At 45.5% G+C, this 62968-nt stretch overlaps 1 long non-coding RNA gene and 1 pseudogene across 1 annotated transcript; one reads left to right on the top strand and one right to left on the bottom strand.

Moving 5' to 3' along the window:
* Nucleotides 1-22907: 22907 nt before the first annotated feature.
* LOC144326419 (uncharacterized) lies at nt 22908-35193 on the top strand (annotated as a pseudogene).
* A 4808-nt stretch (nt 35194-40001) lies between these two features.
* On the bottom strand, nt 40002-41483 carry LOC144326393 (uncharacterized). Its single transcript, XR_013391500.1, has 3 exons — nt 41430-41483; nt 40822-40906; nt 40002-40131 (listed from the first exon to the last, which is right to left on the bottom strand). It is a non-coding gene; the product is annotated as an uncharacterized LOC144326393 (long non-coding RNA).
* Nucleotides 41484-62968: the final 21485 nt, after the last annotated feature.

Genomic DNA, 62968 nt, shown 5'->3' with positions numbered 1-62968 from the left:
AGAGCACAGCCAAGGAACAAACACTATATTAAATACTTTAATCCTTATGGATCGGCATGATTGTTAAATGGACTCCACCAAATTATATTGTAAGATCACACCAATGTCCATGGAATGACCGAAATACAAACGCTATCTGAAATGGTTCTGCATTAGCAAGAACATTGAATTAAAATGACATTCATATTCATAGCTTCCACTGTGAAGAAGAGCACCTGGAAATTTTTGACGCTGCTAACCTCAAGAATATCCAAGGCAGAGATTGTGATGATCTTACCTGTGAATGTAAATTATCAAACCAACTAGATGGAGACCACCAAAGTAACCATGAAAAACAATCACCTGTCTTGCGTCAATTCAGCTACAAATGGTTCTGGGACAAAAGTTGGTTGCTTTGCGAGGGTGGTAATTATAAATGGAGGTTTAACTGCAAGTTTTCTTGCCAACAGATTTTGTCAGTGCAAACTTTGAAATAGGGGGTTTCCAACGTGGTGCCCATGGGCATCATGGTGCCTGCTGACAGCTTTCCTGGAGTCCACCACGTGTTTTTAGAAAAAGAACAGGATTAGTGGTGAATTGTGCCCAGCATGACTTCAGATTGTTCATAGTACATTTGATTGACTGCAGGGGCATATGAAGGGGCAGCGGGGTGATGGTGCCCCAGGGTGCCATGCTGGGGGGAGAGTGACAGTACGGTCACTGTACTGGCTGCCGCTTGTGCGGCGTCCGTGTGGGCTGCCGCTCTTGCGGCAACTGTACAGGCAGCCCCTCTTGCAGCGACCATATGGGCCATATGGGCAGCTGCTCTCGCGGTGACTGTACAGGCTGCTGCTCGCATAGCGTCCATACAGGCAGCCCCTCTCACGGCGGTCGTACAGGCTGTATGGGCAGCCGCTCTCCTGGCGACCATACGGGCTGCCACACGCACGGCGTCCATACGGGCTGCCATGCATGCACAGTCCGTACAGGACATTGTGTGCGCACCCATCAGCCAGGACTTGTTACCATATTATAGCTGCCACAAAATCTATCGGCATGCCACCAGAACCAGGGAAGCCTTGCCAGTTGCAGCTCACACAGCTGAAGTGAAATAAAAGACAGAAGAGTAGATCAGGAAGAAAGTTCCCCAGACTGCAGGAAAAGATAACAGTAGCTCCAGCAGCTGACTCAGTGCAGGCTGCTGAGGGGTTTGACTCCTTAAGATCACCAACTATCTAAGAGACACCTGGAAAGCACTCAGCCTCAGATGACCTCCACTCCAAAAAGTGGGAAAGAGGATTTAACAGTGACCAATATTGATTCTTTTGATAGCAGCCCCATATTCTCAACACAAAGTGAGAAGTGTTTGGACAAATCACTTATTTGTACATCAGTTCCCCCATGGCACAACTGTACCTTCCCCACACTCAGTCTACAAACTATGGGACTTGTGGGTTCAGTTGGCAACATCTGTGTGTATGACTATGACATAAACACACTGGAAGGATCAAACTGGATAAATGATCGCATAATAGATGCCTTTCTTGCCTCCAGGGTGATCATGGCCAAAGAGCTACCGTATTTTTCGCTCTATAACACGCAGTTTTTTCCTCCTGGAAAGTAAGGGGAAATGTCTGTGCGTGTTATGGAGCGAATGCCTACAGATGGCAGGGGAATCCGCTGCAGTTGTGAGCAGTCCGTGGCTCTCTTTGAAACTGCAAAGCGGGTGTAAGCGGCTCCTGTCAGTTTTGAAGGTCGGAGCTTCCACTGTGAAGAAGAGCACCTGGAAATTTTTGACGCTGCTAACCTCAAGAATATCCAAGGCAGAGATTGTGATGATCTTACCTGTGAATGTAAATTATCAAACCAACTAGATGGAGACCACCAAAGTAACCATGAAAAACAATCACCTGTCTTGCGTCAATTCAGCTACAAATGGTTCTGGGACAAAAGTTGGTTGCTTTGCGAGGGTGGTAATTATAAATGGAGGTTTAACTGCAAGTTTTCTTGCCAACAGATTTTGTCAGTGCAAACTTTGAAATAGGGGGTTTCCAACGTGGTGCCCATGGGCATCATGGTGCCTGCTGACAGCTTTCCTGGAGTCCACCACGTGTTTTTAGAAAAAGAACAGGATTAGTGGTGAATTGTGCCCAGCATGACTTCAGATTGTTCATAGTACATTTGATTGACTGCAGGGGCATATGAAGGGGCAGCGGGGTGATGGTGCCCCAGGGTGCCATGCTGGGGGGAGAGTGACAGTACGGTCACTGTACTGGCTGCCGCTTGTGCGGCGTCCGTGTGGGCTGCCGCTCTTGCGGCAACTGTACAGGCAGCCCCTCTTGCAGCGACCATATGGGCCATATGGGCAGCTGCTCTCGCGGTGACTGTACAGGCTGCTGCTCGCATAGCGTCCATACAGGCAGCCCCTCTCACGGCGGTCGTACAGGCTGTATGGGCAGCCGCTCTCCTGGCGACCATACGGGCTGCCACACGCACGGCGTCCATACGGGCTGCCATGCATGCACAGTCCGTACAGGACATTGTGTGCGCACCCATCAGCCAGGACTTGTTACCATATTATAGCTGCCACAAAATCTATCGGCATGCCACCAGAACCAGGGAAGCCTTGCCAGTTGCAGCTCACACAGCTGAAGTGAAATAAAAGACAGAAGAGTAGATCAGGAAGAAAGTTCCCCAGACTGCAGGAAAAGATAACAGTAGCTCCAGCAGCTGACTCAGTGCAGGCTGCTGAGGGGTTTGACTCCTTAAGATCACCAACTATCTAAGAGACACCTGGAAAGCACTCAGCCTCAGATGACCTCCACTCCAAAAAGTGGGAAAGAGGATTTAACAGTGACCAATATTGATTATTTTGATAGCAGCCCCATATTCTCAACACAAAGTGAGAAGTGTTTGGACAAATCACTTATTTGTACATCAGTTCCCCCATGGCACAACTGTACCTTCCCCACACTCAGTCTACAAACTATGGGACTTGTGGGTTCAGTTGGCAACATCTGTGTGTATGACTATGACATAAACACACTGGAAGGATCAAACTGGATAAATGATCGCATAATAGATGCCTTTCTTGCCTCCAGGGTGATCATGGCCAAAGAGCTACCGTATTTTTCGCTCTATAACACGCAGTTTTTTCCTCCTGGAAAGTAAGGGGAAATGTCTGTGCGTGTTATGGAGCGAATGCCTACAGATGGCAGGGGAATCCGCTGCAGTTGTGAGCAGTCCGTGGCTCTCTTTGAAACTGCAAAGCGGGTGTAAGCGGCTCCTGTCAGCGAGCCGAGCCGGGCAGGAGGGAGAGAAGCAGAGCGGGGTTGGTTGCTTTAAAACAACCCCGTGCTCTATGTCCCTCTCTCTTCTCCACTGAGCTGCTAAGTAGCAGCAAAGCTTTTCAGCCAGCCTAGCCGGGAGGAGGGAGAGAAGCAGATCGGGGCTGGTTGCTTTAAAACAACCCCGTGTCCCTGCCTGCAGTTTTTTGCTGTCCGATTTTGGATCAGCCACTGTAGGGGCTGTGTGTGTGTGTGTGTGTGTGTGTGTGTGTGTGTGTGTGTGTGTGCTTGAGCTATCGTTCTCCTCCTCCTCCTTCCTGTTCACTCTCACAGCGCCCCAGCGCTCTCCTGCGACTTTAGGAGTGATACTCTGTGTGTCTCTCTGTGTTTGAGGCATCGTTCTCCTTCTCTTGCTTCCCCTTCACTCTCCCAGCGCCCCTGCTACTTCCAGCGCCCCTGCGACTTTAGGATTGATACTCTGTGTGTGTGTGTGTCTGTGTGTGTGTGAGGCATCGTTCTCATCTTGCTTCCCCTTCACTCTCCCAGCGCCCCTGCGCTCTCCTGCGACTTTAGGATTGATACTGTGTGTGTGTGTGTGTGTGTGTGTGTGTGTCTGTGTGTCTGTGTGTGTGTGAGGCATCGTTCTCCTCTTGCTTCCCCTTCCCACTCCCAGCACCCCTGCGCTCTCCTGCGACTTTAGGATTGATACTCTGTGTGTGTGTGTGTCTGTGTGTGTGTGAGGCATCGTTCTCCTCTTGCTTCCCCTTCACTCTCCCAGCGCCCCTGCGCTCTCCTGCGACTTTAGGATTGATACTGTGTGTGTGTGAGAGAGAGAGAGAGGGGGGGGGATCGTTCTCCTTCTCTTGCTTCCCACTCCCAGCGCCCCTGCGCTCTCCTGCGACTTTAGGATTGATACTCTGTGTGTGTGTGTGTGTGTGTGTGTGTGAGGCATCGTTCTCCTCTTGCTTCCCCTTCACTCTCCCAGCGCCCCTGCGCTCTCCTGCGACTTTAGGATTGATACTGTGTGTGTGTGAGAGAGAGGGGGGGGGATCGTTCTCTTTCTCTTGCTTCCCACTCCCAGCGCCCCTGCGCTCTCCTGCGACTTTAGGATTGATACTCTGTGTGTGTGTGTGTCTGTGTGTGAGAGGGATTGTTCTCCTCCTCCTGCTTCCTGTTCACTCCCCCAGCGCCCCTGCGACTTTAGGGAGACTTTAGCATGGATCCACATGGATCCTCAGGATTTTTGCATTGGGCTACCCCAAACTCACCGTCAGATCACATGTCTGTGGCCACAGCATGAACCACAAAAATCATACATCCACTGTTTTGTTTAGAATATTTTTTTCTTGTTTTCCTCCTCTAAAAACTACGTGCGTGTTATGGTCTGGTGCATGTTATAGAGCGAAAAATACGGTAGGTCATGATGGAACAATTTTCCCACTTGCCATACTTGCCACTTCATGCAGATATGTCAAAGATTGCCAGTGCAAGCTCTGAAGAACTGTTTGAGATTTGGAGTGCTAAAGAAAGATGTTTTGATTATTCCAGTAAATGACAGAGAAGTCCACTGGATACTGATAGTAATCATTTTTAAAAGGAAGACCATGTTCTATCTAGATTCCAAACATGGATTGAACCACTCTGTGATTGATGCAATAACATCCAATTACAGTTCATACAAAAGGATATGGCTGCCATTAGACCCTGGATTGCAAAAGAAATAATACAGTACTGTAGGAAAAACTATTTTGAAAGACAAGACAAATATTTTCAAGTGGAAATTGATGCTGTTCCTCCCAAGAAGAGACAAATCTTGAACGAGAGTTATATTACTGTGTCTCGACCATGCCCAGAGGGATGGAAGGATACACTAACCTATTGCTCAGATATTTTACCTTCCTTGTTTGAAGGCTGCTGGTCACTATGTTTCTTGAAGGAAGGGTGCAGGAGGCCCAGTGGTGACCTAACTATGGTTTACTGTGAAGGAAACTGCAAGGACTGGTACCACTGCTTTCACATAGGCATTGATTCAAAAGATCTTCCAGAGGTTTTCGTGTGTCCAGACTGTCAATCCACTGTGGCCAAATAGATTTTGAAACTGCGAACTGTCATATTCCACAGGTTGGTATAATACAGCAAAATCCAAATATATAGTTTTCATCATCATGGCAGGGATGGTCCTTTTCCATAGAATTCTTATTTATGGAGTTAGTTTTTATATCCTGCTTTTCTCTACTTGAAGAAGTCTCAAAGTGGCTAAAAATCTCCTTTCCCTTCCACCCACACAACAGACACCTTGTGAGGTAGGTGGGGCTGAGAGAGTTCAGAGAGAAGTGTGACTGGCCCAAGGTCACCCAGCAGCTGCATGTGGAGGAGCGGGGAAGCGAACCCAGCTCACCAGATTAGAGTCCACCCCTCTTAACCACTACACCACAGAAACGTATCTCTTAAAACTCTGGAGCAAGCTGTTCAGTTCAGCCTCGTAGTGATACTGATTTGTGGAGGGAAGGTTGGTGATGAGCAAGATCTGTTCCCATTTCCCAACACAGAGACCATAGAGCAGTTTCTTTTGGGGGCTGATCCTGCAGAGTGTTTCTGTTCAGAATTTCCGTGGCAGAAATTGGCTAAGTGCCTTTATAAACATTCAGCTTCTCAAATTGGAGGTGGAGGGCAGAGAAGGTGCTAGTCCTTACCTCCCTCCTCCCAGCCCCATGATCCATTGCCCAATGGGCTGAATTTCAGGGCTTTTGCATGCAAAGGGCAAGCTTGTTCTTTACTTGTTTAGATCTTTAAACTTGGGAACAGATATTTGGCTCCATGACCACAATGACCAAAAGGGTCAGCTTCTAGAGGACTGGAAAGATCATGATTGTACTTCCCGTACCCTCAGCCCTAACTCTGTTGAGTATTTTTTGTTATGAGACTGGGTGTTTGGGGCTGATGCCATAGCATTCTTGTCTGGGGGCTTGATGGAAAAACAGAAAAGTGACCCTCACCTAACTCTCCAATGCCCTTCAAGAAGAATGCTGTAGGAAATATTGCTAAGCCCAAAGGGAGGTAAGAATTTGCTTCAGCTCACCTTGTTAATGGCAGAGCAAAAGCTATGCGTGTGTCATTCTCAACCAGTCTACTTTCAGGACTGATTTTAGAACCCTCTTATATCAGGCCACATGGTCACTGGAGGTGGCCCCATCATGCAAACATGACTATCCACACAGGGACCATCTATTTTTGTTTTTTTCTGATACTGGATTTTAAGTTACAGTTACATCTTTTAAAACAGCTGTCAGTATATCACACTGTATTCCACTTGCCTTCCAAAGGAACACGTGGCTCTCCCCACATAGTGGGTTAGGTTGAGACTGCTGATCCAAAGTGATCAGTAATTTTTACGGTACTGTAATTACAATCCTGCTTTCCCTTGTACCAGCTTACCTTGACTTCGGTAAGGCCTTTGAAAAGGTCCCCCATGATATTATTGCAAAACAACTAGTAAAATGTGGGCTAGACAAAGCTACCGTTAGGTGGATTTGTAATTGGTTGATGGGCTGAACCCAAAGAGTGCTCATCAGTGGCTCACCTTCATCCTGGAAAAAAATGACTATTGGGGTTCCACAAGGTTCTGTCCTGGGCCTGGTGCTATTCAATATTTTTATAAATGATTTGGATGATGGAATAGAGGGCGCGCTAATCAAATTTGCAAATGACTGCAAACTGGGAGGGGTTGCTAATACACCAGAGGACAGGGTCAGAATTCAAAATGACCTGAATAGCCTAGAGAGCTGGGCCAAAACCAACAATATGCAGTTCAATAGGGAGAAATGTAAGGTACTACACCTGGATAGAAAAAATGAAATGCACAGGTGGGGGACACTTGGCTTGACAACAGTACCAGTGAAAGGGATCTGGGAGTCTTTGTCGACCACAAGCTGAATATGAGTCAACAGTGTGATGTGGCAGCTAAGAACGCCAATGCAATTCTGGGCTGCATCAATAGGAGTATAGTGTCTAGATCAAGTGAAGGAATGCTACCACACTATTCTGGTTGGTCAGACCACACCTGAAATTCTGTGTCCAGTTGAAGAAGGATATTGTCAAGCTGGAACATGTCCAGAGGAGGGTGACCAAAATGTAAAAGGTCTGGAATCCAAGCCCTATGAGGAGAGACTCAGGGAGCTGGATTTGTTTAATCTAGAGAAGAGAAGATTAAGGAGTGACATGATAGCCATGTTTAAATATTTGAAGGGATGTCATGTTGAAGAGGGAGCAAGCTTGTTTTCTGCTGTTCTAGAGACTAGGATGCAGAATAATGGATTCAAACTATGGGAAAAGAGATTCCACCTGGGCGCGGTAATCCAGTCAGGGAAAAAGGGAGGCATACTAAGTTTAGGGCACCGTTTCCAGCCCCTTCCCCTTTTCGGGGTGAGCATAGTGGATCCTAAAAAGGGCTGCTCAGTCATGGATACAGCTGCTGAGCTGCTCAACTGCCCCATTCCTTGAGTCAGAACGACTGAACGCCCATGTGTCGGTTCATGACTAGGGGCTTCACATTCCTGCCCCCGTAGCCATTTAGTGATCGCCATGGGGGGAGGATTTGGGGGGGTTGTGTTGGGTTTTTGGAAGACGCCTGTGCGTGAATTTGTTTTATGTGTGTAGATCAGTGCACACTGACCAACGCACAGTCTTCGCAGTAGGGCTCTGTTCTGATGGCATGAGTAGTCACGACGAACTGGTGGATCCTATCTGCTGCAGCCTTCATCTGCCTTCACAGCCGTTGTAACACACTGCTTGTTATCACCCGCCTGTTCTGCCATTGAGGACTTCTTGGCTCATTCTTTGTCTAGCTCCTTCCCTGTTATGTACTAAGCTTGGATCCTAGAACAATAGGCAAGTAGGATCCTAGAATGCAAGAACTGATTGGCTTGCAGGAAAAGACCAATCAGGCTCCAGGAGGGAAGCAGAATCAGCCAGTCAGACGGGACTCATTGTGTAAATAATGTATATAAAAGCCTGAGGTTTTGGGGGAAATTCAGTCACTGTTTTACAAGCAAGCTGCAATAAAGAGCATGAAATCACTACAGGACTCTGAGCATATTTAATTTTCTTTGACCTTACCACCTTGGGTGACCCTGCTGGGAGTACGAGATTCCCAACGGCTTCGCTCACAAGGGTCATAGGAATGTGCAAGCCCACTCACCATGACAAGTGAGAGAACTGAGATAGATTGCACTGAGCCCTGGTCTCATTAGACAAAGTGTTCCACCAAAAAGGCTCTGGCTCTGGTTGAGGACAGCTGGATATGTTTTGGGCCAGGGACCACCAGTAGGTTGCTGTTAGATGAGCGTCACACTCATGGGGGTGTATTGGAAGATAATTCCCACAGATAAGAAAGGTCACAGACTGTTTAGGGCTTTAAAGATTAGCACCAAAACATTGAACCTGATTTGATACTCCACCTGGAGCCAATCCAGCTGATGAACAACCAACTGAATGTGGGCTCTCCACAAAGTCCAAGTAAGTGTAGCACCCTGCTTGTGGTTAACGCTTAGCTGGAATGAAATATTCAATGCAGCAATAGAGAAATTAAAATAATAATTTATTTGTCAGACAAATAAATGAGAGGCACAGTGGTATATGGTTACCAAGCTCTGGCCTGGGCTCCTGCCATTATGGCCAGCACTTATATTCCCTCAGCCCAGCCCCCTTGCTCCTCCTTTGGCTGCCTCTGTCCAATCAGCCTGGTTGAATTTCCTATTGGCTGATTGCTAGAACCAATCCTAAGAGATACACCCATTTCCTATTACCTTTTATGGGAGACAGAGAGCTATATTTTCTTCTATTTATAATTGGCAAACAAGTAGCCATTAACCTCTACAAGGCACCTTAATTACCAGATCACCTTTGCCCCTCTTGCCCTATTCCCTGCAAAACAGATGGCTAATGGTTCTAATTTTATCTGAACAGAGATCTTGGGTTCACCAGCTATGAAATATCTCCTTCTTTGGAGCCATATGTCAGGAGTGCTCTGATGGTGTTTCCTGCCTGGCAGGGGCTGGGCTCAATGGCCCTTGTGGTCTATTCCAACTCTAGGATTCTAGGATTCTATGAAATAAGAATCTAACATCTAAATTTCTTACTTTCTAAATCCTTTGCATAATTACATTTAAGCCAATATATTTAATACATAACATATATAGCTTTTTAGAAGGAAAGGAACTTAGTAAAAGCTAAGCTAAATTCTCTCTAAATTCTCTAAAGCTTCAAAGCAGTTTCAGAGAGCTGCTTTTCCTGGTTCAGCTGCTGTTCTAAAAGCAACTTCTTCAATTTACCCTTTGGCTCAAGTCTCTAATGATTCTTACTATTTACCAGCTTAATTGTGTTTTTGCAACTTGATTATTCTGTAATTTGTAAGGTCAGTGACCTTGCCTTTTTATGACCGCAATAAACCAGGGGCCCTCTGCTTGCCAGCTGCTTGCTGGTTTCCTGCCTTTGGTTTTTCTGCCTCGGAAGAAACATTTATGAATTTAAGCCCATTTTTAGAATTATAGGAACCTGATCAAAATATAAGCCTTGATTATAATGCAGGCTCAGATGCCTCAGTTAAGGTGCGTCCCGAGACCGGAATTGATGGCGTGGACCCTGGCCCAATGCACAATGCTGTGCCCGATTATCCAGATGCGCGCCCTCATAGCTCCTGCACCCTAGGGTCCCCGTTAACGGCATGGTTTCTATCCCAGTGGACAGTGCAGGGCCTATAATCAAAATGTGCACCACAACATCACCTGAAAGCAAAAGAAGGTAACGAAGCCAGGTCAAGTATACTGTGAACAATCACAAGGTCTTACGAATATATCCCGTAAATGCATCAGACTTCCACTGCCCCCATGTCCTTCATCCTTTCAGCTGAGAGTCCCAAATGCAGTGCTGTGGTGGCGGCCCCAATCCTAAAGGAGTTAGCCGCAAATTCAGCTGAGGATAAACCGCAGGCAGCAATCTCTCTTTGCATAATGCGCGTGGACTGATGCTGTGCAAGGCAGGAGCCATCCAAATGTATAAGGAATGGACCTGAGACGGTTGGTCTCACGTACATGAAATGTTTAGTGTCCTTTACCGCTGATCGGTTTTGGAACATTGGACATGCAGGACTAAATTGGATCTGAACAAGGTCAGGTCTCTCAAACTAACCCCGGGCAGCGGATTTTGGTTGGCCCTTACAAACCACTTCGCCAATGCGCATAGCGCCAAAGGCAATGGAGTATGCAGCTGAAAATAACCGGGCCTTGTCCTCGGACCAACAGATACTTCTTATTTTATTTTATTTTTATTATTTTTATTTTATTTTATTATTTTGGAATTGGCATAGAATGTCATAAGGGCCTTCTACCATCACTTTTAGGAGGCTGCAGCCTGCGCCAGCCCTACAACAACAACAACAACAATAGTAATAATAATAATAATTTATTATTTGTACCCCGCCCATCTGGCTGTGTTTCCCCAGCCACTCTGGGCGGCTTCCATAGATTATCAAACATACACTAAAATATCACACATTAAAAAACTTCCCTGAACAGCAGCCCTAAAGTGCCCTTCACACTAAGAAGTCCACGCCAGGGTCTATGGATTAAACAACCTTACAGAAAAAGGGAGATTGCCGCCTACTGGATGTTTAAGAGTCTTTGCTGCACGACCCAGCACCCTCCAATGTACCAAGTATTGCAGAGCTTCAGCCTAGGATTTTCTAATTTGCCTTGAGGTGTGTCAAGCCTAGCATTCATTCATTCATTCATTCATTCTTTCTTTCTTTCTTTCTTTCTTTCTTTCTTTCTTTCTTTATTTATTTATTTATTTATTTATTTATTTATTTATTTATTAATTAATAAATTTGCCTTGGAACTCCATAAAGTCCAACCAAGCCTTTTTATAAGATCTAAGTGTGGGCGGGGCTCCTGAAGCTAATACTCCCTTCAGGACATCACGTTCCCAAAGCTCCAAAGGTGCTCCCGGAATGGCTGTGGCAATTTGCTGCGCCTGAGCATCCGTGATGTCATTGTTAACCCTAGGGGTAAATTTGGTAGAGAAATAGATGTTTAATTCTAAGCACAAAAGGACAAAGGTCCAGGGCAGATCTGCCACTCTAGGAGAGTGCGATAATTGCTTTGACAGGACACTGACAACCGTTTGATTGTCGGTCCAGAAGCATACCTGGTGATTCCTGAACTCGTCAGCAGGCAAATGCCATTGTACTTTTCCAGGAACTTCAACCCAACCTTCAGGTCTGACTTGACCACTTTAGAGAGGCGCACTCAGTGTTGCGGAGCACGCAGTCCCGCTGACAGCTTAGCCAATCACCCACAAAAGGGGCGGCCAGGGAACACTACCCAGCATGCAAAGTTGAGGTGACCGAAGCTTGAAATGACTCTGGCCAAGGGTGATCTTCTTGAGGGGAAGTTGCAGAATTAATGCTAGCCTCTCCCTTGGTAGGCGGGATGTCTGTGCAATTGTGTCCAATTCAATACCCCAAATAGGTTATGGTCAAAACTGGACCCTCTGTTTTGTCCGCCACCAAAGGTACCCCAAGCTCCTCAGCCAGTGAGGTGAAAGCCTCTAAAGGAGAAGCGCACTCAGGGCTATTACTACTGATGGGGGGGGGGAGAGTTATCGAGGTAATGGGTCACCCCTTCAGAACCAGTTCTAAAGCGAAGCCCAGTCCAAAATTGCACTAAATGACTCAAAGGCTGCACAAGCTACTGAGCACCCTATCGGCATAGATTTGTCTATGGAATAAGCCCCCTCAAATCTAAAACCTAGCCATAGAAATTCCTCAGGGTGAATTGGCAGGAGACGGAAAGTCGACTCAATGGCGCACTTAGCCTGAACCTGCACATACGCTTTATAGCCTGATCAAAGGAGGCATACTTCACAGAACAAGGCTTCTGTGGTATTGCATCATTGACTGAGCCACCTCTAGGGTAGGATAGGTTGTGGATCATAGGATACTCTCCTGGAGCCTAAAGGTGAAATGAGTAAACCCGCTATAGGTGGCTCCCTGAAGGGGCAAGCCACCCTCCCGGCCAGAAATTTCTTTAATTTCTTTTTTGCAATAGCTGGCATTTCCCAAGCTGATTCTTTGGTTTGGGTGGGGTGGGGGGTCCCTGAGTTAGGGGGTAATGAAACGAGGATCTTGAAGCCATAAGAGAAACTCTTTCCCAGGGTACTTTGCTGCCTCTATTTTAGGGTATTTATTGAGAAGGGTTCTAAGAGGTGAGAGCTTAACAGAAGAGAACACCACAGTCAAGGGCCAAATTCATACCAGTTTGTGGCTGTTCTTTTTGGTGGGTCTGTGAGCTTTTCAAGACCGCTGGTGGAAATGCCCCCTGCTGCCCGGAAAGGCTGTTTACCTTTAAAACATGAAGACGCTGGGTGGTTACCTAGGCACTTCTCACCTTCATGCGCATACTTACAATTTGGCCCCTGGCACACACCCGTGTTGTACTCCCAGCAAACCTCATGGTGAGGGACTCGCTTAGCTTCAAATTTTCCAACTTTCCTTTTTCCACATAGGGACCCATATTCTCCATCCAGTAATTCTGGTCGCTCTGAACCCAGCAGGTGGTGGGCAGCAGGAAGCTTTTCTGAATCGTCCTCGGCATCAGAAGGCTTACTTCTTTTCCTCTTCTTGGCCAAATGCTTCTTCTTACTTAGACTTCTTTCTCCCTTGCCCATCATTGGAGACTGGTGCTGTTCTGCAGCCGCTGCCACTTCCTGTTGCCCCTGCGTCTCTTCGTCCGATGATGTTTCGGAGCCCCCTTCCGCGGTAAAGACTGAGGTTGTGAATGCTGTAGAATACTGGGAAAGTCTGGGGTATACTGAGAGGCAGAAAGGTTATAATTGTGAGCATGAGCCCTACCTCCCGAGGATCTGTCATTGGAAACCCAGGGACACGTAGACTGTAATTATGTGTGAGGATGCATAAATGGATTGCTACCTGAATGTGGAACCCTAAATAAGGAGACCAAAGTGCAAGGGAGCTCCTCATTGCTGGACGGAAGTACTCACTATTTGGGGAGAGGCCGCAGTGACCATGGGCCTGAATTGCTGGTAAAAGGTTTCAAAAGCAGAGGAAACACTGACTAGGCCTGTGGGTTGCAGCGCACAGGAGGCTACCCTGACCCATCTTGGACACAGGACCCACTGTTGAATCATTGGCTGCTCTCAGCACTGCTGCGGTTGCCGCGGAGGTGCCGGGGCGGTCCACAACGTTAGGTGGCGTATCCGGGATGCATTCTTGGGTGAGCGCCAGAGGTGGCGCTGCCACCTGGTCTGCGGGCCTATATTGCCTATAAAATGTCTAAAAAGCATTGAAAAACTGTGCCAAAGCCTGTGGGTTACTAGGCACTACGAAGGCCTGAGGCCCACACCTCAAAGCAATGTATTTAGAGGAATACTGAGTCTATAATAAACAGAAGAGAACCTTTGATAATATAAGCAGCTATGCAGCAAGCTAGAGGTAGAATTATAAATTGTAACCCAGCAATACAGCAGTGAAAAATGATAATTGACTTATGCAACAAACCTATAAGCAAAGCAAAGCTCCCAAGAGCCCTTAAGCACTATTATCAAAATCAACCAAATGAATTAAATTGCCAGATTAAATATATAGGAAAAAGGTAAAAGGCGGATCTAGACGGATCCTCGTGAATTCATATGATTTTTTCATTCAAATTAAATAAAACCACCATGATACTGTAGACCATGATGAGCCTGGATAGCTCAGTTGGTTAGACCATGGTGCTGATAACACCAAGGTTGCAGGTTCGATCCCTGTATGGACCAGCTGCATATTCCTGCATTGCAGGGGGTTGGACTAGATGATCCTCAGGGTCCCTTCCAACTCTACAGTTCTATGATTCTATGATTCTATGTCTTACTCTGTAGACAGCATCAAAAAAATCATGCATCCACTATTTCGTGGGGCTGCAGGGGCGCAAAAACGTGGTTAAAAAACACGGATCCTCATGGATCCTCATGAATTTTGCACAAGACCAGCCCAAACTCACCGTCAGATCAAACATCATAGCCAGGGGCACAGCCTGCACCACAAAAATCACGGATCCATGGCTTCCTGGCCACTCCATGGCTCAAAAACATGGTTTTGAAGCACAGATCCTCATGGATCATCACACTTTTTGCATTGGGGAACCCCAAATTCACCCTTTATTCACATATCTTGTACATAACCACAGATCTGACCACAAACATCATGGATCTACTGCTTCATGGCCCTGGCCAGATGCTACCCTGGATATATTGGCCAATTTTTAGGTGGGTGTGCTGGGATGGAGGAAACGGAGTCGGCTGAATCTCTATCCTTTAAGGATGGGCGCCCAATGGCTGGGCCAGAATAATTTCAGTTTGGTTTGCCAGCTCCCAGCTCTTCATAGGGCACAATAGTCACCTGTAGCTGCCATCAGGAATCCCGGTGTGATCCTGGATGCTTCTGTCTCTATGGAGGCATTGGTCACAAATGTAGCCAAACTGGAATTTTTGAATCTATGTCAGGTTAGGCAATCGGTACCGTACCTGTCCCTTTCCAACCTAGCCATGGCGATCCATGCAGTAGTCACCTGCATACAGTGGTACCTCGCAAGACGAATGCCTCGCAAGACGGAAAACTCGGAAGACGAAAGGGTTTTTGGTTTTTTGAGCTGCTTCGCAAGACGATTTTCCCTATGGGCTTGCTTCGCAAGATGGAAACGTCTTGCAAGTTTGTTTCCTTTTTCTTAACACCGTTAATACAGTTGCGACTTGACTTCGAGGAGCAACTCATAGCACGTGGTGTGGTAGCCTTTTTTGAGGTTTTTGAAGACTTTGGTGATTTTTGAAGCTTTTCCAAAACTTTTCCGACACCGTGCTTCGCAAGACGAAAAAAAATCGCAAGACGACAAAACTCGCGGAACGAATTAATTTCGTCTTGCGAGGCACCACTGTACTAGACTACTTTAACTTGCTGTACACCTGAGCAGGGGAGTGCAGGGTATAAATGTGATAGAGAGAGAGAGAGAGAGAGAGTGAGAGAGAGAGAGATGCAGGGCTACCCTTGAGACTGCTCCAGAAACTCCAAATGGTCTAAAATGCAGATGCATGAGTTCTTATGAGGCATCTGATCATAGCCTGCATTATAATCAAGGCTTATATTGGCTTATATTTTGATCAGGTTCCTATATGAGCTTAAATTCATAAATGTTTCTCCCGAGGCAGAAAAACCAAAGGCAGGAAACCAGCAAGCAGCTGGCAAGCAGAGGGCCCCTGGTTTATTGCGGTCATAAAAAGGCTGGGAAGCGAGGTCACTGACTCAAAGGGATATTATTGTCTTGCTTGTTTTTCTTGACGGTAGGAGTAATGATTTTATGTATGGTGCCATGTATCATTTCATGTTTTAGAAGTACAATTAGCAAGATGATTTCAAATGAAACTCTACCTCATATCATGGCTCTATACAGAGCTTTACCTCAGGAATATGATGAAGGTCAAGCTATCAAGGACACTTGGGATGAAGGTCCTTGAGCTTGAAAGGGGGGAATGAGGCATCTGATCATAGCCTGCATTATAATCAAGGCTTATATTGGCTTATATTTTGATCAGGTTCCTATATGAGCTTAAATTCATAAATGTTTCTTCCGAGGCAGAAAAACCAAAGGCAGGAAACCAGCAAGCAGCTGGCAAGCAGAGGGCCCCTGGTTTATTGCGGTCATAAAAAGGCTGGGAAGCGAGGTCACTGACCTTACAAATTACAGAATAATCAAGTTGCAAAAACACAATTAAGCTGGTAAATAGTAAGAATTATTGTGCCTCCCATTAGAGATTTGAGCCACAAATAGGGCAAATAGGAACAGCAGCTGAACTAGGAAAAGCAGCTCTCTGAAACTGCTTTGAAGCTTTAGAGAATTTAGAGAGAATTTAGCTTAGCTTTTACTAAGTTCCTTTCCTTCTAAAAAGCTATATATGTTATGTATTAAATATATTGGCTTAAATGTAATTATGCAAAGGATTTAGAAAGTAAGAAATTTAGATGTTAGATTCTTATTTCATAGAATCATAGAATCCTAGAGTTGGAATAGACCACAGGGGCCATTGAGCCCAGCCCCCTGCCAGGCAGGAAACACCATCAGAGCACTCCTGACATATGGCTCCAAAGAAGGAGATCTTTCATAACTGATGTGTAAAAAGATGAACAAGAGATCTGTTCAGATAAAAATACCCCACCATCTGTTTTAGCCACCTGCTCTATTTTAGAATTAAGGGGGCAAAGGTGATCTGGTAATTAAGGTGCCTTGTAGAGGTTAATGGCTACTTGTTTGCCAATTATAAATAGAAGGAAATATAGCTCTTTGTCTCCCATAAAAGGTAATAGGAAATGGGTGTATCTTATATGATTGGTTCTAGCAATCAGCCAATAGGAAATTCAACCAGACTGATTGGACAGAGGCAGCCAAAGGAGGAGCAAGGGGGCTGGGCTGAGGGAATATAAGTGCTGGCCATAATGGCAGGAGCCCAGGCCAGAGCTTGGTAACCATATACCACTGTGCCTCTCATTTATTTGTCTGACAAATAAATTATTATTTTAATTTCTCTATTGCTGCATTGAATATTTCATTCCAGCTAAGCGTTAACCACAAGCAGGGTGCTACACTTACTTGGACTTTGTGGAGAGCCCACATTCAGTTGGTTGTTCATCAGCTGGATTGGCTCCAGGTGGAGTATCAAATCAGGTTCAATGTTTTGGTGCTAATCTTTAAAGCCCTAAACAGTCTGTGACCTTTCTTATCTGTGGGAATTATCTTCCAATACACCCCCATGAGTGTGACGCTCATCTAACAGCAACCTACTGGTGGTCCCTGGCCCAAAACATATCCAGCTGTCCTCAACCAGAGCCAGAGCCTTTTTGGTGGAACACTTTGTCTAATGAGACCAGGGCTCAGTGCAATCTATCTCAGTTCTCTCACTTGTCATGGTGAGTGGGCTTGCACATTCCTATGACCCTTGTGAGCGAAGCCGTTGGGAATCTCGTACTCCCAGCAGGGTCACCCAAGGTGGTAAGGTCAAAGAAAATTAAATATGCTCAGAGTCCTGTAGTGATTTCATGCTCTTTATTGCAGCTTGCTTGTAAAACAGTGACTGAATTTCCCCCAAAACCTCAGGCTTTTATATACATTATTTACACAATGAGTCCCGTCTGACTGGCTGATTCTGCTTCCCTCCTGGAGCCTGATTGGTCTTTTCCTGCAAGCCAATCAGTTCTTGCATTCTAGGATCCTACTTGCCTATTGTTCTAGGATCCAAGCTTAGTACATAACAGGGAAGGAGCTAGACAAAGAATGAGCCAAGAAGTCCTCAATGGCAGAACAGGCGGGTGATAACAAGCAGTGTGTTACAACGGCTGTGAAGGCAGATGAAGGCTGCAGCAGATAGGATCCACCAGTTCGTCGTGACTACTCATGCCATCAGAACAGAGCCCTACTGCGAAGACTGTGCGTTGGTCAGTGTGCACTGATCTACACACATAAAACAAATTCACGCACAGGCGTCTTCCAAAAACCCAACACAACCCCCCCAAATCCTCCCCCCATGGCGATCACTAAATGGCTACGGGGGCAGGAATGTGAAGCCCCTAGTCATGAACCGACACATGGGCGTTCAGTCGTTCTGACTCAAGGAATGGGGCAGTTGAGCAGCTCAGCAGCTGTATCCATGACTGAGCAGCCCTTTTTAGGATCCACTATGCTCACCCCGAAAAGGGGAAGGGGCTGGAAACGGTGCCCTAAACTTAGTATGCCTCCCTTTTTCCCTGACTGGATTACCGCGCCCAGGTGGAATCTCTTTTCCCATAGTTTGAATCCATTATTCTGCATCCTAGTCTCTAGAACAGCAGAAAACAAGCTTGCTCCCTCTTCAACATGACATCCCTTCAAATATTTAAACATGGCTATCATGTCACTCCTTAATCTTCTCTTCTCTAGATTAAACAAATCCAGCTCCCTGAGTCTCTCCTCATAGGGCTTGGATTCCAGACCTTTTACATTTTGGTCACCCTCCTCTGGACATGTTCCAGCTTGACAATATCCTTCTTCAACTGGACACAGAATTTCAGGTGTGGTCTGACCAACCAGAATAGTGTGGTAGCATTCCTTCACTTGATCTAGACACTATACTCCTATTGATGCAGCCCAGAATTGCATTGGCGTTCTTAGCTGCCACATCACACTGTTGACTCATATTCAGCTTGTGGTCGACAAAGACTCCCAGATCCCTTTCACTGGTACTGTTGTCAAGCCAAGTGTCCCCCACCTGTGCATTTCATTTTTTCTATCCAGGTGTAGTACCTTACATTTCTCCCTATTGAACTGCATATTGTTGGTTTTGGCCCAGCTCTCTAGGCTATTCAGGTCATTTTGAATTCTGACCCTGTCCTCTGGTGTATTAGCAACCCCTCCCAGTTTGCAGTCATTTGCAAATTTGATTAGCGCGCCCTCTATTCCATCATCCAAATCATTTATAAAAATATTGAATAGCACCAGGCCCAGGACAGAACCTTGTGGAACCCCAATAGTCATTTTTTTCCAGGATGAAGGTGAGCCACTGATGAGCACTCTTTGGGTTCAGCCCATCAACCAATTACAAATCCACCTAACGGTAGCTTTGTCTAGCCCACATTTTACTAGTTGTTTTGCAATAATATCATGGGGGACCTTTTCAAAGGCCTTACCGAAGTCAAGGTAAGCTGGTACAAGGGAAAGCAGGATTGTAATTACAGTACCGTAAAAATTACTGATCACTTTGGATCAGCAGTCTCAACCTAACCCACTATGTGGGGAGAGCCATATGTTCCTTTGGAAGGCAAGTGGAATACAGTGTGATATACTGACAGCTGTTTTAAAAGATGTAACTGTAACTTAAAATCCAGTATCAGAAAAAAACAAAAATAGATGGTCCCTGTGTGGATAGTCATGTTTGCATGATGGGGCCACCTCCAGTGACCATGTGGCCTGATATAAGAGGGTTCTAAAATCAGTCCTGAAAGTAGACTGGTTGAGAATGACACACGCATAGCTTTTGCTCTGCCATTAACAAGGTGAGCTGAAGCAAATTCTTACCTCCCTTTGGGCTTAGCAATATTTCCTACAGCATTCTTCTTGAAGGGCATTGGAGAGTTAGGTGAGGGTCACTTTTCTGTTTTTCCATCAAGCCCCCAGACAAGAATGCTATGGCATCAGCCCCAAACACCCAGTCTCATAACAAAAAATACTCAACAGAGTTAGGGCTGAGGGTACGGGAAGTACAATCATGATCTTTCCAGTCCTCTAGAAGCTGACCCTTTTGGTCATTGTGGTCATGGAGCCAAATATCTGTTCCCAAGTTTAAAGATCTAAACAAGTAAAGAACAAGCTTGCCCTTTGCATGCAAAAGCCCTGAAATTCAGCCCATTGGGCAATGGATCATGGGGCTGGGAGGAGGGAGGTAAGGACTAGCACCTTCTCTGCCCTCCACCTCCAATTTGAGAAGCTGAATGTTTATAAAGGCACTTAGCCAATTTCTGCCACGGAAATTCTGAACAGAAACACTCTGCAGGATCAGCCCCCAAAAGAAACTGCTCTATGGTCTCTGTGTTGGGAAATGGGAACAGATCTTGCTCATCACCAACCTTCCCTCCACAAATCAGTATCACTACGAGGCTGAACTGAACAGCTTGCTCCAGAGTTTTAAGAGATACGTTTCTGTGGTGTAGTGGTTAAGAGGGGTGGACTCTAATCTGGTGAGCTGGGTTCGCTTCCCCGCTCCTCCACATGCAGCTGCTGGGTGACCTTGGGCCAGTCACACTTCTCTCTGAACTCTCTCAGCCCCACCTACCTCACAAGGTGTCTGTTGTGTGGGTGGAAGGGAAAGGAGATTTTTAGCCACTTTGAGACTTCTTCAAGTAGAGAAAAGCAGGATATAAAAACTAACTCCATAAATAAGAATTCTATGGAAAAGGACCATCCCTGCCATGATGATGAAAACTATATATTTGGATTTTGCTGTATTATACCAACCTGTGGAATATGACAGTTCGCAGTTTCAAAATCTATTTGGCCACAGTGGATTGACAGTCTGGACACACGAAAACCTCTGGAAGATCTTTTGAATCAATGCCTATGTGAAAGCAGTGGTACCAGTCCTTGCAGTTTCCTTCACAGTAAACCATAGTTAGGTCACCACTGGGCCTCCTGCACCCTTCCTTCAAGAAACATAGTGACCAGCAGCCTTCAAACAAGGAAGGTAAAATATCTGAGCAATAGGTTAGTGTATCCTTCCATCCCTCTGGGCATGGTCGAGACACAGTAATATAACTCTCGTTCAAGATTTGTCTCTTCTTGGGAGGAACAGCATCAATTTCCACTTGAAAATATTTGTCTTGTCTTTCAAAATAGTTTTTCCTACAGTACTGTATTATTTCTTTTGCAATCCAGGGTCTAATGGCAGCCATATCCTTTTGTATGAACTGTAATTGGATGTTATTGCATCAATCACAGAGTGGTTCAATCCATGTTTGGAATCTAGATAGAACATGGTCTTCCTTTTAAAAATGATTACTATCAGTATCCAGTGGACTTCTCTGTCATTTACTGGAATAATCAAAACATCTTTCTTTAGCACTCCAAATCTCAAACAGTTCTTCAGAGCTTGCACTGGCAATCTTTGACATATCTGCATGAAGTGGCAAGTATGGCAAGTGGGAAAATTGTTCCATCATGACCTACCGTATTTTTCGCTCTATAACATGCACCAGACCATAACACGCACGTAGTTTTTAGAGGAGGAAAACAAGAAAAAAATATTCTAAACAAAACAGTGGATGTATGATTTTTGTGGTTCATGCTGTGGCCACAGACATGTGATCTGACGGTGAGTTTGGGGTAGCCCAATGCAAAAATCCTGAGGATCCATGTGGATCCATGCTAAAGTCTCCCTAAAGTCGCAGGGGCGCTGGGGGAGTGAACAGGAAGCAGGAGGAGGAGAACAATCCCTCTCACACACAGACACACACACACACAGAGTATCAATCCTAAAGTCGCAGGAGAGCGCAGGGGCGCTGGGAGTGGGAAGCAAGAGAAAGAGAACGATCCCCCCCCTCTCTCTCACACACACACAGTATCAATCCTAAAGTCGCAGGAGAGCGCAGGGGCGCTGGGAGAGTGAAGGGGAAGCAAGAGGAGAACGATGCCTCACACACACACACACACACACACACACACACACACACACACACACACAGAGTATCAATCCTAAAGTCGCAGGAGAGCGCAGGGGCGCTGGGAGAGTGAAGGGGAAGCAAGAGGAGAACGATGCCTCACACACACACAGACACACACACACACAGAGTATCAATCCTAAAGTCGCAGGGGCGCTGGAAGTAGCAGGGGTGCTGGGAGAGTGAAGGGGAAGCAAGAGAAGGAGAACGATGCCTCACACACAGAGAGACACACAGAGTATCACTCCTAAAGTCGCAGGAGAGCGCTGGGGCGCTGTGAGAGTGAACAGGAAGGAGGAGGAGGAGAACGATAGCTCAAGCACACACACACACACACACACACACACAGCCCCTACAGTGGCTGATCCAAAATCGGACAGCAAAAAACTGCAGGCAGGGACACGGGGTTGTTTTAAAGCAACCAGCCCCGATCTGCTTCTCTCCCTCCTCCCGGCTAGGCTGGCTGAAAAGCTTTGCTGCTACTTAGCAGCTCAGTGGAGAAGAGAGAGGGACATAGAGCACGGGGTTGTTTTAAAGCAACCAACCCCGCTCTGCTTCTCTCCCTCCTGCCCGGCTCGGCTCGCTGACAGGAGCCGCTTACACCCGCTTTGCAGTTTCAAAGAGAGCCACGGACTGCTCACAACTGCAGCGGATTCCCCTGCCATCTGTAGGCATTCGCTCCATAACACGCACAGACATTTCCCCTTACTTTCCAGGAGGAAAAAACTGCGTGTTATAGAGCGAAAAATACGGTAGCTCTTTGGCCATGATCACCCTGGAGGCAAGAAAGGCATCTATTATGCGATCATTTATCCAGTTTGATCCTTCCAGTGTGTTTATGTCATAGTCATACACACAGATGTTGCCAACTGAACCCACAAGTCCCATAGTTTGTAGACTGAGTGTGGGGAAGGTACAGTTGTGCCATGGGGGAACTGATGTACAAATAAGTGATTTGTCCAAACACTTCTCACTTTGTGTTGAGAATATGGGGCTGCTATCAAAAGAATCAATATTGGTCACTGTTAAATCCTCTTTCCCACTTTTTGGAGTGGAGGTCATCTGAGGCTGAGTGCTTTCCAGGTGTCTCTTAGATAGTTGGTGATCTTAAGGAGTCAAACCCCTCAGCAGCCTGCACTGAGTCAGCTGCTGGAGCTACTGTTATCTTTTCCTGCAGTCTGGGGAACTTTCTTCCTGATCTACTCTTCTGTCTTTTATTTCACTTCAGCTGTGTGAGCTGCAACTGGCAAGGCTTCCCTGGTTCTGGTGGCATGCCGATAGATTTTGTGGCAGCTATAATATGGTAACAAGTCCTGGCTGATGGGTGCGCACACAATGTCCTGTACGGACTGTGCATGCATGGCAGCCCGTATGGACGCCGTGCGTGTGGCAGCCCGTATGGTCGCCAGGAGAGCGGCTGCCCATACAGCCTGTACGACCGCCGTGAGAGGGGCTGCCTGTATGGACGCTATGCGAGCAGCAGCCTGTACAGTCACCGCGAGAGCAGCTGCCCATATGGCCCATATGGTCGCTGCAAGAGGGGCTGCCTGTACAGTTGCCGCAAGAGCGGCAGCCCACACGGACGCCGCACAAGCGGCAGCCAGTACAGTGACCGTACTGTCACTCTCCCCCCAGCATGGCACCCTGGGGCACCATCACCCCGCTGCCCCTTCATATGCCCCTGCAGTCAATCAAATGTACTATGAACAATCTGAAGTCATGCTGGGCACAATTCACCACTAATCCTGTTCTTTTTCTAAAAACACGTGGTGGACTCCAGGAAAGCTGTCAGCAGGCACCATGATGCCCATGGGCACCACGTTGGAAACCCCCTATTTCAAAGTTTGCACTGACAAAATCTGTTGGCAAGAAAACTTGCAGTTAAACCTCCATTTATAATTACCACCCTCGCAAAGCAACCAACTTTTGTCCCAGAACCATTTGTAGCTGAATTGACGCAAGACAGGTGATTGTTTTTCATGGTTACTTTGGTGGTCTCCATCTAGTTGGTTTGATAATTTACATTCACAGGTAAGATCATCACAATCTCTGCCTTGGATATTCTTGAGGTTAGCAGCGTCAAAAATTTCCAGGTGCTCTTCTTCACAGTGGAAGCTCCGACCTTCAAAACTGACAGGAGCCGCTTACACCCGCTTTGCAGTTTCAAAGAGAGCCACGGACTGCTCACAACTGCAGCGGATTCCCCTGCCATCTGTAGGCATTCGCTCCATAACACGCACAGACATTTCCCCTTACTTTCCAGGAGGAAAAAACTGCGTGTTATAGAGCGAAAAATACGGTAGCTCTTTGGCCATGATCACCCTGGAGGCAAGAAAGGCATCTATTATGCGATCATTTATCCAGTTTGATCCTTCCAGTGTGTTTATGTCATAGTCATACACACAGATGTTGCCAACTGAACCCACAAGTCCCATAGTTTGTAGACTGAGTGTGGGGAAGGTACAGTTGTGCCATGGGGGAACTGATGTACAAATAAGTGATTTGTCCAAACACTTCTCACTTTGTGTTGAGAATATGGGGCTGCTATCAAAAGAATCAATATTGGTCACTGTTAAATCCTCTTTCCCACTTTTTGGAGTGGAGGTCATCTGAGGCTGAGTGCTTTCCAGGTGTCTCTTAGATAGTTGGTGATCTTAAGGAGTCAAACCCCTCAGCAGCCTGCACTGAGTCAGCTGCTGGAGCTACTGTTATCTTTTCCTGCAGTCTGGGGAACTTTCTTCCTGATCTACTCTTCTGTCTTTTATTTCACTTCAGCTGTGTGAGCTGCAACTGGCAAGGCTTCCCTGGTTCTGGTGGCATGCCGATAGATTTTGTGGCAGCTATAATATGGTAACAAGTCCTGGCTGATGGGTGCGCACACAATGTCCTGTACGGACTGTGCATGCATGGCAGCCCGTATGGACGCCGTGCATGTGGCAGCCCGTATGGTCGCCAGGAGAGCGGCTGCCCATACAGCCTGTACGACCGCCGTGAGAGGGGCTGCCTGTATGGACGCTATGCGAGCAGCAGCCTGTACAGTCACCGCGAGAGCAGCTGCCCATATGGCCCATATGGTCGCTGCAAGAGGGGCTGCCTGTACAGTTGCCGCAAGAGCGGCAGCCCACACGGACGCCGCACAAGCGGCAGCCAGTACAGTGACCGTACTGTCACTCTCCCCCCAGCATGGCACCCTGGGGCACCATCACCCCGCTGCCCCTTCATATGCCCCTGCAGTCAATCAAATGTACTATGAACAATCTGAAGTCATGCTGGGCACAATTCACCACTAATCCTGTTCTTTTTCTAAAAACACGTGGTGGACTCCAGGAAAGCTGTCAGCAGGCACCATGATGCCCATGGGCACCACGTTGGAAACCCCCTATTTCAAAGTTTGCACTGACAAAATCTGTTGGCAAGAAAACTTGCAGTTAAACCTCCATTTATAATTACCACCCTCGCAAAGCAACCAACTTTTGTCCCAGAACCATTTGTAGCTGAATTGACGCAAGACAGGTGATTGTTTTTCATGGTTACTTTGGTGGTCTCCATCTAGTTGGTTTGATAATTTACATTCACAGGTAAGATCATCACAATCTCTGCCTTGGATATTCTTGAGGTTAGCAGCGTCAAAAATTTCCAGGTGCTCTTCTTCACAGTGGAAGCTATGAATATGAATGTCATTTTAATTCAATGTTCTTGCTAATGCAGAACCATTTCAGATAGCGTTTGTATTTCGGTCATTCCATGGACATTGGTGTGATCTTACAATATAATTTGGTGGAGTCCATTTAACAATCATGCCGATCCATAAGGATTAAAGTATTTAATATAGTGTTTCTTCCTTGGCTGTGCTCTGTGGTTTTTGTGGTTCATTCTGTGGTCATATACATCATGTGTGATTTGATAGTGATTTCAGGGTGACCAAACATAAAAAACCTAAGGATCCATGGGGATCTGTGCTTCATGAGAATCTTTTTACAGCATGGCAGTGCCCCAAAGTGATCTGGCCATGAGCAGCATAGGTGGTCGGGTAATGAATATGGGGCGACCCAGAAAACTGTGGAGCCGTAAATTTTAAAAATATATATATATTCAATTTTATAAGGATAGGGAAGTACAGAAAGGGAAAAGGGGGAGGGGATAGATAGATAGATTAGAAATTTAAAAGACCTATAAAGATTATCAAATCCTACAAAGTATTACTACTACTACTACTACTACTACTAATATATTTGTACCCTGCCCATCTGGCTGGGTTTCCCCAGCCACTCTGGGTGGCTTCCAAAAAAAATGAAATAAAAATACATTAAAAAGTCACACATTAAAAACGTCCCTAAACAGGGCTGCCGTCAGATGTCTTCTAAATGTCAGGTAGTTGTTTATCTCTTTGACATCTAATGGGAGGACATTCCACAGGGCGGGCGCCACTATGAAGAAGGCCCTCTGCCTGGTTCCTTGTCGCTTTGCTTCTCACAGTGAGGGAACCACCAAAAGGCCCTTGGTGCTGGACATCAGTGTCTGGGCAGAACAATGGGCGTGGAGATGCTCCAAAAAGCATGAGGATCCATGAGGATCCGTGCTTCAAAACCATGTTTTTGGGCTATGGAGTTGCCAGGAAGCCGTGGATCTCAGTTTTTTGTGGTCCGGGCTGTGCCCCTGGCCATGATGTGTGATTTGACGGTGAATTTGGGCTGATCTAGTGCAAAAAGCGTTAGGATCCGTGCAGATCCGACCTTCAAAACCACGTTTTTGGGCCGTGCCATTGCCAGAGGACCGTGGATCCGAGTTTTCTGTGGTGCAGGCTGTGCCCCTGGACATGATGTGTTATTTGACAGTGAATTTGGGGTGGCCCAATGCAAAAGGCGTTAGGATCCGTGAGGATCTGACTTTCAAAACCACGTTTTTGGGCCACGGTATGGCCAGGAAGCCGTGGATCCGTGTTTTTTGTGGTGGATGCTGTGCCCCTGGCCATGATGTTTGATCTGATGGTGACTTTGGGCTGATCTAGTGCAAAAATAATGAGGATCCATGAGGATCCGTGCTTCGAAACCACGTTTTTGGTCCATGGCGTTGCCAGATAACCGTGGATCCGAGTTTTTTGTTGTGTAGGCTGTGCCCCTGGACATGATGTGTGATATGACAGTGAATTTGGGGTGGCCCAATGCCAAAAGCGCTAGGATCCGTGCGGATCCGACATTCAAAACCACGTTTTTGGGCCATGCCGTTGCCAGATGACCGTGGATCTGAGTTTTCTGTGGTGCAGGCTGTGCCCCTGGACATGTTGTGTGATTTGACAGTGAATTTAGGGTAGCTCAATGCAAAAAGCGTGAGGATCCATGAGGATCCGTGCTTCAAAACCACATTTTCGGGCCATGGATTTACCAGGAAGTCATGGATCCATGATTTTTGTGGTGCAGGCTGTGCCCCTGGACATGATGTGTGATTTGACAGTGAGTTTGGGGTGGTCCAATGCAAAAAGCATGAAGATCCACGAGGATCCGTGGTTCGGAACCACGTTTTTGGGCCACGGTATGGCCAGGAAGCCGTGGATCCATGATTTTTGTGGTGGATGCTGTGCCCCTGGCCATGATTTTTGATCTGATGGTGACTTTGGGCTGGTCTTGTGCAAAAATCATGAGGATCCATGATGATCCATACTTCAGTACCACGTTTTTGGGCCACGGTATGGCCAGGAAGCCATGGATCCGTGATTTTTGTGGTGGATGCTGTGCCCCTGGCCATGATGTTTGATCTGATGGTGACTTTGGGCTGGTCTTGTGCAAAAATCATGAGGATCCATGGTTCGGAACCACGTTTTTGGGCCACGGTATGGCCAGGAAGCCGTGGATCCATGATTTTTGTGGTGCAGGCTGTGCCCCTGGACATGATGTGTAATTTGACAGTGAGTTTGGGTTGGCCCAATGCAAAAAGCGTGAGGATCCATGAGGATCCGTGCTTCAAAACCACGTTTTTGGGCCATGGCGTTGCCAGGAATCAGTGGATCCGATTTTTTTGTGGTGCAGGATGTGCCCCTGGACATGATGTGTGATTTGACAGTGAGTTTGGGTTGGCCCAATGCAAAAAGCGTGAGGATCCATGAGGATCCGTGCTTCAAAACCACATTTTCGGGCCATGGATTTACCAGGAAGTCATGGATCCATGATTTTTGTGGTGCAGGCTGTGCCCCTGGACATGATGTGTGATTTGACAGTGAGTTTGGGGTGGTCCAATGCAAAAAGCGTGAAGATCCACGAGGATCCGTGGTTCGGAACCACGTTTTTGGGCCACGGTATGGCCAGGAAGCCGTGGATCCATGATTTTTGTGGTGGATGCTGTGCCCCTGGCCATGATGTTTGATCTGATGGTGACTTTGGGCTGGTCTTGTGCAAAAATCATGAGGATCCATGGTTTGGAACCACGTTTTTGGGCCACGGTATGGCCAGGAAGCCGTGGATCCATGATTTTTGTGGTGGATGCTGTGCCCCTGGCCATGATGTTTGATCTGATGGTGACTTTGGGTTGGTCTTGTGCAAAAATCATGAGGTTCCATGCTTCAAAACCACGTTTTGGGGCCACGGTATGGCCAGGAAGCCATGGATTCGTGATTTTTGTGGTGGATTCTGTGCCCCTGGCCATGATGTTTGATCTGATGGTGACTTTGGGCTGGTCTTGTGCAAAATTCATGAGGATCCATGAGGATCCATGCTTCGGTACCACGTTTTTGGGCCACGGTATGGCCAGGCAGGCGTGGATCCGAGTTTTTTGTGGTGTAGGCTGTGCCCCTGGCTATGATATGTGATTTGACAGTGGGTTTGGGTTGGCCCAATGCAAAAAGCGTGAGGATCCATGAGGATCCGTGCTTCAAAACCACGTTTTTGGGCCACGGTATGGCCAGGAAGCCGTGGATACGTGATTTTTGTGGTGGATGCTGTGCCCCTGGCCATGATGATTGATCTGATGGTGACTTTGGGCTGGTCTTGTGCAAAAATCATGAGGATCCATGAGGATCCGTGGTTCAGAACCACGTTTTTGGGCCACGGTATGGCCAGGAAGCCGTGGATCCATGATTTTTGTGGTGGATGCTGTGCCCCTGGCCATGATGTTTGATCTGATAGTGACTTTGGACTGGTCTTGTGCAAAAATCATGAGGATCCATGCTTCGGAACCAAGTTTTTGGGCCACGGTATGGCCAGGCAGGCGTGGATCCGAGTTTTTTGTGGTGTAGGCTGTGCCCCTGGCTATGATTTGTGATTTGACAGTGAGTTTGGGTTGGCCCAATGCAAAAAGCATGAGGATCCATGAGGATCCGTGCTTTAAAACCACGTTTTTGGGCCATGGTATGGCCAGGAAGCCGTGGATCCGTGATTTTTGTGGTGCAGGCTGTGCCCCTGGACATGATGTGTAATTTGACGGTGAGTTTGGGCTGATCTAGTGCAAAAATAATGAGGATTCATGAGGATCCGTGTTTTTTAACCATGTTTTTGCACAATTGCGGCCCCACGAAATAATGGATGCGTGATTTTTTTAGTTCTGCCTACAGACTAAGATGTGGTCTACAGTATCATGGTGTTTTTATTTTGTTTCAATATAAAAATCATATGAATTCATGAGGATCCGTGCCTCAGATCCATGTTTTTTTGATTGTTGTTAGCCGCCCTGAGCCCAGCTTCGGCTGGGGAGGGCGGGATATAAATAAAATTTATTATTATTATTTATTATTATGTTTTTGTGGTGCTGCAGCGTGGCAAAGTGTTGGATCCACGTTTTTTATATTCCAGTTTGTAGGCGTGACTTCTAGGTGTGATTTGACACTGCATTTGTTGGAGTTATTTTTTAAAAAGTGGAGGATCCATGAGGATCCGTGTAGATCCGCCTTTTACCCAGACCCAATATATACTTACAACTAACAGATGAAATACCAGAAAGAGATGAACGTAGAAGAGGCATGAGCTATTTACTTTAGATTCCCTATAAGCCTGTATGCAAAGATTATTTTGCAGGCGAAGAAGCCCTTTAATAAATCAAATGATATAAAACCCGGATCTCTTTTTCCTTATAACTATGAATTGACTATACCAAATTATAAAACTTAATGCCTAGTCAGAGAGTAAATGACACAGCTCCTCAGAGCACCGCAAGCTGAATGAAATAATTTGAATTCCAATATACTGTGCACTAATGCTTCAATTTAATTTAAATGCGTTTCGTATATTCCCAGAATGAAATTCTCAAGAGTGTAAGTATAAACAAAAGCAGTCAAATTAATTAGAGGATATCAGTTCTAAGATCAGCCTAGCCAGAGGCGCTGTAGCCAGCTCTATACAAGCTTATGCACCAAGAGAAGGGGCTCCCTGCAGCCCCTTGTGCGCTCTTATTTAAGCTAGGCTCTTTTAATAATTGCGCTATCATCCTTTGTTTACCGTATATTGCTTATGTTTATTTCCTTTGTTTATATTGCTTTTGAATTTAAAACCAACGAGAAAGTGAGGGGCACTTGAAAAGGAGATAGCTCCCACGTGGTTTTGCCTCTCCTAAAATGGCTGCCGCCGCAAGGCCACGTGGGCAATCAAAATGGCGGCCGTGATGCGTTCCCGTTGCCTAGCGACAATGAACACGTGTGAAAACACTTAACACTAGCCCTTTAACACTGAAAAATTCCGCAGCCTCAAGAGCAAAACCTGCAGGCATTCCCCACGTAACCCTTATGAACGTTAATTATTCCCCTGGTTTTCTCGCCAGTTAAGCTTAAAAGGGAGGGTTTGTAAAATTACTTCCCACGTGGAATGCCTATAGTAAAATGGTGGCCGCCCGGAAGAGCACGTGGGCGGATGAAATGGCGGCCGGGGCGTGCTGGTTGCCCGGCAACGGCGCAGCTGCTTCCGAGGCTTTCCAAGTCTAAACTTCTGCGCGAAATTAAAACAGCCTGTAGAGGAAGCGATGCTCTGCGGAAGCCACTCGCCCCCTCAAGAATGCTGCTGAAATGATTATTTAACAAGAAATTCTGCCCCTCACCCCGGCAAGAAAATGAAACACAACCGGCACAAAACGCAGCCCGCTCTCCTCCCACAGCTGCCGTTCCACCTAATTGCACCACGCTCCCCTGCACAAACCCCTAGCTAAAACCTGAAGCCCCAACAGCAAAACCTGATTGGATGGGTGCGCTGCGTCCTCCGGCCGTGGAAATAACGAAGAAGAGCCAAACGTTCTTCCTTGAGCTCCTTGCAGAACAGGCAGTCAGCAGCCGAGGGCAAGCAACGGATCACCAGAAAAAGCTCCACAAAGCTGAATAAATTCCTCTGAAGGAGGCATGCAGCAGCAGGCAGGGCAAGCTCCTGAGGGCAGGGAACTTGCACCGAAACACACAGAGCTCCCTGTAAAACTGTAGACGTGAAAGAGATGCTGGAAGGAAAGCACACAAACACACACACAGTGATTTTAGCTCAATTACAGCTCCGGTGTTAAACTGCAGCAGCTGGAATGGAGCGCAAAGGGGGAAACCCCCAGAAGGAGAAAAGCCCCAAATTGGTTTCAGCTCCAAAACTAGAGATAACAACTCCTGAACATCAAGCAGTTTAGAAATCAAGCAACACCAGCAGCGAATGCTGGAAATTCTCTGTAAAAGAAAGGGAGCTTTTTCTGTGAAGCTACAGCATATTCCACGAGGTGCCCTGCAGCTCAAGAACAAAGGCAACAAAGAAGCAAGGCAGGAAAGCTCCAGGAACGCAGATAAGATCTCCAACAAACAGAAACAGCTGATATGTGGGGGAAAACGTGGGGGCTAGCTGGCGAAAAGAGGGCGAGCCCCCTCTGCGTCGGCCCTAAATAGGGCAGGTCACACACACACACCCCGCCAGCCGATTGGCTGGCTGGGGGGGCAGACACAGCTGGGATTCCCCTGCTCTCGTGGGGGCTGAAACCAGCCCCCGCTCACGTGGGGGGTGGGCGTGAAGCCCGCAACCCCACCTCCTGGGCAGGCCGGAAGTGGCTTTCGTGGTACATTGTTAATTCAGGTACCTGGCGAATGGCCAATCAAGGATACATTGTCTTTGGCAGCATTTTCCTTCTGCTGGGCCTCCAGCATAACCTTTTGTTTTTCAAAGTGTTAGTTAAAGGACATTTCCCAGAGAGCGATTTTCTTTGATGCCATTTGATTGCAGTGTGGGGGCTGCCTATTGTTCCATCCCTATATGCTTGTGAGTTATTTAGCTGTGTCTATCTGCTTGACCCTTTGCTTGGTGGCAAATAAATAAATTTATAGGCAAATACAAACCAAACAGTCAAGTGAAGAATAATTATTTCATATCATCATTAGTATGGTAGACAATTGATAGCATCATCAATTAATTCTACTTACAGTGGTAATTAATTGAACAAATAATACTGGAATAGATTGTAATAAATAACAATAATAATAAATAATAGAATAATAACAACAACAAATAAATAAATAAATAAAAATGAATAGATAAATAATAGAATAAAAATACTACTAATAATAAATAAAATAAGTGGATTAAAAAAATTAAATTATAATAATAAATAAATAATGATAAATATACATTAATAATAATAAAAGAGGATAAGTGGAATGACATCACATACCAAGATTAAATTGATTAATTAATTAAACAAATCTATGGATAAATATATAAATAAACAAATAAAATAATATAATAAAATAACATTCACTAATAATAAATAATTTACATATATTTCGGAACCCTCAGTTGGTTAGAGTGTGGTGACAATAACGCCAAGGTTGCAGATTTGATCCCTGTATGGAACAATTACATATTCCTGCTTTGCAAGGGGTTGGACTAAATGACCCTCGGGGTCCCACACAATTCTAGAGAGCTTGGATAGCTCAACTGGTTAGAGCATGGTGCCGATAATGCCAAGGTTGCTGGTTTGATCCCTGTATCGGACCCCGGTATATTACTGCATTGCAGGGGATTGAATGAGATATTATAATATGAAGTAGGAAGCATCTTTTTTAAAAAAAATAATAAAAATTAAAATAAATGAATAAATAATAATAATAAATAGTAATATATATAGAGAGAGTAATAAATAACACACGCACGCACATACTAATGGGATAAATAATTACACATTTAATTGAATGCTTGGGAAATCATTGTTTATTATAAGTAAAACAATCGTTAATTAGTATATTCGTTTCAGAATCCATAACACGTCCCTGTACAACCGCTTGTAAGCGGTAGCACGTGTTTGTGGCAGTAGCTTTAGCATGTTATCCATGGCGCCTAAGAGGAAGCGCTCTGCAACGGAATCAGCTCACACCTCAGGCTGCATGGGTGCCAATAGCCGTACTTCATCGCGGGTGCCACATGGACGGGATAATAACCCCAAACCTATTTCACACTGCCTAAATGCATTTAGATCGTTCATTGATGATTATGAGCAGCGTTTTTTCTGATCAATCCCCTAACCCCATGCCTTCCGCTGCTACCCCTGATATGATGCCAGATACCCAGGTGGTCCCGGAGAGCCCACCTCTCACCCAGGTTGATGACCTCCCAGGCACCTCTGCCGCCCTCTTCAACGATTCTCAGTTCTCAGGTGCAGGCCCAAGCTCTTGGACAGTAACTGCGGCAGTGCAAACTAGGTCTCGTGCTCACTCGGCATCATCTGGTCCTCAGAACCGCATTGGGTCGCCTGCGAGGAGGCCGCCGGCCTGTGTCAATAACCCTGTTGCGTCCAGTTCTTCCAGTCCTTCGCAGAATAAGCAGCCCAGGGTCCAGCTTCCAGAATCGGGCACCTCGTCGGCCGGTGAGGAGGAACAGCAGCTGGAGGGGGAGCTTCAGACAGCTGAGGGGGACAAACCGTCAGGCAAAAGACGCACCAAGAAGAAGCACGTGTGTAAGAAGAGCAAGTTGAAAACGGGCAACACGGATGAAGAGTCAGAACAGCCTATGTGCCTTCTGGGGGGCCGCCACCATTAGCTATGATAAAAGGTCTGAAGGAAGGTTTCCAGGATCCCGCTAGCACGCTGGGATCAATTTGAAAAGGGCATCTGGTCTGTGGCGGTCATCCCGTATGTTGAGAAGAAGCCATTAGATTCTTATCGCATGGGTAAGCCGGACTTAAGAAGGGAGCCAAAGCGCAAGGTGTGTTGGGAATTCAATAAGGGGTCATGCCAAAGGCAGTCTTGTAAGTATCCGCACGAGTGCGAGAGGTGTGCAGGGGTACACCCAGCCACAGCGTGTTACAAAGAGAAGCAGCCCTTTCAGGGAGGTCGGGGGTTCCACCATTCTAGCTCCAGAGGAGCCCCCGCAGCAGGGAACAGACAATAGGGACCCTCCGGGTCTAGCATTTTCACTGATCCAGCTCCCTCCTCTCCGCAACCTCTTGTCTAGCTATCCAGACGAAAGTGCAGCATCCTTTCTTTGGAAGGGTGTTGTCAGAGGGTTTCAGAATACCAGTAACCGACTCTTTAATTGCAAAGGATTTCCCCTAACCAGATGTCAGTAAGGGAAAGGCTTGAGGTTGCAGAAAAAGAAAATAGCTAAGGAAGTGGCCACAGGGAGGGTGGCTGGTCCATTCGTACACCCCCCTATCCGAAACCTGCACATCTTGCCCCTTGGTATTGTACCCAAAAAGACCCATGGTGAGTTCAGATTAATCCACAACCTTTCTTACCCTAAGGGTCTCGCTTTCAGATGTCTCGCTTCCGGTTGCTAGCACCTGGAGCTCAACTGTTGCCCGAACCCTTTCCAGAGCACCTGTGGAACCTTGGAGACGCAAAGTGATTAAGGGAGTATTAGCGTCGGTCGCACCCTCCACCCTTAGATCTTACAAAAAAGCGTGGTGTGATTTCATGGGCTTCAGGTCAGGGATATTGGGGCTTTCGCCTAGCGTGCCACCCACCACAGATGACGTTCTACAATACCTTTCCCATCTTGATGATTTGGGACGGGCCCCCAAAACTTTAAAGATACACGTAGCCGCCATCAGCTTCTTTGCTAAAGCCATGTTTTCCTCTGACCTGTGCAGTGACTTCCTGATCCGCAGAGCTATTGAGGGTTGGGGCAGGCAACAACCCCCCTAGAGCTGTAAGCCAATTTCTTACGGGCTGCTATCTCAGATACGCACAAAGCTTAGGTCAATCTGCTGGGCCAAGTTCGAGGCCCGCCTCTTTTCCGCAGCATATGCGATCGCCTTCTTTGGCGCCTTGAGGGTCGGTGAAGTGGTAGCCGAGGTTAACGCAAGTGGGAGGAAGTGCAGTTGACCGAAGCTAGCATGACTGTGCGGGTACGTCAATCCAAAATGGACCAGGCAGGTAGGGGTTCCCTCGTAAAACTTACAGCTTCAGTGCATGCCTGGTCAAGGACACTAGACGGTACCTTTACCTCAGACCGCACAGCCCGGGTCCGCTCCTGGTTCACGAGGATGGGTCACCTTTGTTGAGACACCAATTCACAAGGGCACTCCGCAAAGCTATTGATGCCTGTGGTTTATCTTCCCAGGATTATGCGGCACACTCATTCAGGATTGGCGCCGCCACAACAGCTGCACGCTTGGGCCTGCCAGCGGATAAGATTAAGGAAATGGGCCGGTGGAAATCCGACGCTTATAAAGGTTACATTCGTTAGAATGCGCTCTGCTCCATTACCTCTACTTACCCGTATTTTTCTTTCCTATATTCTCAGCCATTCTCAGAAGTGTCTGGATTTGTGGCCATGGTATAGTCCATTGGGCCCGCGTATGGTCGGTTACCTGTGGCCTCACCCCTAACCTTGGATTGCCACCTGGAGTGCGAGTTTTCTGGTTTTCGAGACGAGGCATGCGTTGGGAAGAGCTTATGCCATTGCGGAGAGGGAGAGTTGCCGCGTTTGGCCCTCCTGACATCCTTATCCTTCAATTAGGGGGAAATGACCTTGTTAGCAGAAGAAGTGTGGACTTGTTGTGGCACATAAAAAGAGATTTGGATGAGATTGCTGCCTTGTGTCCCAGAACAACGGTGTTCTGGTCCTCCTTCCTGAAGAGAATTGTGTGACGCGGTGCGCAGAACTGTATGGCCATTGAAAAATCCAGGAAACTCTTAAATCGTGCAATAGCCCGTTGGGTGCGCTTTATGTATGGCCGAGTCATCTCTCATGACTGTATCCGGATTGGCGACCAAGCCTTGTACCGGAATGATGGGGTTCATCTTTCAGACCAAGGGAATGACATTTGGTTAACTAGCATCATCATCAGCATCAGGGATTGGTTGCAGCTGTGAGGGTATTGGCGGCGAGCCCCTTTTGGGCTCGGGTGGCGGTTAGGCATTGGAATAATGTGTTGTGGTGTCGAAGGGCTAGGTGTGGCCATCGCCTATGCCTTCAATTTTTGGGTATTCCGTTAAAGGAATCTGGCGGTCGTGTATTCTGTCCGATGCCTGCTTGGCGGGAGGCCATGGCACGACCCTCAGTGACATCAGGGGAGAGCCTATAGTTGGATTAGCATCAACAGGCTCTGGTGAATAAACCCCCCTTGTTTCAGACTCACCCCTCTCTGAGGGGGTGGAGTCAGCTGACGTAATCCAATGCCTAAGCCAATACCTTTTCACTTGCTGTAATCAATAAAGTTGTGGCCTTTTCTTGCCCATTAACCTTATATCACGTGTCCTTGTGTTTCATTCCACTGCACGGGGTACGGGTCCTCGAACCACAAATTACAATTCTTAGTCATTGTGAAAAAAGTCTTAGGTAGTTTCCCTTCTTTCTTTGTTCCTTCTCTTAATCTATCCATTTCCAGTGAAACCACTCCATTCATATCTCCCATTATTATAATTTTCTCATCCATGTATTCAAACAGTCTTTCTTCCAGAGCTTTATAGAAATCAGTCTTATTTCCATTAGGTGCATAGATCCCGACAATTATTAAATTTTCGCCTTGCCATTTGATCTGGACTGCTATGATTCTTCCTTCTTCATCTTTAAATATTTGTTGGGATTCAATTTTGTTTTTAATGTATAAAACAACCCCCCTTTTTTTCTCTTTGTCCGAAGATATAAATTCATTTCCAAGTCTTTTATTGATCAAAATTTTCCTGTTTCCTTGCCACGTGGGTTTCTTGTAGGCATATAATGTCCAAATTTTTCTTTTTAAAGAATTGTTCAATTTTATTTCGTTTCTTCTTATCATTCATCCCATTAATATTCCAATTCCATACTTTCAACGCCATCTTGAATTCCAATTAAATAAATTTAGTTTAGTTTCTTTATGACCTAACTGCCTCTTCTTCTTCTTCTTCTTCTTCTTCAGACTTCTTTCCTTTGTCTTCTTCTTCTTCCCCCGATTCTGAAGATCCTACTCCTCCTTCTGCACCTTTGACCTCTTCTTCTTCCACTTGTAGCTCCTTATATCTTCTCGTGAATTTCCCTATTTCTTCTGGGCTTGTCAATCTACTCTTCTTAGTTTTGTAGAAAAATGAGATTCCCTCTGGAAATTCCCATTTGAAGTCAATCTTGTTTTTCTTAAGGATCTGCACCAGTGGCTTATATGGATCTCTTCGTTTCAACAGCCTTATTGGAATATCTTTAAAAATGATTATGTAATTTCCGTCTATATATAATCTTTTCTCTCTATTCTTCTGTAGTATCAAATTTCTCATCTCTCTGTCCTTGAACGTAATTAAGCAATCTCCCGGAAATTTTCTTGCCTTGGTTGCTCTTACTCTGATTCTAAATGTGTTTTGTACTGTTTTTGCAACTTCTTCTACTGGTAGCTCCAACCACTGCGCAATTTCCATTGTCAATCTCTCTTTAATATTTTCATTCTGTATTTCCAGTACAGATCTCAGCCTCAGGTTCACTTCCCTCTGTCTCAGTTCATTCATAGCAATTGCATCTTTGATTTCCTCTTGAGATTTGTTTATTTCTATCATTTCCACCTTCATCCTTTCTTCCTCTCGATTCATTTCCCTCATCTCCAATTTTGTCTTTTTCCACCCCTCTTCTAGTGATTGTGTTCTCTTAGCTACATCTTTAATTTGTCCTTTCAGTTCGTTAACTGTCTCATCAATTTTTTTATCCATTTTCCCAATTTTACTATCCACTTGTTCTAATTTTGTTTCCAAATTATTTTCACTTTGTCTAATTTCTGAAAACATTTTCAATATTTCTGCTTTAAAGTCTGTTTCTTGTTTAGATGCTCTCCTGTCTGTTGGCGTCCCCCCCTCCATCCCTTTCTTCTGTTGGTGTGTCATTTTCAACAAAATAACACTTAACACTAATCTCGTAACACGTTCCTCACTTAATCAAATCACAGCGCATATAAATATAAAATTTAACCAATTTTCCAATTTTACATTGTAATATATCACTTTACATTGTAATATATCACTTTAAATTGTAATGTATCACTTTTGGAAAAAACAAAAATAATAAAATAATAGAAGAAGGGAGGGGGGGGAGGAAGAATGTCAAAGATAGCAAAAACAGAATCTTTTTTCAAATAGAAATGTCTCACGACTCCAACCCCAGAGTAGAATTTAGTTAATCTCCCTTAGTAATTTGAAAGGAATAAAGGGTAAGTCTGGATCAAAACCAAAGTTCCAATCTTCTTGCCCCCAGTTGGGCTAATCCTTAATTAGGTTATTCTTCTAAGTTTATGCTTGAATCAATTGTAATCCAAATTGGGTTGTAATCCAAACAGAATTGTAATTGTAATAATTGTATTCCAAATAAGTCAAATTGTAATCCTGAAGGATTTATATTGTAATCCAGAACAAGTCCAATTTATAGTTAAAAGAAAGAGAAAAAAAACAAAAAAAAATGTTTTTAGGGGTGTACTTAATAAAATAAAAACAACATTTAAAAACCCAGTTTCAGATTATGTTGTAATCCAAATGGAATGAGATGACACCTCCAGACTAGTATTGGTAGAGAGAAGTGAAGTATCTGCAGAAATTAACCAATATTGTTCCGAAGAGAAAAAAATACAGTACAGAAGGGCAGAAGAGCCAAAATCACTTCAAAAGTATTCCACTGACATTAAGATGAACCATAAAAAACAAGTGTGCCATGAAAAACAAGTTGTACTGACCAATTCCATCCACTAGGAGATCAAAGTCCAAATTTAAAAGACATAAATCAATAGATCAAAATATGTAAACTCCAACCATTTCAAACTTTTAATTTTAGTATGCCGAATTTAAAGTTTAATTAATAGGGAGAAGGAAAGAAAAATATATTAAGTCCTCTTCACTGCAACTGCAGCCTTTCCAAAACTTTATTGTTAACAATGGAGTCGGAAACTGTCCTTCCGTTTCTCTATTCTTTGTCTTTAAAAGCAAAAGTGGAGAGACAAAGAATCTGTTCTTTATATATCCTCCTTTACATCCAAGACCTTTATACACCACATTAATAACTCTGTTCCCCCTTTTTTTATAGTAGCCTTGTACTTTTTAAATCTTCTGCAGGAATTGCTTTTAACTTCTTTACTTTGTTCTTAAAAGTTCTTAAAAGTTACGAGGGAAATGGAAACAATAGCCGCTAGCGACAACTTACTTTCATTTTCCAGCTCTGCTTGTATTGCTGCGTCAAAACTGATTCCAGATGGCAGCTGAACTCAAATAAATCTTTATTATTTTGGAGCCTTCCTTAAATCCAAATCTTCTAATTTGTAGTTTAATTTGGTCCAAATTTCTTAGTTTTGAGAGAGGAGCGCTGTTCCTTGCAAGCTTGGGGCTTCGCTATTCGGATGCAGCAATGGCTTCCCGATAGCCCGCTATCCCGTTCCGCTGTGCTCTTCACCTCCTTTTGGGGGCTACCTGACGGCCGGACGGGCAGCTTTTTGGGCACTGCCGGGAACCTGAGACCCTGGACTCCCTCCAGAGGCTTAATAGGGGGCTACTGCGCCCTGTAGCACCCCCTTTTCTTCCGAAATAGCCGGGATTCCTCTCTCCGAAAAATCCCTTGCTTGCGATGGGATCGCGCTCCACTGGAAGTGTTTTCATGCAGAAAGTCTCAGGTTCCACCCCCAGCATCTCCAAGTAGGGTAGGGAACATCCCTTGTCTGAAATCCTTGAGAGCCACTGCTTGTCAATTTCGACAATACTGAGCTAGATGGCCCAGGGGTCTGATTCAGTATATGGCCGCTTCCTGTGTTGGAAATTGAAGCGAGGTTCACTGAAACAGGTGAGCTATTATTACAACTCCTTGTCAGAAAGCAAAAAGGCAACATGTGCGCACCCCACCCCCCTCCACAACCGAGAGGGATGGTTATCAAAGGAGACATCAGCAACCTCTGCAGTTAACAAGGCTTCCCAGACCAGCCTAACCCTCCTGCCAGTGTGCCGGTTTACTGGCTTTCAGGGATCTTTTAGTGGATTTCCTGTTACTCGCTGCAACATTTGGACTAGAGGACTTTGGAAATCCCTTCTGATTTTATGCTTCTGTACACACCACAGACCAGCCAGGAAGAGATGGGCTCTGGGGCTGACCTGGTGACAGAGGTGGCTGTCATGTGAGCACTCAAGGCAGCGCTGATACAGTTCATAGCAAAGGACTGGTTCTGGCACTGCCTCCAGGAAGATGAGCAGAGCTTCGGCCACCGAGTGGTTACTGCCAGCTATTGACAGCCTGGCAAGGAAAGTGTTCTATCCTGTTACCTGCAGCCTGCCTCCTTCCCAGGCTGGTCCAAAGCAAGAAGCTTTGTCCTTATACATCTGGGCCCACCTTGCAAGTTCCCCCTTTTTGTGTAAGGTGGACCTTGAACCCACAGCCCTGAGATTAAGAGTGTCACGCTCTACCAACTGAGCCATCCCAATGTAATTATCCCACACCTCCCCTCTTGATGAAGCTGCCTGCAAAGCTGATCTGCCGAGGAAATGTCCTTCTGCAGGCATGGTTTCAACCCAAACAACAAATACTGGTGGTCAACTCCAAAAGTGCAGTCAACAAACCCTGCTTGCCAAAGAACAAATGAACGCACCCTTGAAGCTCCTTTGCAGCCATGTCTTTACCTTGACACCACGTATGATGCTAGATGTGGGGCCTGCGGGCCTGTCAAGATTCCCCATCTCTGCTCTATCTAGCCAGGCTGATGTTTTCAAATGGGGGTTAAAGCTGTTAAGCTGTTTGGATGCATGACTGGACTTTACTGTGGGCATTTCATTTTGCTGTGTCCCAGAGCCTTAAGGATGGGGTGGCCTAGGAACCTAAGCCACCAGGTATATAAAAGTGAGGTCCACTCCAGCCAAGAGCAAAAGAAAACCACCAAGCAGCCCTGCTCCCCAACAATGTCCCCCAAAGAGGATACGGATCGTCTCGGGAATGCTGGTGTCCAGGCACTCAGTTATCTCCTGCAGCTCGTCCTGCATGCCCGGGGTCTGGAAGAGGTCCTCCTGAAGCAGAGTATCACCCATGCATTAGGAAGGGATGAGGTACATCCTGGATAGCATGAAGAACAATCCAGCCCTGGGGTGCATAATGTGAGGTCGAGGAATGCCACAATGGGGAGAAGCCCATCACCAAGAGAGCTGGCACAAGGGCTGAGAATTTTATCCTGCCTGCTTTCCACAGTAGCATTCCTACTACCCTTCTCATGATTTGGGGCAATGGGAGAGTGAAATCATTCCCCGCTTCTTCTAGTGGCAAGTCTCAGAGAGCCGCTTTGCTAGGGATAGACAGATAATGGTTGTGAACACTTGGGTTTTTCTGAGCCGCTCTAAGGAATACCATATGCTGGATGTCCCACCCACTGCCACTCCACCAAGGTGCCACTATACTCACAGCAGGAGTTTGTAAGAGCGAGTCGGTAGCTAAGATATAAATCAATTGTGACGTTTGGAACCTGCACACCCCAAAACTGGTACTGGATTCCAGCCAACACCCATCCTTTAAATGGTACAGTCCCCCTCAGCTCACCTGGTGGCAGGCATTCTTGAAGAGGTGGTCCACCAAAAGCCAGATCTCCTTGGCCGCTCAGTGGAGTCATCACCATCCTGGGGTACTATATCCAGAAACTGCTTCTCCTGGAGGTCCAATGACAAGCGGGACTGGCATGAGAGCCTGACAGAATGTGTGCCTGTATGCATTCTTTCCTTGCTCCAGCTGGGTGGACAAGTCTTGCCCTCTGAGGCCACAACTAGGGCTGGGCGATAGCTGGCTTTCAACACTGTGATATATCACTAGCTAAACATTGCAATACACCAATATATCACTATGTCTGAAATAAGATGGAGCTATGTAGAGGCATTGGCTGGCTTCACGGTTTTCCCCGCATTGTGATTTTTGCTGGTGCCTGCTCTCTTGTGATTTGCTGCCCCCTGCAGGAGGGCAGGGGAAAGCTGAACCAGCAGAGTCCACAGGGGCTGCAGGAATCTAGAGAAGCATTGTCTGGCTTCACAGTTTCCCCCCACATTGTGTTTTTTGCATAGTACACACACACATCATGATTCGCAATATATTGCCAGGTCAGAAATTATGAAACCAGTCTCACTATCTAGACTTCAAGCTGACTTGAAAATATATCTTTATTGACATATCGCCCAGCCCTAGCCACAACAAGCATCTCAAGTGGGAAAACAAAAAACAAATTGCTCGTACCCCAAATCCAAGCTCCCCCTCCCCCTATTAATATGCAGCTAGTAATCCTCCCACTCTGGATGTGCAATTCACCCAAAAGCTTACTAAATATGCAGCTGTGGACATGAGGTTTGGCTAACATTTTATTTAAATTGTTGGAACCTGCCCTGGGACCTTAGGGTGAAGGGCAGGAAATAAGTAACAAAAACAGCAACAGAACATGGATGGGCCTTCATAGGTTGATGGGCTGCAGCCCCAGCCAGCATGATGAGATGATGGGGTCACATGTTCACCACCCCTTGTCTAGAGCATGTTGCAGAGGCAGTGGTAGAAACTGAACAACAGCTGGAGCCCCAGCCCACTACTTTGTATGGGCAATGCAGCACACAGCAGCTGGTGAACAATGCCTCCTGCCTCCTTCCCATCTTCCTCTCCAGAAATGTTCAGGGTGGTTAGTTCTATCTCAAGCTACCACATTCAAGAGAAAGAGAAAGAGAGGAGGGGGGAGCAAGAGAGCTTTAGGAGCACAGCAATGGCAAGCAGCCCATCACTAAAAGGAGTTGGCAAGGATGGAGAATTTGATCCCAACTCCACTTCCTCTCATCCCCAGGGAAGCTGTTCATTAGGACCCAATTCACCCCCCCCCGCCACCGCCAATACTCCCCGCCCCTGTCTTCAGAGAGAGAGAGAGAGTGTATTAGTGTGGGGAATGACACATACTGTATCAGAGTCTTAGTGCAAGAGTAGCTGATGCATGCTAAAGAACACAGGAGCCTTGCTGGGTTAGATCAGCATTTTGTTCCCACAATGGCCAACCACATGCCCTTGGGAGTCCATAGGGACACGGGGACAATAGCACTCTGTCCATCATGTTCCCCAGAAACTAGTAATCAAAAGCATGTGGTTTATGATAATAGTGGCAATAAATAGCCCTGACCGGTAGCCACTGATAAACATATCCTCTATGATTCTAAATGTCTTCAGCTGTCCAAATTGACAGTCACCACTGTCTCCTTGTGGCTATGATAATACACCCAAGTATATCTGATTTCGAGAGGAGTGACATTTCCCTGAACCACCCCAAAGCAGCCACTAAAAGGTAAAGGTACCCCTGCCCGTATGGGCCAGTTGTGTCTGACTCTAGGGTTGTGCGCTCATCTCACTTAAGAGGCGCTGTCCGAAGACACTTCCGGGTCACGTGGCCAGCGTGACGAAGCTGCTCTGGCGAGCCAGCACCAGCGCAGCACACGGAAACGCCGTTTACCTCCCCGCTATAAAGCGGTACCTATTTATCTACTTGCACTTTAGGGGTGCTTTGGAACTGCTAGGTGGGCAGGAGCTGGGACCGAAAGACGGGAGCTCACCCCGCCGCGGGGATTCGAACCGCCGACCATACGATTGGCAAGTCCTAGGCACTGAGGTTTTACCCACAGCACCACCCGCGTCCCTAAAGCAGCCACTACCGCTTCCCAAATGCCAGTGCTCAGGTGGTAAGAGTAAGCAAGAGTGGCATAGCCTGTGCAGCAGTTGCTGAGCACAGAGACAAGGAGAAAACTGGCTCTTGGGGCCAGAGGGGACTGGCGCCTGCATCATGAGACTGGGCTTTCTGCCTCCCGTGCTGCCAATCGCAAGCGGACCCAGAGTCAAGCAGAGCCAAATCAGTTACAAGCAGTGATGGCGAATTCTGGTTTCGTCTCGGTTCTCCTCTTCCGAGTTCTACAAGGGCCACGTTGAGACTAGGGAAGAGAAAAAAGCAGAGAGCTAGAGCCACCACCTGGACTGGATTTGAGTAAGAAGGCAGGCAGGTGAGGGTTGCCTGAGAGGAAAGTGAGGTTGTTGGGGGTAGTGCCTGGTTTGCCCTAAGGGACCAGCTGCCACTGCATGGAGCAGCTGCTGATCGTTGACAAGTGCAACTCCATTTACGTGCCTTCGAGGCACATGCACACTGCCGCAAAGCTGGAAGGGGCACTTGAAGGGGCAAAAATGTCCCCCCAAAGAGCACAAAAGCGGCAAAGTGGCATGGAAACAGCATCTAGACTCCCTCCCAGGAACTTTTGCACCGACCTTTCAGGCCTGTGGAGAGTTGGAGCAAGGAGTTTTGCAGGGAGTCTGGCAAGTGCTGCTGGTTTTCAAAAGGCCTTTCAAAAGGGTTTCCGGAAGTTTAGAGGGTGTTTGCAGGCTTTTCCAATGCTGTCCCAAATACAGTGGCGTAGCGTGGGTTGTCAGCACCCGGGGCAAGGCAAGTAATTTGCGCCCCCTAACCTGTGGATTTGCCCTAACCCCAGATGTTGCGCCCGGTGCGGCCGGCCCTCCCTGCACCCCCCACGCTACACCACTGCCCCAATATACACAATTTCATTTAAACACACGGTACCTCGGAACGCAACCCCCGTGTAAATGGGGCGTTGCCTGTACCTGATTTGAGCCTGCTACAAGAACATCTTCTTGTTTAGTCGTTTAGTCGTTTAGTCGTGTCCGACTCTTCATGACCCCATGGACCAGAGCACGCCAGGCACTCCTGTCTTCCACTGCCTTCCGCAGTTTGGTCAGACTCATGTTTGTAGCTTCGAGGACACTGTCCAACCATCTCGTCCTCTGTTGCCTCTCACAGAGGCAAAATGTACGTTTGTGTGTTCTCGGTATAGTTGAGAAATAAAATTATCATGTAGCACGATACCTGCTTATCCTTTCATCTGCGGAACTACACTCTGCTGTATCAGCTCCAGAGCTAATCAAACTAACAGCTTCTTCCCCCACATAGAGATTTCTCAGGAGATAGATGAGGTGATCACGCACTCCCATTTCTTTAAGAACTTGCCATAGTTTGCTGTGGTCAACACAGTCAATGGCTTTTGCATAGTCAATGAAACAGAAGTAGATGTCTTTCTGGAACTCTCTAGCTTTCTCCATAATCCAGCGCATGTTTGCAATTTGGTCTCTGGTTTCTCTGCCCTTCGAAATCCAGCTTGCACTTCTGGGAGTTCTCGGTCCACATACTGCTTAAGCCTGCCTTGTAGAATTTTAAGCATAACCTTGCTAGCGTGTGAAATGAGTGCAATTGTGCGGTAGTTGGAGCATTCTTTGGCACTGCCCTTCTTTGGGATTGGGATGTAGACTGATCTTCTCCAATCCTCTGGCCACTGCTGAGTTTTCCAAATTTGCTGGCATATTGAGTGTAGCACCTTAACAGCATCATCGTTTAAAATTTTAAATAGTTCAGCTGGAATATCATCACTTCCACTGGCCTTGTTATTAGCAGTGCTTTCTAGGGCCCATTTGACTTCACTCTCCAGGATGTCTGGCTCAAGGTCAGCAACCACACTACCTGGGGTGTACGAGACATCCATATCTTTCTGGTATAATTCCTCTGTGTATTCTTGCCACCTCTTCTTGATGTCTTCTGCTTCTGTTAGGTCCTTTCCACTTTTGTCTTTTATTATGGTAATCTTTGTACGAAATGTTCCTTTCATATCTCCAATTTTCTTGAACAGATCTCTGATTATTCCCATTCTATTGTTTTCCTCTATTTCTTTGCATTGCTCGTTTAAGAAGGCCTTCTTGTCTCTCCTTGCTATTTTTTTGGAAATCTGCATTCAATTTCCTGTATCTTTCACTATCTCCCTCGCATTTTGCTTGCCTTCTCTCCCCCGCTATTTATAAGGCCTCGTTGGACAGCCACTTTGCTTTCTTGCATTTCCTTTTCATTGGGATGGTTTTAGTTGCTGCCTCCTGTATAATGTTACGAGCCTCCATCCATAGTTCTTCAGGCACTCTGTCCACCAAATCTAAATCCTTAAACCTGTTCCTCACTTCCACTGTGTATTCATAAGGGATTTGACTTAGATTGTATCTTACCGGCTCAGTGGTTTTTCCTACTTTCTTCAGTTGAAGCTTGAATTTTGCTATAAGAAGCTGATGATCTGAGCCACAGTCAGCTCCAGGTCTTGTTTTTGCTGACTGTATAGAGCTTCTCCATCTTTGGCTGCAGAGAATATAATCAATCTGATTTCAATGCCGCCCATCTGGTGATGTCCATGTGTAGAGTCGTCTCTTGTGTTGTTGGAAAAGCGTGTTTGTGATGACCAGCTTGTTCTCTTGGCAGAACTCTATTAGCCTTTGCCCTGCTTCGTTTTGAACTCCAAGGCCAAACTTGCCAGTTGTTCCTTTTATCTCTTGCCTCCCTACTTTAGCATTCCAATCCCCTATAATGAGAAGAACATCCTTCTTTGGTGTCATTTCTATAAGGTGTTGTAAGTCTTCATAGAATTGGTCAATTTCAGTTTCTTCAGCACCAGTGGTTGGTGCATAAACTAAGAGAGTCTGTGTACTGGTCCAGTAAACGCTTCCGCTGCGCCACCAGCAACAGTTCTCTTTGCAGAGCATTAATTAAGTCCAGTGCAGAGATTCTTGTTGCAGTACAAGCTTCAAAGTCTCAGCAGCAAAGAAATAACGACACAGGGAAGCCTGTCTTTCCAAAGACAGGTTTATTGCAGAAAGATAACAGAAACACCTCCGGAGCTTTCAGACATTTTTGCTTCACGCCCCCACAGGCAGAGAAAACAAACACTCTTTATATACTGAGCAACTTAACAACTTAACGAGCTTGACTACTTAAAGTCACATGACATTGCTAACTTGCCAGCGTCTTAGGTTTCACACCCTAACATAAACTTGGATTGCTGTGATGTTAAAAGGTCTGCCTTGGATTCGTATCAAGATCATTCTATCATTTTTGAGATTGCATCCCAGTACAGCTTTCGCCACTCTTTTGTTGACTATGAGGGCCACTCCATTTCTTTTACGGGATTCTTGCCCACAGTAGTAGATATGATGGTCATCCGAACTGAATTCGCCCATTCCCATCCATTTTAGTTCACTGATGCCCAGGATGTCAATATTTATTCTTGCCATCTCATTTTTGACCACATCCAACTTACCAAGGTTCATGGTTCTTACATTCCAGGTTCCTATGCAATATTTTTCTTTACAGCATTGGACTTTCCTTTCGCTTCCAGGCATATCCGCAACTGAGCGTCCTTTCGGCTTTGGAACAGCTGCTTCATCAGCTCTGAATCTACTTGTACTTGTCCTCCGCTCTTCCTCAGTAGCATGTTGGACGCCTTCCGACCTGAGGGGCTCATCTTCCAGCGTCTTAACTTTTATATGTCTTTTGTCTTTGTCCATGGAGTTTTCTTGGCAGGGATACTGGAGTGGCTTGCCGGTTCCTGCTCCAGGTGGATCACGTTTGGTCAAAACTCTCCACTATGACCTGTCCATCTTGGGTCGCCCTGCATGGCATAGCTCATAGCTTCTCCGAGTTATTCAAGCCCCTTCGCCACGGCAAGGCAGTGATCCATGAAGGGGCAAAGCCGTTTACAGAAAGCTAAAACCATAAAATCAGGAAAAACCTACAGCAGTGTTTCCCAACCGGTGTTCCGCGGCACACTACTGTGCCGCGAGACGTTGCCTGGTGTGCTGTGGGAGGGAGGCGGGCGAGTCGCACGGCGTCTCGGCGTCGGGCGGCAGCGAGCCCAGGAAGCGGCCCAGCCGGCCGGGGTCGCCCGCCTGCAGCAGCGCCTCGCACCCGCACGAGACCTGCTCCGCCGAGAAGCGGGCGAGCGCGGAGGATCGGGCGCGGCGGAGGCCAGCCCCGCGCTTGGAGAGGACGCAGCAGCCGTCGCCAAACCCGATCCTCCTCCTCCTGCTCCGCCGCCGTCCTCTGGCTCTCGGCCGGGAGGAGCCTGCGGCGACGGGGCGGGCGCCGAAGTTGGCAGAAGTTGGCGCACCTCCTCGGCAGCGCCTTCGTCCTCCTCCTCCTGCCTCTGCTCTCCTCCGGCGGCGGGGGCGCGCTGCCCTCCCCGGCCGGGGGGCTCGGCGGGGCCCGCGGGGAAGGAGGCCATGTTCGCGGCGCGCGGGATCGCGGCCCCCCTCGCCCGCCTCCGGCCCGCTCCCCTCCCCCTGCGCGCTGCCCTAGCCGTGCGGGTCTCCTCCCCCTGCGCCGCCGTCCCCTTTCCACATCCTAGGAGCCGCGGTCCGCCTACCGCCCCCGGGCCGCGGCGCGGCTCCCAGCCCGGGCTGGCCTCCGCCTCCTGGTACGCGCGCCCAACCGCGCGGCCCCCCAAACTTCGGAGCAACTCTCCAGACGCTTCTCCCCCGCCTCGGTCTCCCTCCTTTCCACTTCTCTTCCCCCCTTCCTTCCCTCTTTCTTTCTCTTTCTCTCCCACCCGCCTTTCCTTCTATTAACTTTCCTTTCCCCTCCCTTCGTCCTTCCTACTTTTACTCCTGGGCTCCTCCCCCCCTTTGCGCAGCCACAAATCAATCTCTCTCTCTTTTTTCCCCTCTCTCTCTTCTTTGCTCAGACGCAAAAAAGCGCCGCTTTTTGGAAATCCGGACTGCTGTCCCCGCTGAAACGATACTTTAAAAAAGGAAGAACCCACTGGCTCTTATTTCTGTTTAAAGCAGTAGATCCCGAACTCTTTTGGCCCACTGCCCCCTTGGTTCCACATCCCCCAGTGTCCCCTATGCTTACTTTATAGAAAGCATTACAGGGGTTAACGCGGCTCGCTAAGGAAGATATTAATAGAATTCTGCATTTGGGGGGAGACCCTAACAGTCATCTACCATTACCTTCTATGCTGTTACTATTTTTTTATTTTTTTTTTACATAAGTAAAAAGTGACCTTTCCCCATCTGGCATGGTGGTGTGCCTCGAGATTTTTTTCATGACACAAGTGTGCCTTTGCCCAAAAAAGGTTGGGAAACACTGACCTACAGTACATTAAACGCTGAAGAAGTGAATACCAGAATAGATCAGAACTCACTCCCAAGGTAAGGGGAAGAGACATGGCTAAGATGGCAGGACAGCTTACTTGGTTATCCCACACAACATGCTCTCATGCAACCCATGCCCTCCAACTGAAAACCCATTTCCTGGACAATATCAACATTGTGTTTTGTGCCTGTGAACTGCACAGTGAATATTTTTATTAGAAAAGAAAACAGCCCGGTGTTTCAGCTTCTCAAAGTTGTTTTATTCAGTGCGCTGCTACAGCTTGTCACACCCAAATCCTCCAAAGGAATCTGCCAAAGTGCTTTTCCAGGCAAAAGGGGGCAGAGGGAGAGAAACCAAGAACCTCAAATTCATTAGACCAGGGATGGGGAATTCTTTGGCCCTCTAGATGTTGTTGGATTCCATCACCCCTGACCGTCGACCATGCTGGCTGAGGCAGAAGGCCATTGGATCTAGCAATATCTGGGAGCCCACAAGATTCCCTGCCCCCGCCCTAGACAAACAACCAGGCACTCAGTTGTGAGGCATGCCTCTTATCGGAGGGAGGGTCACTCCAGAGGCAGCTGTGGCATGAGGGTGCTGGATCATGCCTTTGTGGGCACATCTGAGGATTAAAGAGGACCCCCTAGGAAGCGTGCTTGGAGATCTTCCTTACCACGTGGCTCTCAACGTCAAGCTGGTCTAAGGAAGAAAAGCATAGGAGTTAGTCTTGAATCCCCACACACATGTGCTGGGAAATGCCTGCACACCGCACATGTAAAGCACATCTCCTCCCACCCACACCCAAAAAGTCCTGGGAACAATGGTTTGTTAAGGGTGCTGGGAATCGTAGCACTGTGAAAGGAAAACTAAGATTCTTAGGATGCTTTGGAGGGGGTGGAATGTTGAATACACAGCGGCCACATGGACGGACGGACACCCACACACCCACACACACCCCAGCATAGCTTCAACTTTTAGCACAAAAAGTCTTCAGCCAGATGGCATGCAACCCTTTGGCAGGGGCAACTTTGCTGAGATATGATGGCACCCGGCACACCTCCCCTGGGCCGATGGACGCCTGTGCATATAGGAAAAACTTGAACTCTCTTCACAGCTCTTAGCAGAGTTCTTAGCGGCAGAAAGTGTTGCCTTGTGTGTGGATAATAAATCAGACTGTGCGCAGGCTTCTTGCTAATCTCTAACAGTCTTTAATGAGTAGAAAAACATCATAAATCAGTCCCGGCGAGAGAGCAGGCATCCTTTCGTCTCTCAGCCAAAAACGAAAGTAACTCACACACAAAGAAAGATTCCCGTATGTGAACATAACCACGCCTCAGAATGTGAGACGTCACACAGAACTGTTTAACCCTGTAAGTTCTGATTCTCCTCACACCCCCTCTCGTCTCGCATCCTGAGGGAAACTGTGAGTATAACTCACCCCAAACACAACCCTTCACAGAACTCCCCATGTCGCTGGAAGATCAAGGGTTTGGTAAACCCATCAGCTAGGTTCTCCTGGCTTGAACAATACTTGAGCCGTATCCAACCTGCCTAGACACTCTGACATACATTCTGGAAACGTATGTCCAAATGCTTGGTTCTGGACTTGAACTGTCCAGATTCTGCCAACCTAAGACAAGGTTGATTGTCTCCCCAAACACTTATGGGCAAGCAACAATCCCCACAGATCTCTTGGATCAAGCACCGGTAGAAGTCCAACTCCCTGCACAAATCCGACAACGCACTGAACTCAGCTTCAGTGGAAGAAAGTGCAATAAGACTTTGCTTCCGGGACTTCCACCCAACCAGGGATTCCCCGAACTTTACCACCAGCCCAGACACAGACTTCCTGTCCCCAAGAGAAGCCCAATCGCTGTCACTCCAGCACGTAAGCCGTGCGTCACCTTCAGCTGACAACGTGAGGCAAAAATCTTTGGTATCCTGCAAATACCTCAACACTCTCTTGATGCCTTGCCAGGCATTCACACTGGGCTTTGTAGCCTCCCTGCTGAGCAGATTCACAGCAAACGCTATGTCTGGTCTGCTCCACTGAGAGAGATACAACAGACTCCCTAGCGCTGACTGAAACACCTCAGGGTTTTGGAACTCAGAACGCTCCCCAAGCTGACTGTCCTTCACGAAGTTGGTCTCCATGGGCGTTCTGACCCCTGCACAGTCAGACATCCGGAACTTCTCAAGCAACTGCTCAATCTTGCCTTTCTGACTGAGCAAGAAACTCCCATTCTCAGACCTGTCTATCCTAACGCCTAGATAAACCTGAATGGGACCAAAGTTTTTGAGCTTAAACTTCTTCTTTTTTTAAAAAAAATAATATTTATTATTTTTAAACCTTACAAAAAAGAAAGAAGAAAAAAGAAGGAAAAAAACATACAATACAATATATAAACAATACACAACACAACATTAACACATTAAACAAAGCAAAAACAAAAACAGTTCAAAAAACACACATACCATCTCAATATCCTCTCTTTCATTCCCTTCTTTCATCGACCTCCTCTCACCTCCCTTTTTGTATTCCATTTCTATTAATTGTTTCAGCAAATCCTTTCCATCTTTCTCTATTTTCTGTCATATGATTATCTTAACATATTTTAACCTTATTTTCCACTAACATTATAATACTTATTTATGCTTAATTCCTTAAGGCATTTCTACTAAAGCCATATAATTTCCTTCCAACATTTTTCAAACACTCATTAATTTTACATTATTTCCATACATAAATTTTAAACTTTTTCTAATATTCTTCCACCGTCTCTTCTCCCTGGTCTCGGATTCTGCCAGTCATTTCCATCAATTCCATATTCAATTCCCCCTTACCCTCCAGAGGTGTCTCCAGAAAAAAGAGGTTGTTCTTGTTAGGATATTTCCGTTCCACCTTAAAAGGGGGCAGGCTTTGTCACAGAGTCTGCGTATTTCCTGTTCACAGGATGTTTATGTTTTCTATTGCTTTCGTTTTCTCTCTCGCTGCCTGAAACGCTGAAGCAGGCAGTCATGTTTTTCTCTGTTCTGACTAACGCAGAATAAACTTATAAAATGCTCTCCTGCGTGCATCTTTTGGTGTGCATTATCTGCTGATAAGAGCGTGCATCAGCCCTGGAATGTGGCAAGCTATTTCTAGAGCTCGTGTCGCTAATTGCTGATACTGCGTGTCTACGGGAAATCGATGGACGTCCGAAGGCGACATGGGGCCATGATGGACTTTGTCTCCCTGGCAGTATCCCAACAGTTCTGACATGCAACACTAACCAGTTGTTTCCCACCCCTGGAAATAGAACAGACATCATTTTCTTTCTTTCTTTTTTAAAAAATATTTTTTATTGATTTTCAACATGAAAAATACATATCACGCCACATTACAACTTTAACAAATTTTCTCGTTTTTGGACTTCCTTCAGCTTCTCTGACAATCATCCGAATTAAACTTTTTGATTACACATTTCCTAAATTAGCTATTGCCTTCTGTCAAACCCTTCCACATCTATTTTTCTTTTTTACAATATTTCTTAGGTTTTTACAGAGCTTCTTTAAATGCCACTAACGTTATTTCATTGTCACTTATGCATTCCCAATATTCCACCAACTTTCCCCAGTCCTCGATGAACTTTTGATCTCGTAGATATCTGATCTTCCCTGTTAGTTTATCAAGCTCTGCATAGTCCATCGGCTTCATTCTCCACTCCTCCAATGTTGGTACTTGTTCCTGTTTCCAGTTCTGGGCCAGTAATATTCTTGCCGCTGTTACTGCATATTGGAAAAGTTTACAATCCTTTCTATTTATTTCATTTCCTGTAATTCCTAAGAGAAAGGCTTCTGGTTTCTTAACAAATGTATATTTCAACATTTTTTTCAATTCATTATATATCAATTCCCAGAAGCTCTTCACTTTCTTACATTCCCACCACATATGGTAAAAAGTACCATCCTTTTCTTTACATTTCCAACATTTCTTGCATGTTTTATACATTTTTGCAAGTTTTACCGGTGTAATATACCATCTGTAAATCATTTTCATAACATTTCCCTTTAACGCAGTACATGCGGTAAATTTAATATTTTCGTTCCATAATTTAATCCAATCATTAAATTGAATATTATATCCAAAATCTCTGGCCCAATGTATCATAACAGATTTAACTTCTTCATCCTTTGTATGCCATTCCAGCAATATCTTATACATTTTAGATAAAATTTTACATTCATTATTTATTATTTCCATTTGGAATTTTGAATCCTTCTCTGCAAATCCATATTCCTTGAGATCTTTTTTAAACATTTCATTTATCTGAAAATAATGCAACCAATCATATACATACTCTTTTACTTCTTCATAGGGTTTCATTTTCCATTTCCCCCCTTCCTTAACAATCAAATTTCCATATGTAATCCAATTTCTTCTCATATTGATTTTTTTGACACTCATAACCTCTAATGGGGATAACCAGTGCGGAGTTTTTGGTTCAAGTAGGCTTTTATACCTATCCCATATTTCTATCAACGATCTTCGGAAAATGTGGTTCTCAAAACCTTTATGGATTTTCTTCTTTTCAGACCATAGATACGCGTGCCACCCAAATCTATTGTCAAATCCTTCTATATCTAACAACTCTGTGTTTTCTAATTTTACCCATTCCTTTAACCAACAGAGACAAGTAGCTTCATAATATAATTTCAGGTCTGGCAGGGCGAAGCCTCCTCTCTCCTTAGCATCTGTTAGCAACTTAAATTGAATTCTTGGCTTCTTACCCTGCCAGATATACCTTGAAATTACTCTTTGCCATTCTTTAAAGGTCATAGTCCCTTTGATTATTGGAATTGTCTGAAACAAAAATAACAGTTTTGGCAGCATGCTCATCTTTTTTTTTTTTTATAATTTTTATTAACAGGCCAATCACATCACATTATCATATCACATTAGTTCCAAATTATACAGCCAAATTTTAAATTTTGTTGGGGTGCCCATACATCAAGCTCGGCTCGAGTCCAAAACAGCATCACTTATCTTACTGCTTTCATTAGACAGTTCTGTCCAGTTTGATCCGGATAGTCCTTTATTACTTCCTTTCTCTTCTTGTTGTTATCATAAATTCCTTTCTTTGCGATCTCTGATGATTTTCACAAGCAGGTTGAAAGCTGGCATTCTATGTGGATTTTTGTACTCCTCCAAAAATCATATCGATCAGGGACAGCCTCTGTACAATGCTTCCATACACAAGATTAGTCTCTGATCTGTCCTTTATTTTTCAAATAGATCAAATGAGTCTGGGGGCTCTGTCAGGTCAAACTTGCATTCCAACATTCCTTCTCGCTCGAGCATTCCTGATTCTCCTCCCCCAGTCCTTCTTCCTCTGACAAGCCTGTCTTAGCGAGACGCCATATTTTAACTGCATCATAAGAATTTTCCACTTTTCTCACCATTCTCCAGTCTTAATCCATCCCACATAGTTCTTAAAATCCTGCCTGTGATTCATAAAAACGCAACAATCTTGTTTCTATCTGGGGTGAAGGGTTATTTATGTCACATCATGCAGGAAAAAAAGAGTTTTTTCCTCCACCCCCCCTTCGTTCCAAACATACAGTCTCCTTGTGGTAATGCATCAGAAAATTTACTTATCCGTCCGTCACTCCTGGTCGCAGAGATCCATTAATCAGCAGTCTTATCTTCGAGCTTTACTTGATGTATGTGCTTTCAGCTTCAGTTCCAATCATATGTTTCCAATTATAATTCCAAGCTAAAGCATCCAGCACGCGCTGATTGGAATCGGCATCAGGAAGATCTGACTTCACCGAGGGCCTTTTGCCAAGTGTTCGGCACCCCCATCACTCGTATCAGGGGGTGCATTGTGAACACCGCTGGCAGGGCAGAGCCCCCCCCCGCATCCTGGGGGGGCTTAGGAAGGCTGCATACTTCCCATAGCAGCCCCTTAGTACCTCGTATGGGTCAGAGAGATGTTATTGTCAGCCATCTTCCAACGCGCCACCTGGTGGCCCCCCGGCAGCACGCTCATCTTTATCGTTGAAATCCTTCCCCACAACGATAACTTCATTAGTCCCCACACCTCCAGATCTCTCTTTATTCCATTCCACACTGGTATATAATTATTCTGGTACAAATCAATATTCTTAGGGGTTATCCAAATACCCAAATATTTCACCTTCTTCACCACTTCTATACCTATTTGTTGTTGCATTATTTCTATCGTCTCTTGATCCATGTTCTTAGCAATTATTTTAGTCTTTTTCTTATTCAATATGAATCCTGCCACTTGACCAAATCTTTCCACCTCTATAAGTATGTTTTTAACACTTTCCAAAGGTTCCTCCACCGTTAGAACCAGATCATCGGCAAAGGCTTTAACCTTATATTCATTCAGGCCTACTGCAACCCCTTTTATTACCTCATTTTCCCTTATAGATTTTAGAAAGACTTCCAGGACCATGATGAATAACAGTGGCGAAAGTGGACACCCTTGTCGTGTACCCTTGGTTATCCCTATTTCTTCCGTAATCGCATTATTTACAATTAATTTAGCTTTCTGTTCGGTATATATTGCCTTTATTCCATTGAGGAATTCCTTCCCCACCTCCATATATTCTAATTTTTTTAACATAAAATCCCAAGATATATTATCAAAGGCCTTTTCTGCATCCCCAAATATTAACATAGCTTGTTTCTCATTCCTGGAAGTCAGATATTCCAAAATATTGATTATATTCCTTACATTGTCTTTCATCTGTCTGCCAGGTAGGAAACCCGCTTGATCCTTATGAATAACTTCTTGTAATATTTTTTTAATCCTCTTTGCTAAAATACTTGCAAAGATATTTTTTTTTGAAATATTTTTATTGCGTTTCTTTTCATAATTTTGTGCATTCCAAACAATGCCGAATAAATCAAATACAAGAAACAATTTTTGATTTTTTTACAAAAGAAAAGGGAAAAAAAACCATTGTACTTCCCCACACCTTCCAGATCTGCATTCTTTGTAATAACAATATCAGCAATTTGTTACCTTATTTCAAACCTTGTTACAACTTTCAATTATTATGTATCCGTATTCAATATATTGTATCTCAAATTTGAAACCTTTAAAATAAACATAATATGTTTGATTCACTTTATCTTCTTTTCTCTTTTATCACTTATTTTGCCATTTGCTTAATCATATTTGCTAAAGCATAGCATTTCCAATAACATGCATAGAATCATAGAATCATAGAATCATAGAATCATAGAGTTGGAAGAGACCACAAGGGCCATCGAGTCCAACCCCCTGCCAAGCAGGAAACACCATCAGAGCACTCCTGACATATGGTTGTCAAGCCTCTGCTTAAAGACCTCCAAAGAAGGAGACTCCACCACACTCCTTGGCAGCAAATTCCACTGTCGAACAGCTCTTACTGTCAGGAAGTTCTTCCTAATGTTTAGGTGGAATCTTCTTTCTTGTAGTTTGGATCCATTGCTCCGTGTCCGCTTCTCTGGAGCAGCAGAAAACAACCTTTCTCCCTCCTCTATGTGACATCCTTTTATATATTTGAACATGGCTATCATATCACCCCTTAACCTCCTCTTCTCCAGGCTAAACATGCCCAGCTCCCTTAGCCGTTCCTCATAAGGCATCGTTTCCAGGCCTTTGACCATTTTGGTTGCCCTCCTCTGGACACGTTCCAGTTTGTCAGTGTCCTTCTTGAACTGTGGTGCCCAGAACTGGACACAGTACTCCAGGTGAGGTCTGACCAGAGCAGAATACAGTGGCACTATTACTTCCCTTGATCTAGATGCTATACTCCTATTGATGAGGCCCAGAATTGCATTGGCTTTTTTAGCTGCCGCGTCACACTGTTGGCTCATGTCAAGTTTGTGGTCAACCAAGACTCCTAGATCCTTTTCACATGTACTGCTCTCAAGCCAGGTGTCCCCCATCTTGTATTTGTGCCTCTCATTTTTTTTGCCCAAGTGCAATACTTTACATTTCTCCCTGTTAAAATTCATCTTGTTTGTTTTGGCCCAGTTCTCTAATCTGTCAAGGTCGTTTTGAAGTGTGATCCTGTCCTCTGGGGTGTTAGCCACCCCTCCCAGTTTGGTGTCATCTGCAAATTTGATCAGGATGCCCTTGAGTCCATCATCCAAGTCGTTGATAAAGATGTTGAATAAGACCGGGCCCAAGACAGAACCCTGTGGCACCCCACTAGTCACTCTTCTCCAGGATGAAGAGGAACCATTGATGAGCACCCTTTGGGTTCGGTCAGTCAGCCAGTTACAAATCCACTGAGTGGTAGCATAGTCAAGACCACATTTTACCAGCTTCTTTACAAGAATATCATGGGGCACCTTGTCAAATGCCTTGCTGAAATCAAGGTAGACTACATCCACTGCGTTCCCTTCATCTACCAGGCTTGTAATTCTGTCAAAAAACGAGATCAGGTTAGTCTGACATGACTTATTTTTCAGAAATCCATGCTGACTATTGGTGATCACAGCATTCCTTTCTAGGTGCTCACAGACTGTTTGCTTAATGATCTGCTCCAGAATCTTCCCTGGTATTGATGTCAGACTGACTGGGCGGTAATTATTTGGGTCCTCTCTTTTCCCCTTTTTGAAAATAGGGACAACATTTGCCCTCCTCCAGTCTGCCGGGACTTCGCCTGTTCTCCAGGAATTCTCAAAGATGACTGCCAGTGGTTCTGAAATCACATCTGCCAGTTCTTTTAATACTCTTGGATGCAGTTCATCTGGCCCTGGAGACTTGAATACATCTAGACTAGCCAAGTATTCTTGTACTATCTCCTTAGTTATTCTGGGCTGTGTTTCCTCTGCTGAATCATTTGCTCCAAATTCTTCAGGTCGGGCATTGTTTTCTTTATCGGAGAAGACTGAGGCAAAGAAGGCATTGAGGAGTTCAGCCCTTTCTGTGTCCCCTGTTTGCATTTCACCATCTTCTCCTCTGAGTGACCCCACGGTTTCTTTGTTCTTCCTTTTGCTACGAACATACCCATAAAAGCCTTTTTTGTTGCTTTTAACCTCTCTAGCAAGCCTGAGTTCATTTTGTGCTTTAGCTTTTCTGACTTTGTGTCTACACGTGCTGGCTATTTGTTTGAATTCCTCTTTGGTGGTTTCCCCCCTTTTCCATTTTTTGTACACATCCTTTTTTAATCTTAACTCAGTTAAAAGTTCTTTAGATAGCCACCCTGGCTTCTTTAGGCACCTTCCATGTTTCCGTCTCATTGGTATTGCCTGAAGTTGTGCTTTTACTATCTCCCTCTTAACAAACTCCCAGCCATCTTGAACTCCCTTTCCTTTTAGTATTACTGTCCATGGGATCTCACCCAGCACTTCCCTAAGCTTTATGAAGTCGGCTTTCTTAAAGTCAAGAAATTGAGTCCTAGTATGCTTGGCTGCTCCTTTCCGCTGTATAGTAAACTTCAGAAGAGCATGATCACTCGCGCCTAATGATCCTTCCACTTCTACCCCACTAACCAGGTCATCAACATTGGTTAGGACCAGATCTAAAATGGCTGTTCCTCTTGTTGCTTCTCCCACTTTCTGGACAATGAAGTTGTCTGCAAGGGCTGTGAGGAATCTGTTTGACCTTATGCTCTTGGCTGAGTTTGACATCCAACAAATATCCGGGTAATTGAAGTCCCCCATTACTACTATCTCCCTTCCTTTTGCATGCTTGGCCATCTGTTCCAGGAAGGCATCATCTATGTCCTCCGTTTGGCTTGGGGATCTATAGTAAACTCCCACAATGAGGTCACTGTTATTCTTCTCTCCCTTAATTTTGACCCAAATGCTCTCACTTTGGCTTTGAGGTTCTAAATCTTGGATCTCTTCACAGGTATACACATCCCTGACATATAACGCCACTCCTCCTCCTTTCTTGTCTGGTCTGTTTCTTTGAAATAGATTGTATCCCTCCATTATTACATTCCAATCGTGGGATTTATCCCACCAGGTTTCAGTGATTCCTATTATGTCATATTTAGTTTGCTGTACCAGGAGCTCAAGCTCATCTTGTTTATTTCCCATGCTTTGTGCATTAGTGTACAGACATTGAAGTCCATTAATCATTCCCCCGTGTCTCTTATTTAAGGATTTTCTCCTCCCACCACTAGGTCTGCATGCTCTTTGCTCCATTCGGTCTATGACATTTGGATGATCATCTTCATCAATTGATAGACTCCCACCTTCAGGAGCACTGTCTCCCTCCCCCACATTAGTCAGTTTAAAGCCCTCCTGATGAGGTTTCTGAGATTTTTTGCAAAAACATTCCTCCCAACCGTTGTGAGGTGCAGCCCATCGCTTGCCAGAAGTCCATCTTCAAGAAACTGCATTCCGTGATCTAAGAATCCAAACCGTTCCTGTTTGCACCATTTGCGAAGCCAGTTGTTCACTTCCACTATTTTTCCCTCTCTCCCTGGGCCACGTCGTTCAACTGGGAGGACAGATGAGATGACAATTTGTGCATTTAATTGCTTCAATTTCCTGCCCAGAGCCTCGTAATCTCTTTTGATCTTCTGGAGGCTATTGCTTGCAGTGTCATTGGTTCCCACATGAACCAAGAGGAAGGGGTATTTGTCAGTGGGTTTTATGATTCCTTGCAGTCGTTCAGTTACATCTTGGATCTTAGCCCCGGGGAGACAGCACACTTCCCGAGACATCTTGTCAGGCCCACAGATCACTGCTTCTGTTCCCCTCAGTAGGGAATCCCCTATCACCACTACACGCCTCCTCTTAGGTCTGGTCGGGGTTCTTCTGTGAGCTGTCGGTTCCAAGGTCGCCTGGACATTCCCAGAGGACTGCCTTTGCTCCTCGTCTTCATATACCTGATCGACTGTAATGAGGGAGAGATCCTCAAATGGAGTCTGCTCTTCGTCTTCCATGCTAGGGGAAAGGACCTCAAAGCGATTGCGTATTTCTAAACAATCAGAGCGAACCCTGGGCCTCCTACTTCTTTGAGTCACGTTTCTCCATATATCTGGCTCCTGTGTTGGTGAACTAGCCACCTTCTCAGGGGAGTCCCCTGTCTCTTCCTTGGTGGAGACGGTGTGCTCTGTTGCTTCCAAGAAGAGTTCGAGCTCTCTAATTCTTTGGAGCGTAGCTACACGTTCCTCCAGTTGCTGGACTTTGTCTTTTAAGAGGGCAATCAACATGCAATTGCTGCAGGTAAAGCTGCCTGCAACCTTTGGCAAGATGGCAAACATTGCGCAGGAACCACAGGCGACTGCAGCTGTTCCCTCACCCTCCATCTTGGGAACGTGTCGTTGGGGGTGACCACAGTGGTCCTCTATAATAAAAAGTGTGGAGACAGGACAAATAAAGCCCTCCCAAAAAACCTAGGTCTCCCCCAACAAATGTTTGAGACTAGCTCCCCTAAATCTAAAATATGGATCGAACTGCGCGCGCCGCTGCCCTAAAGCACTACATGCACTATCTTAGGGTTCATACAACTTATAATGTTTTTGCAAATAGTCTTTAATTTTTTTCCAGTCCGCCTCAACCGATTCCTCATCCAAATCTCGGATTCTGCCGGTCATTTCAGCTAATTCCATGTAGTCCATCAACTGCGTCTGCCATTCCTCCAACATGGGTAAATCTTGTGTCTTCCAGTTCTTTGCGATGAGTATTCTTGCTGCTGTGCTGGCATACATAAACAACGTTCTGTCTTTCTTTGACACTTTCTGGTCCACCATGCCCAGCAGGAAGGCCTCTGGTTTCTTAGGGAAGGTATACCTAAATACCTTTTTCAGTTCATTATAAATCATTTCCCAGAAAGCCTTCACTTTTGGGCAAGTCCACCAGAGATGAAAGAATGTCCCTTCTGCCTCCTTACATTTCCAACATTTATTATCAGACAGGTGATATATCTTAGCTAGCTTGACTGGGGTCATGTACCACCGGTATATCATTTTCATAATATTTTCTTTCAGGGCACTACATGCCGTGAATTTTATTCCGGTGTTCCATAACCTTTCCCAGTCTTCAAACATAATGTTATGTCCAACATCCTGTGCCCATTTTATCATGGCAGATTTAACTATCTCATCCTGTGTATTCCATTTAAGCAGCAAGTTATACATTCTCGATAATATCTTAGTTTTTGGTTCTAGCAATTCTGTCTCCAAATTCGATTTTTCCACTTGGAAACCAACTTTTTTATCCATTTTAAAAACCTCTTGAATTTGAGCATAATGTAACCAGTCTCTCACCTTATTTTTTAGTTTGTCCTGGCTCTGCAGCTTCCAATTGTCTCCAATTTTTTCGATTATTTCCCAATATTTCGGCCAATAGGCCTTTTTCGAGCCTTGGCCTCCATCGGTGATAGCCACCTCGGGGTTTTACTCTCTAATAAGTCTTTATATTTCATCCAGACTGCAAAAATTGCTTTTCTGACAATATGGTTTTTGAACAATTTGTGAACTTTAACCTTGTCATACCATAAATATGCATGCCAACCAAAAGCATTATCAAAACCTTCCAGATCTAGGACATCAGTGTTTTCTAGCAAGAACCAATCCTTCAGCCAGCAGAAGGCTGCAGCTTCATAATATAACCTCAAGTCCGGCAGGGCAAACCCTCCTCTTTCTTTCGAGTCAGTTAGTATTTTAAACTTTATTCGAGGCTTTTTGCCCTGCCAGACAAACTTAGATATTTCCTTCTGCCATTTTCCGAAACATTCCACTCTGTCCACGATCTGTAGGGTTTGGAACAAAAATAACATTTTCGGCAATACATTCATCTTTATAGCTGCAATTCTATCTAACAAGGAAAGTTTCAGTCTTGACCAAATTTCTAGATCCTTTTTAATTTCCAACCAACATTTTTCATAGTTATCTCTAAATAGATTCAAGTTTTTGGAAGACAAATAAATCCCTAGGCATTTCACTTTTTTAACCACATTTAATTCTGTTTCTCTCTGGAACCCCTCTGTTTCTGTAGATGTCAAATTCTTGGTCAGAACCTTAGTCTTTTGTTTGTTCAACTTAAATCCCGCCACCCGACCAAACTCTGCTATAAGTTCTAGAACTCTTTTTGTACTGGGTTCTGGCTCCTGTAGTGTCAAAACTAAGTCATCTGCAAAAGCTTTCAATTTATATTGTTTCACTCCGACCTCTATCCCTTGTACCAACCGGTCCTCCCTAATCATGTTCAATAGCACCTCCAGGACTGATATAAATAACAGAGGGGATAGAGGGCACCCTTGTCGTATCCCTTTTTCAATTTTAAATTCCTCCGTCACCACATTGTTCACTATTAATTTAGCTTTCTGTTCTGAATAAATTGCTTCTATTCCATTTTCGAACCCCCGTCCCACTCCCATCCCTTCCAAGTTTTTCTTCATAAACATCCAAGATATATTGTCAAATGCTTTCTCCGCATCAATAAAGATTAACACCGCCCTTGTGTTCCTGTTGGTTTGCAAAAGTTCTAAGATGTCAATGATGTTTCTGGTGTTTTCATATAAATGTCTACCAGGGAGAAAGCCTGCTTGGTCCTTGTGAATTACTTCATTTAGAACCTTTTTAAGTCTACTTGCCAAAATGTCTGCAAATATTTTGTAATCCACATTCAGGAGTGAGATGGGACGGTAGTTCTTTAGCTGGGTCTTTTCAGATTCTGACTTAGGTATCAATGTGATGAAGGCTTCTTTCCACGTTTCTGGTGCCCTCTTCCCATCCATGATCTGGTTGCATACCTCCATCAAAGGTTGTATCAAATAGTCCTTCAGAGTCTTATAGTATTTGGAGGTAAGCCCATCCGGGCCTGGAGATTTGCCTAGTTGCATACTTTGAATGGCACCTTCAATTTCCTGTGAAGTTATTTTAGAGTTCAAGATTACTCTTTTGTCTTGAGTAATTTTTGCTAATCCATTTGTCTTTAAGAATTGATCTATCTCAAATTGTTTCTGGGGCCCCTGTGCATACAGTTCTTTAAAATATCTGTGGAAGCACTTCCTAATTTCTTCTGGTTTCTGAACCATTCTTCCTTCAATCTCTAGATTTGTGACTGTATTTAACTTTTGTCTTTTTTTCAGCTGCCAGGCTAGCAGCTTTCCACATTTGTTTGCTGATTCAAACGATC

This window comes from Podarcis muralis, chromosome W (assembly GCF_964188315.1).
Source record: "Podarcis muralis chromosome W, rPodMur119.hap1.1, whole genome shotgun sequence".
Taxonomy (NCBI): Eukaryota; Metazoa; Chordata; class Lepidosauria; order Squamata; family Lacertidae; genus Podarcis; species Podarcis muralis.
The sequence above is the reverse complement of the archived record's forward strand: the minus strand, read 5'-3'. Positions and strand labels throughout refer to the sequence as shown.